Raw genomic sequence first — 72,089 nt, forward strand, 5'->3', positions numbered from 1 at the left:
TTTCGGATGTTATGGTAACTACTAAAAACGCCTTAGTTACAAGCAGAGTTGACAGTGGGACTATCGTTTGGGCCCCGCATAAGTTGAAGTACGGCCTTATGGTGGAGAGTCCAAAAGAAATTTTTGATACTCTTTTACTTTCGGCTGTATGGATATTATCCGTGGCTCTATCCGACTGACTTTCTCTTAGGTATGCTTACATACTGTAGCTTAAAATTTAGAACGGATCTTTATTTAGCTACATATTTTTTCCGACTTATACGCGGCGTAAATGTGAACTCTGCCATTTTTAGTGGTGTTGGCTTGTGTGTCTCTGATAATTACCTTAGGAATCGAGGGCATCCGTTGTTTGTTCTCCCAAGGTGCAGAACTAACCTGCCATTAGTGATGCCAATTGGGAGGGCAATAACCATGTTTAATGAAATCGCTTCAGATATTGATATATTCCACTTACGTGAGGTGAATTTAGGTGGACGTTGTTTTATAAGTTTTAAAGATAGGGTCTATCAATAGTTCACACTGTATGCTTTCATCTACTTTTATTTTTGTTATTTTATTTTATTTCTTTTTTAATTTTATTTCATATTTTATTACTTATTAACTGATATTTCTCTGTATTTTTATTTAAAAAATTGTTAAGACTATACCTCAGTTGAGACATGGTCTAAAAAGATCGTAGCTAGGCGATGCGCGGATTGCGGGTCGCGGGTGCAAATGACGCATGCCGAACAAAATATAATTTGTCATATAAATCCAACATGCGTCCAATTAATGTTCTGTTTATTGTTCTATTAGTAACAATAATAATATATTCATTGACATCTTTTCTTTTTAAAGTAAATGGGTAACGTTTTTAGTCATCTTTACACGATTTAAGAATTAATACCCCCATCGCCATCATAAAACAAATTGACGTATTGACGCCTCGACGTCCGCTCTCCGAATGCCAGCGAGTCCAAAATTTCGTCGCGCCTATAGTTGAAAATTATTTGCCGTTTCACTGAAGTATCGTCTTAAGTTGGTACTATAAAAAACACTTAATTTATGTCATGTCGTGAACGCTTTGAATTTATAATTTGTTAGGTTCATTATATGTAAAATAAATAAATTTGATTTGATTTGAACATTGGTAGACTGTATTTACTTGGTTAATTAGTTCCTTTGAAGGGACTGCCGATTCGGCCAGGCGCGTTTTCTGTCCAGTCTTATCGAAGTCCTCCGCCTGGAAGTGAACCGAGCATATTCTGGCGTACTTGGAAGGGGCCCAGTTGTTGCTTCTCATGATGGCAGTCTTCCACAGCTCCTGCATCGCCTCGCCTTTCGGAAAACTGAAAAGTAAAATAATATTAATACTATCAGCCGAAGGCACTTGATGGAATTTGAATTAAAATCAAATTAAAAATGCCGTAAGGCGAAACGCGGGTTGCAAAAAACGACTCAAATGGAAATGGAATACAGTACTCTCTCAGTAATCCGCCACCACAAAAACCAGACAAGTGTCCAATTAGTGAAAGCGCTGGATTATAGCGCATACATACAAAATATGGTAAAAATTAAAACAGGTATTTCGTAAAAATAGTTCTTTTTTTGAGAAATTTGTACTAAGTAGCAAATTATGGTTTTATTTATAATCAAAATCAAGTACTTATTTACTAAATTATACATATTTATTAACTAAATATTAAACAGTAAATCACTTGACACAACCAGTTGTTCAGTGAGGCAGATATTCTTGAATGGCTTAGGATTTCTGGCTTTCCCTATGACCAAAAACTTCAGTTTGTGTGTCCCGGTTGCACTGGAGCATGGCATAATTGTGATGCGGTTCTTGGGCACTTTCCTCCCTGGTACATTACTTTCTTCGTGATGAACGTATGTTTTACAAAGGAGAAGTTTCCAAAATAAACCCGTCTCATCTGCGTTGTATACTTGTACGCGGCGGACTACTGAATTTAACAACTTTTAATTTAACTACTGGATTATAGAGCTTGATTTTGTGCTTTCAACTCGTGAAAATAACGGTGGATTATAGTAGTTGTCAGATAATCGAGCGGTGGATTACTGAGAGTGTACTGTAATTTTATAGAAAAGAAATAAAAAACATGTTGAGAAATAATCCTGCCTGTATAACTACAGGTTGCCAGAATATTCCCGTAAAGGTATTACGGTAAACGCTTAGAATGAAGTAGGAAAGACAATGGGTTTGACAGTTTGAGGTTATGAGATTATTAGGTTTCAGTAGCGCCGTGTGCGGAGCATCAGTCAGCAACTAGTTTATTAGTTCCATCACCAACCAGTTCGTCAGAATTTAGTTTCTGCGTGAGTGGATGGCCTTAGTCATTGCCGACTCAAGTAGAAAGCTGATACATTTAGAATGAGTGGTCCTACTTTTTCCGCCACTCCCGTTGTTGTCTATCACGTCATTTTGCTTCGTGTTGGCGACGGCCGTAATAATTCTTTAATCGTGTAAAGATGACTTAAAACGTTACCCATTTACTTTAAAAAGAAAACATGTCAATGAATATATTATTATTGTTACTGATAAAACAATAAACAGAACACTAAATAGACACATGTTCGATTTATAAGACAAATTATATTTGGTTTGACATGCCTCATTTGCACCCGCGACCCGCAATCCGCGCATTGCCTAGCGACGATCTTTTTAGACCGTGTCTCAACTAAGGTATGGCCTTAACACACATTCTACAAATGTAATGCATAGATCAATGCTACATATTTTTTGGAAATCGATATTACCACCGGTTTTTGTGTGAAGGACTAGTCTGACTTTGACAGCTGATGAATAACAGGAATGTATATTATTTATAAATAACACTGATAGTTCATATATTTGATTAGAGATTTTTTTATAATTCAATTCGAAACGAGAAAGGGCGAATCAATATGTCTGGGATCTGATTTTGACAGCTGAAAAGTGGACCTCTCGTTGCTTGTGCAAAAAGTTATGCTCAGGCTTTATTAATCTAAAGATGGCGGTGCCTTAGTGCAATGAAAACAAATACGTGTGACTGATAAAGTTTAGTGTGCATAATTTATGTTGGATAACAGCCTACCTCCACCCTTCGCCACTGGTAGGTTGTGTTAAGTTCTCACAAACACAAAAACGATATGGAGTACTATACAAATACCCCGATGATTGGGACAAGGTTTGGCTTCGGGTATAAAATTGGAAAGAGTAAGCAATTGGTGGAAAAAGTTGTCAGATAAAGCCAGGTCTCACCCCTAGAGCTACTGATGATTAATATGACTTATTACTTGTATAGATGAGTAAAATTGGGTAATTTAAATTGAATGGCGACATGTCAGACGTGAATGTAGTAAACATACCTGTGAAAAGTTATCTCCTTCTTACTTAATCCAGTTCTATTTTTACACAAATGGACGCAGCACTTTCCCATATTGAATTGTTACGTTGTGGATATTTTATAAATTATATTTAAAGTTAAATTTTTAGTATAAATACCGGAATTTCGGGTTGAGAAAAGGTTTAGTGCTCGTCCGTAGTCATTTGGCGGGGGCGGCGCGGCGGCGTCTTGCGAAACTCAAACGTATAACCGTGTGTATTATGGCCCCAAAAAACACACTGTCTACGAACATTTTACACACGGTTATACGTTTGAGTTTCGCAAGACGCCGCCGCGCCGCCCCCGCGCGACCACTACGTTCTTGCACTTATAGATAATAGATATTATATAGGTTTTAAAGTTTTGTTTATGTTTTGTTCAGTGTTGCCAGTTTTATCTACACCATAGACTAATACACTTTGTCTATACAAAAATAATTAGTCAAATAAAACGTGAAGCACATTGTATACAAAGTATAATATTACCTACCTATGACCCGAGATGGAAAAACACATAACGCAATTTTATTGTTTGACGTGTATTGCATTTTTCGACATCGCAAACAGCTTAAAAATTCTCATAATAAAGCTAAAATATTAGATCAGATTTGCATGAAAATCAACATGTTGGTATTTTACGTACCCTTATTATAATTTTAATAGGAAAAATACCAGATGGCAGTACCACACGTCAACATTCTTGTTAATGCGCTTCATGCTTTCAATGTGGTCAACGTGCAGACAGATAATAATTATAAATAATAGGTACATAATATAAATATGTACATCTCATAATAGTAATAACCTGCAATAAATGTTAGCCACAGAATGATGACTAAATTTCGTACCTATCTGCATTTATTTTAAATTGTAGGTATGTTGTAAAACACTAAATTCTTTTTCGATTTTCGTTCTTATAAAAACAATGTTTATATAATATATATTATAATTATTACCCATTTTTTAAAATCTCTACTTTCTAGACACCTTTTGTTTAAAAAAAAATCAGCATTTTATTCTGAAATCTAAGTAGTTACCTCTATCCGGCATATTTTTGTAAATTACGTTTGGCAGCACCGGTTAGGTAATATAATCTTTTGTCTATGATGTAGCAATAATGCTCTATTATCACGGTCACCAAATACTGATCTGTCAGAAATGCTAATGTGACACAATAATCTTTAAGAACACTTCCAATGCATAAAATGGACATAAAACGTGAAGTAGATGACTTCGAACCTGATGCAGATGAGAAAAATTGGTTCGGTGTGTCCTTACAGGGAAATAATCAAGAGTCAAATACTTACATCAAACAAGAGTACGGCGATGATCTCGGCCATGCCTCCGAGGTTAGTTTTTCGAAGGTTATTTGAGTGGTATACAAGCAAAGGCAGCTTTTTACCAAAACAGCTAGAAAACAAATTTAAGGCAGATAAGTTTAATGCAGAACTTTTCGTTTTTTTTCAATGTAGAAATAAGGTTAAAAGGATAATCTGTACAATAAGAATTAGTAATTTCGCTATACTTAAATATAAAAGTCAATATTCCTCCATTTGCTTCTAAATTTATAAGATTGCTGGTTTTGCGTTTAACCACCGCCATCTTTAGAATAATAAAGCCTGAGCATAACCTTTTGCACAAGTAATGAGTGGTCCACTTTTCAGCTGTCAAAATCAGATTCCAGATTGCTTGACATATTGATTTGCCCTTTCTCGTTTCAAATTGAATTATTAAATATATTAACTATCAGTGTTATTAATAAATAATATACATTCCTGTTATTCATCAGCTGTCAAAGTCAGACTAGTTATTCACACAAAAACAGGTGGTAATATCGATTTCCAAAAAATATGTAGCATTGATCTATGCATTACATTTGTAGAAGGTGTGTTAATGCTAGTGTATTATTTATCATGTAACTTATCTATTCAAATTAAACTATTCCCAGTGCGAACACGACAGACGCGTCAGTATGAGCACTCTATAGAACAATGACAGTTCATACATAGACAACAACGGGAGGGGCGAAAAAAGTAGGACCAGTCGTTCTGAATGTATCGGCTTTCTACTTGAGTCGGCAACGGTCTAAGTAATTGAAAGTTTGCTGTGTTTGCTCCCAAATTGTACCGAGCGGCCATTTTTTCACGTGACTTTTTTGTGTGGGAATAATATTGAATATAGAAGATTGCAGCCTTTGCTTCTAATGTGAATTTTTAAAGTGATTTTTGTATGAAAGAGTGCAACGTTTGCACCTCTTGCGCATTTTACCATGTACATAATGAGCAGCTCTATATTTCTGCATTCATAGATTATTTTGCCAATTTTTCCAAGATTGCTGCCGTTGCTTAAATTATATATAACCTATAATTATATCTGTTATGTATATATATCTATCTATCTATGATTTTTTTAATATTTTTGTATAATACACATATTATATATAATATATATTAAGATTTTTATTTTGTATATAATTCTGATAAATAATGTTAATATATGTAACGTTTATATAGTATATATTTTTGTATTTGTAACTTAAATAATACTTTGGTTTGCTTGGTTTGTGAGAACCCCTCTTCGGGTGAAGGCCTCCTCCAAAGAAAGAAATCCCACTGGACTCTGGGATAGATGCAAGGTTTGTTGTATTGCGTGGTTGTATTTTCCTTTGGAGGGATTTTTGGTTGCTTCTATACCACTCATTTATTATAAAACATATCTGATAAATTAGCGTTTGTTTTTTTATCGATAATGTAATAATTATATTGTGATCTTTCTTAGGATAAACATTCTAAGAGAGAATCAACAAATGACGCCAGCGATATTATAATTAAACAGGAAATATGTGGTTATTACGGAAATCGAATTGGGAATTTTTCAATAGCCGTGGAAGGAAACTGTTTTACAATTTCACCGATAATAAAAACTGTAAATGAGTCGCCAGCAATGGTACAGCCGATTGATTTAAATAAGGTAAGTTTAAATCGTTCATTTTGTATTAAAATTATCAAACATTCTTGCTATTCGAGTTAAAACCATATAGATAGTGGTTGAGCTTTTTAAGTAAACTGTAATTATTTTGTGGAAAGATGAGGAGGTCTGATCTAGGGGTGGAGGCGATGGAACAGAGTGCCAGACACTGACCTTTGTGATGATGTATGATAGCTCCGTGGTCTGGTTTCAACTTTCGCTCGCGCGGTGTTGTTTTGGGTCACCCGGTTCGTACACTCACGCACTTTATGGATTATATGTGAGGATGTATGAATGATGATAGATTATGAGTGAGTCTGTATCTATGGAAAGCTATTAGAAACCCGCACTCGCCCGCTATCGAGATGCAAATGAATGTTCTTTGTAACACCGTCTCTCATGACCCGCAATTGTTTAATGATTGTCTGGTAACAATAACACTGGGGATTAGGAAAGGGGTGAGGAGATAAGGAGTGGAATGTGAACATAAATGGCCCAACCAGATAGTAATTTACTTGGTCCGCATAATATAGTAAGGACGGGTTTCGTCTGCTTCGAGGACATTATTACTTAACAGTAGCGAAGAGTGGAAGTAGGCTGTTATGATCCGCCGTAAATAGTGTACATTAAACTTTGTTAGTCATACGTATTTGTTTTTATTGAACTAATACTACGAGTTACAGATGGTGTTGGTTAGTTTTTTTGAAATCAATTAAACCCTGCCTAAACCAAACCATAATAGTTTTGGTTTATTTTGGGCGATACGACAAAATTGTGCACACTTTTTCATTCGTACTTATTTGTTGTCGTTGGATTAGGAATACATTTATTACACATATTGTTGTTTATTTTTTTTTTTAATTTATTAAGCCCCGGCCTAAATGAAACAATAATAGATAAAAATATTATTCGATCTATAAAATATCTAAAGTTATGTATAATTTAATTGCATAATTTTAGATATTTTATAGAAAGACATTTAAAGAAAGACAGAAGTATTTTTTGACTACCTATTATTTATTATGGCTTGGTTTCGCAGGGTTTAATTGCATTTTAAAAACTAACCAACACCATTGTAAATTGTAGTATTATTTCAATGAAAACAAATAGGTATGACCATGGCCCCCACATCCTAAAGCGAGCCTCCAGGCTAAGATCTTTGACGGCCCCCCTACCTATCGCTAAAGATAAAGGCAGTGTGACGCTCTATAGTCCAAAAAATGGTGTACGCGGTAAAATTAATGTGTTTTAGTGTTTTTTGTATATTTGAATTCATCTATTTGAATTATGGAGATGTCAAGTATCGATACACAGTTAAAAATTATATCGTACAACCACATAGTTTTAAATAATAATAATAATAATATTGAAGATAAATAGTTACTATTCTAGAGAATTTGTAATGTGTGTTTAAATCACTTATCTGGTCGATTCGCCACGCTGGGCCCTTCCTGAGCCCGGGCTCACATGGTAGAGCTCAGTCCCCCCTTTGTGGGGGCCATGGGTATGACTGACAAAGTTTAATGTGCACTATTTATGGCTGATCTTAAGAGCTTACCTCCACCATTCGCCACTGTTACCTAATCTACGTAATATACTATAAAAACACTATATTTATATTGTCATAAGAATACACTGATATGCTTTTTATTTATAAAATCAATGATTTTTTTAGATCCCTTCAAAATACCCTACCAATATAAAATTAGAGAATGATTTCGAGCGGGTTGACTCAGAGAATGAGGTTGTTCAAGAGGATGTACACCAACTGAATTATGTGAACTATCAACCTAGTTGCTTTTATTCTGAACGCGACACAGTAAATCCGGTAGGTACATACAGTTATAATGGTTTTAAAACTTAAACTGACGGTTTCACTCGGTTTTAACTAAAATAAACGACTCTTAATAGAACTAACTCACCTTATTGAATAGGTCACCGCCATCTTTAGATTAATAAAGCCTGGGCATAACTTTTTGCACAAGCAACGAGTGGTCCAGTTTTCAGCTGTCAAAATCAGATCCCAGATTGCTTGACATATTGATTCGCCCTTTCTCGTTTCAGATTGAATTATAAAAAAAAATCTCAAATCAAATGTATTAACTATCAGTGTTATTAATAAATAATATACATTCCTGTTATCCATAAGTTGTCAAAGTCATACTAGTCCTTCCCACAAAAACCGGTGGTAATATCGATTTCCAAAAAATATGTAGCATTGATCTATGCATTACATTTGTAGAAGGTGTGTTAATGCTAGTGTATTATTTATCATGTAACTTATCTATTCAAATCAAACCATTCCCTCTGTGAGCACGACAGAGGCGTCAGTATGAGCACTCTATAGAACAATGACAGGCAATGACAGTTCATACATATACAACAACGGTAAGGGCGGAAAAAGTAGGACCAGTCGTTGTGAGTGTATCGGCTTTCAACTTGAGTTGGCAATGAATAGGTACATTGTGAATAATTTATTAATTAACAATTTTTTTATTCAACGAATAATTCACTAAATTTAAGAATGTAAAATTCTAATTATTGAACATACATAATTTTGAAAATATATAACCAATTGAATTTTTTTTTTTTGAAAAATGTCAAAAAAATCAAACCTGCATCTCTCGGGTATCGCGCCCACGCACATTGACCACAATGCTAAAGGAGTCATACTTTACTTAATTACGACAATTTTTTTGGCTTTTAATACTCACTGAAGCGCTTTCTATATTGAACTACATTGGCGATTGGCTTTTGTATTTTAATTAAAGTAGGTATTACTTTAATTACTAACCGATCTGACGGATCACTCCAAGATTTTTTGTTGTAACTTACTTGAACTTGCTAATAATTTTTAATGAACTATACGAATAATTCACAAAATTTAAGAATGAAACATTCTAATTACTGAACATACATAGATTGTTTGAAAATTTGTCGTAATTAAGTATGACTCCTTCAGTCCTTTAGCATTGCGGTCAATATGCGTGGGCGCGATACTCTAGAGATGCAGGTTCGATTCCTGCGGGGTGTCCTACTTTTTTCAAAAAGATTTTTTCTAAAGGGTAACTTCTAGTTCTACTTTTTTAAAAAGGTTATAATATAATATATAATAAAGATAGGTGTTTTCAAAATGATGTGTTTTATTTATTAATTTCCACGTAATAGATTTTTGGGCTTCCACCGTGTGTATATTTTCCTTTCCTCGACGTTTCGGGCTCCTCGTTGGAGAGGCCATTATCAAGAGATGATATGTGTTGTCTTCAAGTGTAGTGTAGGTATACGAATGCAAACGTCGCTATAGTTTATTTTCTGACCACCATTTGTTATTCCTCCTTACTGATGATCTAGGGTTTCCTGCATTCTATGCTCTACATACCTTTCTTTCTCTAAAATCTATCCTCACTGCATGTCAAGATTCCTATATATCTTTAAAGTGTTTGATTTTTAAATATTATTCTTCTTTTAGTTAATTCCTGCAACCACTGCAGAGAGAACCTTACATGTACAAGAGGCATACGATGAAATACAGATTGACCATCAAGACATCAATAAAGAATTGGAGTTATACGATACGATTACTAATATAGTCAGTCGCACTGGTAAACGTCAGCATATTAAATATAACGTCACAGATCCCAAATTATTAGTAGCTATTATAAAGTTGGAGAAAAAACAGTTCAATAACGAAAATTTTGTATGCAGTTTTTGTTATGATATTTTTGGATCGTTATCTCTCTTAAAGCTTCACGAAATGTCACATAAAAAATCAATAGCCGAAAAGACGGTTAATTACTTAAGCATTAGATCTGATCTAAATCTAAACAAAAAGAAAAAAAATACTGGTAAAAAACCATTTAAATGTGATCAATGTGACTACTCCAGCATTCAATATGCCTCTTTGAAACTACACAAAATGGATCACTCTGGAGAAAGGCCGTTTAAATGTGACCAATGTAACTACTCATGTAAACGGTCTAATAGCATGAAATTGCATCAGATGACTCATTCCGGTGAAAAGCCATTTAAATGTGACCAATGTGACTACTCGTGTATAGAATCTAATAAGATGAGATTACACAAAATGACTCATTCTGGCGAAAAGCCAATTAAATGTGACCAATGTAATTACTCGTGTATAGTATCAGGTCACATGAAAATACACAAAATGACTCATTCTGGTGAAAAGCCATTTAATTGTGACCAGTGTGATTACTCATGTATCCAATCTCGTTATATGAAAATACATAAGATGACTCATTCTGGTGAAAAGCCATTTAAATGTATTCAATGTCACTACTCATCTAAAACATTTAGAGAAATGAAATTACACAAAATGACTCATTCTGGTGAAAAGCCATTCAAATGTGACCAGTGTAATTTTTCGTGTAGGACCTATGATTCGATAAAAAATCACAAAATCAGTCATTCTGGTGAAAAACCATTTAAATGTGGACAATGTGATTACTCTTGTATTACATCCGGTGCGATGAAAATACACGAAATGATTCATTCTGGTGTACAGCCATTTATATGTGATCAATGTGATTACTCGTGTATTACATCAGGTAATATGAAAGTACACAAATTAACACATTCCGGTGAAAAGCCATTTAAATGTGACCAATGTAATCACTCTTGTACACAATCTGGCAACATGAAAGTACACAAATTAACTCATTCTAATAGAAAGTCTTTCAAGTGTGACCAATGTAATTTTTCCTGTATCACATCTGATGCGATGAAAAGTCACAAAATTACTCATTCAAGCGAAAAACCATATAAATGTGAACAGTGTGACTATTCGTCTATACAATCTGGTGATTTTAAATTACACAAAATGACTCATTCTAGTGAAAGGCCATTTAAATGTGACCAATGTGACTACTCATCTAACCGATTTAATAGCATGCAATTACACCAAATGAGTCATTCTGGTGAAAACCCATTTAAATGTGACCAGTGTAATTTCTCATGTATTAGGTCTCATGACATGAAAATACACAAAATGACACATTCTGGTGAAAAGCCATATAAATGTGACCAATGCGATTACTCGTGCATAAAATCTGGTAACATGAAAGTACACAAATTAACTCACTCTCGTGGAGTCATTGAAATGTGTACAATGTGATTATTTATGTTTATCATCTCCTAAAACGAAATTACATAAAATGACTAATTATGGCGAATAACCATTTAAATGTGATCGATATGATTTCTAGTGTATAACATAGAGTAATATAAAAGTACACAAATTAACTTATTCTGGTGAAAAGCCATTAAAGTGTGACGAATGTAATTTCTCCTGTATAATTATATCTGATTCGGTGAAAACTGGTAACACTGGTAAAAAGTCATTTAAATGTGTACAGTGTGATTGCTTATGTTTTACAGTGTGTAAGTATCAGTAAGATAGAATTTGCACCGCAGTCCAAGCCGAGGCCGATGTTCAATACTTTAATTATGCTAACATTAATTGGCGTTAATTCAATGGATGACCCTAAACTTTTAACAACTGAAAAAGATAGATCGCGAAAAGTTGCTGCAGATTTGAAAGACGTAACCTGTGCGAAGGAGACATCATCGACGAGACATCAGGGAGATGTCGCTTCGAAGATCTCCACGTTTTAGAAACCAGAAAGGACGCTGGTATCTGCAAATGAGGATTACTTATCTCATGAAAACTTCAATACCGGCGAAGGATAATCAACAGTACTGAAGAGGAAGAGGGTAGCCATTGCGATCATCGCGACACCACAGTTGCAGGAATGAACAAATATGTTAAGAAAATCAATTATTGTACCTCTGAGTTCCCAATAATTAAGCTATAGTCAAAATTTGACTACATTTCATTTAAGGTAGGCATTCCTGCTAAACTAAATATGTTTGTTTTGAAGGCGGAAAATTGGCCCCGCCACTCATATATTAAAGACTGGGTTACCTGGATTGAAACTCCACATCTACCAACGGGTCTATTCTATACATAAGGCTGCTTTCGGTCCGCTACTGCAGCTAAATAGGGTAGGAAAGTATCGAATTATTAACTCTTATTGTAACAATTACAATAATTTAGTTATAATTGTTACAATTAGTACTATGTTTTAACAGCACCTATCTTGGCTGTGATAAATTTTAGACCGAGATAGATAGTTTTGACAGTTCAGATGGTTAACTTATTGTAATGGTTACAATAAGTGTTAATAATTCGATACTTTCCTACCCCATTTAGCTGCCTAGTGGACCGAAAGCAGCCTAGTGTACTTACACAATATACTTTACCTTTCTTCCATGAGCTATAATTACAAATTACAATTTAATTACTTTTTTTATTCAAGGAATAATTCAAATTTAAAGTAACATTCTTTTTATTGAACATACATAATTTGAAAACACTTGTCATGAAATTTCAACCTGCTATTGCTTGTCGTCTAGAATAACACACATTTAATTGACGTAAGTATTAATTTATTTTCAATGTATAAAATATAAATATTGATTCATGAACCCACCCATTTATAATATTTATATGACAAAGGTTTTTTAAAAAATACTTTTGCCCACAGTTTTTCCAAATCGTCCCATGTCTTATTTGATTGTTTTCATGCAACATGACGTGACAATTAAATGTCATCATCAGCCGGAGTCAATCCACTGCTGGATGAAGGCTTCCCCAAGCTTATTCCAACTCTCTTTATTGTATCATTCGCTGCCACGTATTCCCGCCGAACTTTACCAGTTCGTCAATCCAGCAGCTTTTAGGGCGACCCTGTGGCCGTTTCGTGCCCCTTGGGTACCACTGGATGACGGCATTTGTCCATCGGCCATTCTTTAGCAATGTGCCCCGCCCATCTCCATTTCAGGTGTTTGGCAGCGTCTATTACACCGCGTACTCCTGTCTGCTTCCTAATCCATTCGTTTCTCTTACGGTCCTTTCGTGTGATGCCCCACAATTAAATATAAATAATTGATAATATAGATAGGTAGTATTAAAAATTAGTTAAATAATATAAAACCTGATCATTTCCGGTTGATTTAACATATAATTTTGTTATGTTCAAAGACCAAAACAATATTATTCTGCCGGCCAGTAAGTGTCTACACAATTTAGTCCTATTGTCGGCAGAAGGACATCGCGGAGTGGAAGGGGTTATTGATTTAGGATTGTCGGCGCAAAGAGCGGTGCTTTTGGAAGTCTCTTGGTCCTGACCCTTATGCTTCAATTACATTATGATGCACGTCGCGTACTGTCACGTTATCACGGCAATAAATTTAGTCTTTTCGTCATTTGCAGAATATTTTGAACGATCACTATCTCTGAATTCAATGATGGAGAGTGCCATCTCTAATGCATTAGTATTTTGAATAATTATTCAATATTCATGCTAATTTCAATTAATTTTAACAGTTTCTACGTGTGCGTAGGTACGTTCAAACTACTTGTGATATTGCATTCATAGATCATATGTTGTACATAACCCAACCTGCAGACCATAGATAATAGATAACATTAAAAAAAAGTACATCGTGCACACTGTTAAAAAGAAAAAACACGTGATTTTGACATGACTCGAAAATATATAGGCATGATAAAAAAACGTTCATTGAGTCATGCGGGTGTCGATGCAGTGTCGTACGCGTGAGGTGACCTCATTGTTGTTCTGATGATTTCGGTAGATTTTGCTGACAGGGTTCGTTTAAAGATTCAAAATGTGCTACGGGATTGGAGCATAAGTTTGATAACATTTTAAACACCAATAAAAACTACATTACACACTTTTACCCGTATCGGTAGCTAAGCGACGTGCATCATAATATATTTTGACGCTTTAGAAGCCCAGTGATTGACGGACTTAGCTGGAGATCCCCCTGCTTTCAGGGGGTGGGGAGCGAGACTTCAAACCTGTTCCGCAAGTCTATCAAGTGTATCGTCCACTTTACTTTCTTTATGCTCCACGGAACTCGTAAAAGCTGTGTTTCTTTATATTGTAGCTTCATTATAATTTGATAGGTACTTACTTCTGTTTAAATATACTTGTTTGACTTAAATAATCCTGTTTTATTATTTCATTGCTCAATTAATTGTCTATATCTCTTTGTCCTTTGGACCGAGTTTGAATCAATCCTAACTATTTCATTGATTTTATCTTGAACATACAAAACTTGAAAATACCTCACACACTAGAAAGAAAATATCATTTTGAAAAAAATACGAACCTCGATGGAGTTCGTAAGTGTTCGTTGTCAGTGTGTGTTTACCTTTGGTGAGTGTACATGGCGCCTGAAGATGCCGAAGGGCGAAACCCGGGTTGCAAAAACGACTCAAATGGAATAGTACAGAGGTTGAATCCATTAGAATTTACCAATAAGTATTTAAATCATTCCCTTTGATATTGACACCCGCCGAATGCTTCGTATTTTTTGGACAGAGCACAATTATTACTGATAAAGGAACCGCTCTCGACAGTGTGTTTGAGACACATATTGCAGTTTTTTTCACATTTATTGCTCGACGTGGACCGGATAACCTGGAGAGACTGGTGGTTTTTGATTACCAGGTAATTTTAATACTTACTGACAATATTTTTTACTTGCCGTATGGATTAAATAATTGACATTATTTTAATAAAATACTTGCTATTGTTTATTAAAATACTTTGTGTTTTAGCCTATTATTGTATATTATACGTCTTACTGAATAATAAGCCCTTATACAAATCTATACCCGGCCGGAAAACATTGTACGGAGAATAATCAAATTAAACATAATTTTTATTATATTAATTGAACTGGCATTTACGCAGTGACATCCTTAGACAAAATGCCGCCCCTAGGCAGCACCAAAGAGTATTTTTTATCATCCTTTCATGACTCCAATATCTAAGAAATGTGTTGTATGGTTACATTACTAACAAGATATATACTTACCACAAAATTTAAGTTAAATGCAATCTTTGCTTCAATAGACAATATTGCCATTCCACGGTTTCAGATACATTTAAAAATACACCTGATAACTTCCAAAACTCGTGAGTGACTGGCAAACATTTTACATAAAATTAACTACCTACCTACCTATACCTAATTCAAATATAATTCGCAATTCTGCACGTGCCATTGCTATTCACTAAGGACATGACGTCCAAGGACAACGGAAGTAAACTAGACATTGTGAACTCTCGACAAAAATTATAGTCTTATTAAAACTTTTATAGAACCTAATTGTCCAACCAGCGATTTGAATTTTTTAATGGAAATTTTATACATACCTAATCTATATATACCCAATGATTCTCCTCAATTTGCCGCCCTTCGTGTAACTGCCACCCCCAAGCGACGCTCAATCTGCCTACCCCCACAGGACGTCACTGCATTTACGTGAAAGAACTACATGCTAATGGTTTAAAAACATAGTTATTTTTGTTAGTTACACATCAACAGTTCTGATGATGGGTGCACCTATAGCCCGAAACCACTGTCAACGTAAATGATTTGTGGTTGTCATTGGATTCTTCGGACCCAGATCCCATTTATAGTAGGTACCTATTATTTATCGAATATTAATTTTTCATGTAGTATAATTATTGAAAATCATGAACTGGAAAAGACGTGCGGAGAACCATTCCGGCTAGAGGACGGCGGTGGAGGAGGCCACGGCTCGACTTGAGCTGTAGCGCCATCGAAGAAGAAGAAGTATAATAATTATTGATCAGTACCTGTAACATGATTTCGCAATTTAACATTATGTACAAATTAATTTAGTAATAATTTCACAATATTTTTACATACCTACTTAGTCGAAAGATGCATAAAAGCGGGTACGAATCGATTGGAGATGTCACTCGATTACAAATTTACATTAAACACAAATCCAGTGACGTCCCTAGATAAAATGCCGCCCCTCGGCAGCGCCAAAACGCCGCTCCATTTTTTTATACAGTTGGTATTTTTTATCATCCTTTCATGACTCCAATATCTAAGAAATGTGTTGTAGGCATACAAACATTAATAACAAAATATAATACCACTAAATCTAATTTAAATGCGAACTCTACTTCAATAGACAGTATTGCCAGTCCACGGTTTCAGATACTTACATTAAAAATACACCAGAAAACTTTCAATATTCGCGGCAAAAATATTTGGATAAATTAATTAAGTAAGTATGTACCTACCAATAATTCAAAATATAATTCGCAAATCTGCACGTGTCATTGCAGGTCATTAAGGACGTGACGTACAAGTACAACGGAAGTAAATTAGACATCGCGAACCCGACAAAAAAATTACAGTCCTGTTAAACCTTCTACCTATGTCAATTAATACATTTTATTTCAAAGCAGTCAGCTGATTTTTTTAATGGAAATATATTTCTGTTATTACTAAGTTCGGGTAGGTACCTATTTCTATACCTGTATACGGAATGATTCTCCTCGATTTGCCGCCCTTCAAGTAACTGCCGCCCGGGATGCTCAATCTGACTACCCCCACGGGACGTCACTGCACACATCGCACCGAATTGCCGTTATACCTATTTATTATTATCATCAACAATTGAAACAGTATTCTCGCCTCCTACACGAACATCTGCTAGGTGCCTACCGTCTTTTCTCCGAGCTGCCAGACTTCGTCCGTCGATCACTATGAAAATTCGATTTGACTCTAATACGCAATCATTCAGACCGAAAAAATCTGCAATTGTTTTAAATATTTTCCATTGATTAATTTGTTAATTTACACTTGAAACTGAGAAATTAATCAATTGTTTTTTTATTTGTATTTATGAAATTCATAAAAGAAAACGTAAAACTTGTGTTGTTTTCACTGCTATATTATTTAATGCAAGTCTACATATAAATAACACAAAATTATCGGAAGGCAATACGATAATCGCAACTTTTGACAGCTCGACATTTTTATTCGCTCGTTGATCAGTAGCAGAGCATAGACAAATTAAGTACTATACCTGAGTGGCTGATCTATAAAAGTTTATTAGTCTATGGTCACGACTGTCAAGCTGCTTACCTATTACGTATTGTGAAATTTTTGCGTCATTTAAACTTCGTAAAATGGATGTAAAACGTGAACCAGCTGATTTTGAAGATAATTCAGAAGTGGAGCAATGGTTCGATGTGCCAATAATCCATCCAAACAATCCGGTTTGTATAAAACAAGAGAATGCTTGCGATGCCAACAGCACTATTGAGGTTAGGTTTTCCAAACTTATTAATCATTGTAAAATTGTGTTTATTCTTCATTCACGTGGTTTCTTACTAATGCAAATAAAACAGTTGGGTGATATAGCATTGAACTTTACTAACTGAAGCATGCAATAAATTATACATCGTTGTATTGCCACTTCACAACGATCATTTGACTAGGTACCTACCTATAGGTTATGCGTCTCTATGACTGCCGGTTTACTACTTTCATCATCTGAAGATAGCTGTTGAACGTTTATTAATACAAGCTAGACAGTATTGAACCTTGATAATAAATAGGTCACAGTCAGAAACTTCCATATGTATGCATGTATTGTGGAATCTATTTAGGTTAGGTTGGGTTAGGTCATTATTTCGTTGTTCCTAGTCACCCAATCATTTTGAACATATTATATTGATTTAAATATTAAAATTATATTTTTCCTGAAAGGTCATAGTTATATTAATTTATCGTTGTTATGTTTTATCACTGTTCTGTTTTGTCATTTTCTGTTTTGTCATGTTCTGTTTTGTCACTGTTTTGTTTTGTCATGGAACCTATATAACGTAAGAATTCATGGTACCCACAAGGGGGTGACGGGGCCTGGGCTCTAGAGGGGCCCGGCGAGGCGAGTCGACCAGATAAGTGAGATTTACACACATCACAAATTTGCCTCACTATTTTCGCTATTTTCCTTCGATAATTTAAATTATGTGGTTGTACGATACAATTTTTAATTGTATATCAATAGGTACTCGACAACTCCATAATTCAAATGGATGTATTAAAATATACAAAAAAACACTAAATATACACATTAATTTTACCGCGTACACCACACCGTAGAGAGTCACACAGCATTTATCCTTAGCGATAGATAAAGGGGCCGCCTAAGATCTTAGACTGGGGGACCGCTTCAGGATGTAGGGGCCATACGTATGATACTAATATAGATGTAAACACGTATTATAAAATACAAACTGTCTTGTTTTTCAGAGCCCTGTAACCAACCTTGCTGATATTAAAACTGAGATTGATCCTCTCAGAGTTGATGTCAAAGAAGAATTAGTCGAAGGCAGTGATCCGCAACCTAGTTGCTCATATTCAAAATGCGAGACAATAAATCAGGTGCTTACCTACTTATACAATATTATATTATTATTTTAAATAGGCAGGTACTATTATGCGATCATCTACATATATAATATTCTAAAATATTTTGGATAACTCACTAAAATTTTATTTCAACTCCAGTTTGTTTATTTATAAACACTTTCACATCGATTTTTGAAGTCCCGAGCTTAACTACTCAGCGCCATCTTTAGATTAATAAAGCCTGAGCATATATTTTCACACAATCACCTAGTGGTCCACTGTTCAGCTGTCAAAATCAGATCCCAGATTGCTTGACGTATTGATTCGCCCTTTCTCGTTTCAAATTGAATTATAAAAAATTCTCAAATTAAATATATTAACTATCAGTGTGATTTATAAATACTATACATTCCTGTTATTCATCAGCTGTCAAAGTCAGACTAGTCCTTCACACAAAAGCCCGTGGTAATATCGATTTCCACAAAATATGTAGCATTGATAGGCACTACATTAGTGTAGAGGGTGTGTTAATGCTAGTGTATTATTTATCATCTGACTCATTTATCCAAATCAAAGCGCGTCAGTATGAGAACTCTATGGAACAATGGCAGGTCATCCATAGACAGCAAAGAGGAAAAGGTAGAACCAGTCGTTGTGAATGTATCGGCTTTCTACTTGAGTCGGCAGAGACGTCCCGTGGGAGTAGGCAGATTGAGCGTCGCTTAGGGCGGCAGTTACTCGAAGGGTGGCGAATCTTTAAATATAAGTATATTGTATATATATATATATATATAGAAATAGGTACCTAAACTTTGTAATAACGGAAATATCTTTCCATTAAAAAACTCAGCTCACTGGATGGAAACAAAACGTATTAATAAACATAAAAGGTTTAACAGGACTGTAATTTTTTTGTCGGGTTCACGATGTCTAGTTGACCTCCGTTATCCTTGGACGTCACGTCCTTGATGACCAGCACGTGCAGATTTGCGAATTATATTTGAATTATAAGTAGGTACATAAGTACTCAAGTACCTAATTAAATTATCCAGATATTCTTGCCATTCATTTGCGAGTTTTGAATGTTGTCAGGTGTATTTTTAAATCTGAAACCGTGGACTCGTAATTTTGTCTATCGAAGTAGGATCGTATTTAAATTAGATTTAGCCGTATATATTTCTTTATTAGTAATGTATCCATACAGCACATTTATTAGATATTGGAGTCATGAAAAGATGATAAAAATACTGTATAAAAATGGGCGGTATTTAAGCGCTGCCTAGGGGCGGCGTTTTGTCTAGGGACATTACTGTGACTCGGCAATGCCCTACTTCAATTGGAATCGAGCATAATATTTTTATTAAGTACTACATAAATTCATTATCACTTTTAAAAACGCTTATATTATTTTATTGTCAGTAGTGATGTTTCTTCTTCTTCTTTTATATTTAAAGCTCCTTCTCTATTAATATTCATAGTATATAATATACCAAAGAGATTAGTCAATCTCTTTGATAGGTATATACCTATTTTAATTCTTCTTTTATATTCTCAATAACGAAGTTCTATTACACTATAATTATTATATCGTCATAAGAAGATACTGATATGCCTTTTTATTTATAAAATTAATGTATTTTTATAGATACCTTCAAAATACCCGACTACTGTAAAACTGGAGACTGATTTTGAGCAGATTGACTCAGAGAATGAGATTTTTCAAGAGGATGTGGAGCAAAGCAATTATGACTACCCTCAACCTAGTTGCTATTATTCCGAATGCAACCCAGGAAACCTGGTATGGAACAATCTATTCTTTTAAAATAATCTAGTAATACTGATATAACTTATCAACATCCATTTCTTACTCTAAACTCGATCCTCCCAAAATGTCAAGATTCCTACATTTTATCTTTAAGATGTTCGATTTTACAAAGTTTTTATTAGCTCGTATTCTTGTTTGTCCGGTGGTTGTTTGTCCAGTACAAATCTTGCAATCGATTTTTAACTAACTTCCCGACTAGCTAAAACATTTGAAACTTTCAGAATATATCAGAACACGATGCCAATGTATTCTTTTAATACTTTCAGGCAAATTTAAGCAGAATTGAATTAATTTTCAGTTAATTCTGTTTTGTATGGAAAGTTATTTCAGAAATATCCGTAAAAAGTAAAAGACTATCATTGGTTGCTAAAGAGGTGGTCCTAGCAACTAAATTATTAATATATACGTGCGTTACTATGGAAATCAAAATGACATTTCAGTATTCTATACCTATTTGTTTGTTTTTATTTACTTCATATCAAGTACAAGTTTGAGCATATTGAGCATAATAATTCAACAGTAAATTTAAAAACGTTGTATATAAAAAGTTCTTTTTATATTGTAATTATTTTAAATAAAATTCTCTGATATACCTATGCCGTTTGACTATATTATGTTAATGCGACGTTTTACCTTCTTTTAGTTGATTCCTGCAACCACTGCCGTGACCTATTTCGGTGGTCTCGGGTTTTCACAGAGCATCACACCACAAGAGGCATACGATGAAATACAGATCGACGTTCAAGACATTAAAAAAGAATTGGGGATACATGAAACCAATAAAAAAAAAGCCTGTCGCACCGCTAAACGTAAGTATATACAATCTAACGTCACAGATACTAAATTATTAGTAGCTGTTATAAAGTTAGAGAAAAAATCGTTTAATAACGAAAATTTTATGTGCGGTTTCTGTTTTGATTATTTTCCTTCGTTATCTCTATTGACGCTTCACAAACCGTTTCATGAAAAATCAATTGCGTAAAAGACGGAAAAATTCTTAAGCATTCAAACGGATTTCAAGAATCTAAACAAAAAATCTGTGTGGGTACTTATGTACGCGCGTTCGAAGTTATACTTTGGCGTAACAAAACAAAGTAAGCCGTTACCTGAGTCTATTAATATTACGGTGGATTAGGTTGATGACAACGTACGCGTTTCATATGTGTCTCATATAGCACATGATAATTGTAATTTAATTATTGTATTGGACCAAAACTTATCTTTGCCATACAGCGGTTATAATCGATTCAGAAGTGCCCATGATGAATTAATAAAAAATCAAATTTTAATATATTTTTTGAATTATTTACCAACTCAATATTCACAAATTTATTTATATATTGATATATAATTTTACTCGTAAATAATATTTGCATATATATAGCCTCAAATCTTGTTGAGACATACAGAGTGTATTTTTGGCGTGTGACGAAGTTGTGCGTGCCGATGTAACACATAATTTATTATTGTGATTATATTCATAAACGTGTGACGAAGTTGCGCGCGCCAATGTAGCACATAATTTATTATTTCGGTCTCAAGGCTACATGCGCATGCGCATAGTGCCATTTAGTTAGTCGTTCAATACAACCAAGTAAAGAGCACGTGTTGTAAACATAACCAATATTGTGTCATAATAAATATATATGTTTATAAACAAATTTCTGGAGACTAACATTCTACATTTCATTTATATTCATAAAACTTTATTTATATTGGAATGGATATATTTTTAAGCATTATTTATGAGTAAAACACCACCCACCCACGGTGGCCGCGCGGCTTAAGCATTGGACTATCACGCCGTGGGTCTCAGGTTTGAATCCTGGGTCTGGCAAGTACACATATTGTTTTTCAATTTGTGTGTGAGTCAGGGTATGGACCTAATAGATTGAACAAGTGTCTGACATCCACTTCTCGTAAAAAAACAAAATCTGTTAATACAAACCTCTACTCTGTGGAGGCCCATAATATGATCCTATTAGGATCGGACATGGTCGGAAAAATATATATTTTTTTTTATTGAATATAGTATTTTATTGAATATATTATAAGAAAATATGATAAAATATGATTTAAGTTGATATAAATGTATATATAAATTATTTATTTCTATCAGTCTGTATTTGAAAGACTAATGTGTAATTTGATTTTTTTTTAGTTTTCAAAATGCGTTCAACAAATGCGGAGAGATGTAAAAAATATCGCGAGCGTAATCGAGCAGAGAAAAGAAAAACAACAGCAGAACGTGTTCGAGCTCACAGGTTACGACAAAAATTAATTTCAGAAAATATGATTTCACAAAAAAGTGGTCCTTCCAGTATTAGTTCAAATCCAGACATATTATGTGTAGCGACCCCAGAACAATCACGTCAGCAAGCAATTATTACTGTACAAGATGAGGCACATATTATACAAACTTCTCCTGGGCATTGTAACGGCCGGGTAACCAAAAAAAATCCATTGACATCAACGGAGCGTACGCGACTATGGCGAGAAAAGAAAAAGAAACAATTAGCCGAAGCCTCACTCTTACAAGCCCTCTCTAACCAAGGCATAGTGCCTTCACCAAAGGCGGAGAGATGTAAAAAATATCGCAAGCGTATAGTGCCTTCAACAAATATGGAGAGATGTAAAAAATATCGCAAACGTAATCAAGCAGAGAAAAGAAAACAAACAGCAGAACGTGTTCGAGCTTATAGGCTACGTCAAAAAATAATTTCAGAAAATATAATATCACAAAAAAGTGAAACATCAGCAAGTGGTCCTTCTAGTATTATTTTAAATCCAAACATATGTGTAGTGACTCCCGGACCATCACGTCAGCAAGCTCCTAATAGTCCAACACAGAATTATCCCAATATTATTACTGTACAAGATGAAGTACACATACAAACTTCTCCTGGGTATTGTAACGGCCAGGTAACCAAAAAAATTCCGTTAACATCAGCGGAGCGTACGCGACGATGGCGAGCAAAAAAAAAAGAAACAATTATAAGCTGAAGCACAGAGTCTCTGGGTCTCTGGGACTCGGCCTCAGAGGGATATTTTCAACTGAATAATATATTTTAAATATTATTCAGTCGAAACCGGTCCAGATTTATTTATTAAAATTAGAATAAGTACTAAAACATTCGCGTTTCATTAAATTAATCAATAAAATATAAGTAACAAGCTGAAGTACCCGGCTTCGCACAGGGTCGCATGGTAGATACATTTATCTTAGATATTTAAAAAATAATAATAAGTAATTATCTTTTTAACGCATTCGCTGCTGAATAGATAATGAGATTTTAATTGCCCCCTTTAAAATGCACGTTAATTACATCGTCATTACGCGCCGTGTGCGTCTTCCGCGTCCAAAGTATTAATATTAAAATATCTGTGTAATACAATATGAAAATAATTCTAATAGGAGTAAAGGTCAAACAAAAGAACACTAAATTCAAATCGAATCCAAAATATGCAAACGTTATTAATAGTATTAATATGTAGTAAAGAATTCAAAATTGGATGGAACAAACAGAAAACCTTGTATTTTGTATAATACTGATTTAGAAACCTTCGCAGGTGTGCGCACAACAACTGACAAAAGTTTTATCGCAATCGGATGAATGGTATAGGAATGCATACGAATAGAAGAAGAAGATGATTTTCTAATTCAGAAATCTTCGCGGGCGTGCGCACGACAGCTCACGAAAGTTTCATTGCAATCGGATTAATGGTATAGGAACGCATACGAATAGATGAAGAAAACAGTTGTACTAATTCAGAAACCTTCGCGGGCATGCGCACAACAACTGGTTAAAATTTCATCGCAATCGGATGAATAATATAAGAACGCATACGAATAGAAGAAGATAGAATAGAAGAATAAGAAGAAGAAAATGGTTGTATCAATTCAGAAACCTTTGCGGGCGTGAGCACAACACTTGATAAAAATTTCATTGCATTTGGATGAATAGAATAGGAACGCATACGAACGAAAGTTTCATTGTAATCTGATGAATGGTATAGGAACCATACGAATAACAAAAGATAAAATGAAGAAGCAGAAGGAGATAATTTTTCTAATTCAGAAACCTTCGCGGATGTGCAAACAACAACTCACCAAAGTTTCATCGCAATCAGATGAATGGTATGGCAGCGCATACAATACGAACAAACAAACAAATATTAATTTTTATATATTAGATATAATAAAATTATATAACCCACAGACTGTATTCGAGTGGAATGACGATTGACTGTGTGGAGTGACCGGACTCGAAAAGAGTAGTGAGCCAAGTGATGGACTCGAGATGACTGACGAGTTAAGGATCATCTTTGCTATTTATACAAATGCAGTCCATACATTAAAGAGATATTGTCTTAATTCACACTATTATTTATCCAGGCTATGATTGAGGAAAAGCTGACGAACCCGATCTACGACGAGTAAACGATTCCAAATAAGACAGTAATATAATTATAAAGCATTGACGAGTGGTGGTAGACAGATCATGTAATGCTTATGGGTGGAAGATAAGGAAAAATAAAGACCATTACAATTTTTTGACAGTAAATGTACCTAAGTTGTTTGTTGAAACGCGATTTTTTCAGCTGCGGCGCTGACAATATTTGCCCACTATTTTCTCCAATGCACAAACATGTACAAAGTTTACGTGTTATTGCATTTTGTCAATCCAAAGTAGGAACAAATTTTTCTATTTTGAGCGCTGATTTTATCTATCTAAGTGACCCCCAGCACCTATAGGTAGGTATCAATGTTGTCAGAATGCGTCCCTCATATTTTGCATAAGTACTAATAATAATACCTAAGTGTGACACTCTACTGTAGCATTTTTCAAATGGTGTTTATGAGTCATGGTAAAATTACGGATATTCAGTGGTGTATTTTCTAGGTTTCTGTAGTTTTTAAAAATCTTCTACGTATTTTTTAATATAATATATTTATATTATTTAAAAACCCACCCCAAAAACTCCCTGTGACATCTTTATAAAATGCTGTTTTCGAAGATTTTTTATTCAAAATTTTCAATTAAAGTGATTCGGGTAAGTGCACCATATAAAATTCAAATATGAAATTTAAAGTGGTCCCACATTTCACAAGATTATTACATTGCTTTCATATCGCACACTGTAACACTGTAATAATTCGATACGTTCCTACTCTATTTAGCTGCCGTAGTGGACCGAACGCAGCCTTGTGTTTAGAATAGACCCGCAGGATGGGGTAAGTGCACCTAATTACTGCTAGTGATGGGGCAAAAAATGTATGTATGTACCTACTTAATCATTTTGTATAATATAATAGATGTGTATGTTGGTAATTTGAATTTTAAAATACAACAATTACGTAAAAAAAGTTTTTTTTATCAACTAATAAACACAGAATATTCTAATCTCATTATTTAATATAATTAGGAAAACATTTAAGTATTATCGTTTTAGATTATATCCTTATTTTCAATATATTGAATATGAAATGACAATGTCAATGAAATATGACAATAAAGATTATATGCAGAAATATGTAATTAAATATGCAAATAGATCATTGTTTGAACCTGATTTAATTAAATATTCAGTTCATTAAAAATATTTACATGGCAGAAATGCCAGTGGTTCATAACAATTCCCCCTCCCTTCAAGGGAGTAAAATTTACTCTTTATTTTAGCTCAGTCGGATTGTGGGGAAGGTTGTCAAATAAAGTTGTATTATTTATAAGTTAAAATTTATGTTTTTATTTTATGGGTATAAAGATTTCTTTTTATTACATATTTCAATTGAAAAATCAATATTTATCTATTTTTTATTAAAGACGCGAGACACTATTTATATATCGAAAGAACGAATTTACTTTACTGATGGACGTGAAGAATTTATATTACCTAATCTACACGCAGAGATACGTGGATTAGTTATTATTTGGTTTGAGAGACGAACGCTGACTGCCGGTAATTTATTTTTTATTTGAATACTGCATCAACACGTAGAGGTACGTAGATTGATTACTTCTAGTTGTAAGGGCGAATGTTGACTGACTGAAGTCGACAGGACGTCGGCCTTTATAGATAATCCTCCCTCGGATCTGATTGGTTGATATAGATAAGAGATCTTGTGTGTCGATTTTTATTCGTACATCAATTTAGTCTATAAAATTTCCCTTTAAGAATTTATTTGAATTTATTGGTTTGTCTGAGGGACCAAGATGCTATGGATATTATGTCATGTTTAAGTGGGCGAATGTATTGCAGTTATAAAACTGAGTCTATGTCATCGGGTTTATTTTTAATGAACTATTGCAAGGTGCCTGAGTGACAACTTTCGAATCGCGATCAATGTCTTATGGCGGAAGCTGAAGCATGATTTGAATGAAATAAAAAGTGCAGGCATTTAGAACTTCTTGTTAGATACATATTGACATAAGAATAGGCCCTTCAATTTACATCCACCGACCTACACGTATAGATTACTGAGTTTACGATAAAACAAGTGTCTGGCGCCTTTATCTTAATACCTATTTAATACAAACATTTTTATTCTAGCTTATAATTACGTCCTTTATAATAATCTAAAATAATATTTAACTATTTTTATAAAATAAGAAAATACTAATTCGTCATATGGGAATCGCTTGCTTGCTTTACTTTTGATATTGGCATACTCCTTGATTGCTTAAAATTTTGACAAGAGTATATCTATCAGCGGTGCGTAGTCCGCAATTGCTATGCTCAACCGCTGTCTGAGCGCCGCGCAGCTATATAAAGGGTACGATTTTCTTTGCAGAAATCATTCGTGCGCGAAGCTCCTGGCCGATTTTTTGAGATTCTACTAAACATGCGAATTCCCCTATGATTTACATTTTAGACGGTAGATACAATTATTTTAAGCATAATCATCGAAGCAAATTATCTAGAAGTTAAGTATTAACGATTTTTCAGTCCTTTTCCTATTTACGTACTTTGCGGCTAATTCAAGCAACCCGTTTTCAATTTGCTTTCATCGCCTCGCTGTATGACTGGCTGGCTGCGTACTCACACCACAGCCGTGTTTGCAGGCATGTTATCACGCAGTTAAAATTATAACACGACGTTAGTATTTGCAATTATAAGAAGTTACTAACTTTAATTATATTCTTCTTCAATGATTATGCTATACATTTTCCTATCACATTATCAACATAAGTCTTAATTCTACAGCTAGATATTCTTAAGACTAATTCCTTTATGGCATATATCTCAGTTGCTCGGCACGGTCCATTCATCTCTCACATACTTTACCTTATATAATCAGTATATATTAGAATCAATAGTATTTCTTTATTAAAACTTATACCTAAACATTTTATTTCTAATCACTACATATTACATATTTTATATAATTCAAATCAAGGCAATTCAACATTCATTCTTCAATTTCCTTGATTGTAGTTCTTCTCCGCCCAGCATGTTTACATACCGGAGGGAGGCCTTAATCTGTAATAAAATAACATATATAAACGGTTATACAAGGAAGTCGATTCGGTGTTTTTATTAAGCCGTATAATTAGAGGTCAGTTTTACATGTCGGTTTATTACTAAATGATTATCCATCGTGGGAGGCGTTCACCTACAATGTGGGTGTAACATTCACTACCTTTTTTTCATGAGATATAATTTACAGAATAAATTTTGTAAATAGAAAACTTTACAGGGGTTATTATATTATAATTGGATAGTCAGCAGACAGGCAGCTTATTATAAATTAAACTTTTGGTCTATTTCGTGTAATTTTAATGCACCCAAAAAAACACTATTCTGATATTTTGATAATTTCAACAATACCGTAACGTTTCAATTTTCATGTAATATTATTGATACCATGCGCACATAATTGAAATTGACTCATTCAGCTCGACTGTGTGTAGGAAAAAAGGCGTAACCCTCGATTTTTCGACAAGTGCTTTTATTAGATATTAACAATGTATACAACGAAATACATAAAAAAGGAAGTAAGCCGCAAATGCCGAATTATTATCTAAATTCAGGTTTTAATTTAAGGAAAAAAAGCATTTACCCTCAATTTTAATGATTTTCTGTAATAACTTTTTTAATTATTGTTAGATAGAAAATATATTATACCAAATCATCAATAATCATGCACCCAATGTCTGTTTATTTTAAAAAATATATTAAACCAACATCATTAAAAAAACGTTTTTTGCCCCTCCTGTAAAATTTGTTTTGTGAGGGTTACGCCCTTTTTTCTAAAGACAGTCGAGCTGATATATCGGAAAGTTCTGGACTAATTTAAGATACATGCATAATACAGTTTCTATTATTTAAGACGCCCATGCTTTTTTCTAAAGCCTAATGAAATTGTCACATAGACACCCATGGTGGCCGCGCGGCTTAAGCGTTGAACTATAACGCCGTGGGTCCCAGGTTCGAATCCTGGGTCTGGCAAGTACACAATATATTGTTTTTCAATTTGTGTCTGTCAGGGTATGGACCTAATAGATTGAGCAAGTGGCTGATATCGCGGAGATCTGCGGAGGCCCATATGATCCTGTCAGGATCAGACATGGTCGAAAGAAGAATGAAATTGTCATAAAATCTTATTCGAATGGATTCAAGCTCTGTACTATTCCATTTAAGTCGTTTTTTTGCGACCCGGGTTTCGCCTTTCGGCATCTTCAGGCGTCGTGTACACTCACCAAAGGTAAACACACACTGACAACGAACACTCTTAACTCTACCTTATTAATAACAATACACTTGATAGCATATTATTATAATAAGCCGTCAACCTAATAATAGATCATTATTCTTTATAAGCAATAAAAATACTACACTCAGGAGGTGTAAATCGTCAATTCTAAGAAAAATAATTGATGGAGTTAACTAATGAGATATTAATTTTTAATAATACCTTACATGGTACCTACTTTTATAACATTATTTAAAAAAAAACTATACATATAAACTCGCTTAATATAATATATATAACTCATCTAATTTAATATATATATATATATGTATATACAGACCTATACATACCTAAATCCTCATCCATACGATCTCATACATACATATATAAATTTTGTGTCAACAACATTGACCATAATATTATAGTCTCATATGTAAAACATCATATAGGATATAATAAAGGGCTACTAGGAAAGCTAAGTTGATCATTCAAGATAGGTAAGCTCTGCAACTAAGCCCTATTTATTTATTATAAAAAAGATTTAGCCAATATTAGTTAATATGTGTGCTTTCATCCTATCAGTTATATTACATTGCATTGCGTATATAATTTACAGCGACCGAGGGGTGATTATAATATAATTTGATAGTTAGGCAGATGGCAGCTAAAAATAATTTTTCAAAGTATAATGCACGTATATAATAAACATAACTATTTTATTTTCAAATTTTATGTAATTTTAATGCACTTAAAAAACCACTATTTTGAAAATATCAACAATACCATAACAATACAACTTTTATGTTATATTGTTGATGCCATGCGTACAGAATTTAAATTGACTCATTCGGCTGATATATGATAAAATTCTGGACTAATTTAAGATACATGAATAATACAGTTTCTATATAAAAGACGCTTTTTTATAAAACAAAATGAAATTATCATAATATCTTATATGAGCCAATATGAGTTATTTTGTGTGCTCTTCTTCAATAGTTTCAATTAATTTATTTTTTAACATATTGTGGACATTACAAATTATAAGTTTAAGACGTTCATGACATGAAATTTAGAAACAAAGAAATATAAAACAGTATTACATAAAAAAAGAGATAGATAGTACGTTATTAAACAGTAGAAATATGTAAATAAAACAAATATAAATTAGATAGGTTCAAGGAAGTACACCGGATAAGATAAGCAGACCCTATTTTAAGAATTTATAAAACAACGTCCACCTATACTCATTCTCACGTAGGTGGAATATATCAACACCCGAAGCAATTTCGTTGAACATAGTTATCACCCTCCCAATTGGCATTACCAGTGGCAGGTTGGTTCTGCACCTTGCGAGAATAAACAACTGATGGTACCTATTTCTATATACATGTGTAATTAAAGTCGTGACATTTAAACCTTTTACCCGAATGTGTCAATTTATGATTTCATCTTACCGGACGTTATACACAAGAGGCTACTTATATCACATTTAAATCGCTTTTCAGCAGTGAGTAATTTTGTGTATGTCATCGAACCGGATGTAATACCTACTCGAAAAATCATAATGTATAAAAATATATGTCTTTTTACGAGAATTTGTTTTTTTCTGATTGTTGGTGGAAACAGATATTTATTAGAGGTGAGTTGGAAATACTATCACCAGTTTGTGTACTCAAGTTTTGGATGAAACTACCCATACTAGTATTTGTGGCCTAATAAACTTATTCCGAAAAACTTGGGATGATATCATCGCGAGTCGCTGTTCCGTGCACTCGCCAGTAGACATTCAACACTATTGACATTAAATGCGCATAAACGAAATAGCACTTGAATCTAGATATGTTTTAATTTATTAGTCTATTGCGTTCGAATGTATGAATAATAATAGGTCATAAATTTTGTGTCGCAGCACAGTGGTGAGATGATTCACAGGCTTAAGCTTGATATACACCGCTCAAAACATGTTTAAAATTTTAAAACAATCACTGTTATTCATTTTTGTTAACAATGATATTGTAACCTAACAGAAAAACAATTCATAAATTTAAAATTTTGTGATAAATGGGACTTTTCGACAAGCGGAGCTCAGCGTATTTTTAGCGATTATTTTGAAGCCGACACACAGTCTGAGTTCCCTGAGCCGATACGTATTTTAAAACACTAGTAATATGGAGTTGGTTTTAGTTTCAGTTGAGTATGAAACTTTTGTCGCATACGCACGTTAAACGATCTATATAGTATTCCAAATACTAGTAAGTATTTTGGAACAAGTTTATATACTAAGTATTTTTTATACTGGTAGTAAGTATACTTAGTCTACAAAATCGACCAGTTTTTTCATCTCTAATATTTATACAGGATAAATTACTTAGGTCAAATTTAAGAAGATTTTTAAACAAAGTACGTGTAATTTTATCTTACCGGATGTAAAAAATAAGTAATTATATTATACACATTTAAACGACTGCACTAGAATGAGTTAATTTGTGTACTTTCATATTACCAGATCGTGTACAAGAGTAATTACATAGGTCACAATTAAACGGCTTCTCACCAGAATGAGTCATTTTGTGAAATTTCATGTTACCAGATGTTATACACGTGTAATCACATTGATCACATATTAATGGCTTTTCACCAGAATGAGTCAATTTGTGTAATTTCGTCGAATCAGATCTAATAGATGAGTAATTACACTGGTCACATTTAAATGGCTTGTCACCAGAATGAGTCATTTTGTGTAATCTCATATAACGAGGTGCTATAGAAGAGTAATTACATTGGTCACATTTAAATGGCTTTTCACCAGAATGTATCATTTTGTGTACTTTCATGTCATTAGATCTAATACATGAGTAATTACACTGGTCACATTTAAATGGCTTTTCACCAGAATGAGTCATTTTGTGTAATTTCATACTACGCGATGTTATACAAGAGTAAATACATTGGTCACATTTGAAAGGTTTTTCAAGACTATGGGATATTTTGTGATTTTTCATCCAAGCAGATGTCATACACGAGTAATCACATTGATCACATTTAAATAGCTTTTCACCAAAATGAGTCATTTTGTGTAATTTCATATTAACAGGTTTTCTACAAGAGTAATTACAATGGTTACATTTTAAAGGCTTTTCACCAGAATGAGTTAATTTGTGTAATCTCATGTTACCAGATGTTGTACAAGAGTAGTTACATTGGTCACATTTAAATGGCTTTTCACCATTATGAGTCATTTTATGCATTTTCATCGTACCAGATTTAGTAGACGAGTAATTGCATTGGTCACAGATAAATGGCTTTTCACCAGAATGAGTCATTTTGTGATTTTTCATATCACCAGATCGGATACATGAGTAATTACACTGGTCACAATTAAATGGCTTTTCACCAGAGTGAGTCATTTTGTGTAATTTCATATAACCAAATCGTTTACATGAGTAGTCACATTGGTCACATTTAAATGGCTTTTCTCCAGAGTGATTCATTTTGTGTAGTTTTAAAGAACCAGAATGAATGCTGAAGTAGTCACATTGATTGCATTTAAATAGTTTTTGACCAGTATTTTTTTCTTTTTTGCTTAGATTTTTGAAATCCGTTTGAATTCTTAAGAAATTTCCCGTCTTTTCCTCAATTGATTTTTTATGAAACGGTTTGTGAAGCGTCAATAGAGATAACGATGGAAAAAAATCAAAACAAACACTGCACACAAAATTTTCGTTATTAAACCATTTTTGCTCCAACTTTAAAACAGCTACTAATAATTTAGGATGTGTGACGTCAGATTGTATATGCTTACGTTTAGCAGTGCGACTGTCTATATTTTTATTGGCTTCATATATCCCCAGTTCCTTTTTAATGTCTTGATCGTCGATCTGTATTTTATCGTAGGCCTCTTGTGGTTTGATTCTCTCTGAAAACCCGAGACTACTGAAATTGGTCACGGCAGTGGTTGCAGGAATCAACTAAAATAAGTATTAATTGAGTTAGCATTTACTTGGTAGAATTCTATTTTACGTGAAATGAAAATATAATTAATATTAAAATCTACAGGTTTTTAAAAAGGTTTGTCGATAGCTATTTCGGTTGTAACACCATTATCAAGACTACTCAGTAGGCCGTTTGCCTTTGCTTAAATACTATACTTATAGATAGAGACAAAAATAAATTTTCTTATTCGTTCAAATAATATTATGACTTTGTGTACTTATTATTAATAGTTTGAAAACCCTATGTGGGTTTTTAATGGATATCAAAATTCGAGTGTTTTGGTTATTTATAGACATTATTAATCAATTTAAATATTATTAGTATAAATGTGTTAATCATGTGCTTAAACTATATTTAATAGTGGCGACGAATGCATTACCAAATTTTCATTAATTATTTGATTAATTTTGGATAATTCGCAATTAATTTCCAACTGTTCGAGCAAATTTAATTTTAGATTTTTGTTACATATATGCACACATTCAATAAGGCATAATATCACATTAATATAATATAGGCAAACGGCATAGGTATATCAGAGAATATTATTTAAAAAATCAAACATCTCAATGATAAAATGTAGAAATCTTGACATTTTGGGAAGATCGAATTTAGAGTAAGAAGTGTATGTGAAGTTATATCAGTATTAATAGATTATTTTAAAAGAATAGATTGTTCCATACCAGGTTTCCCGGGTTGCATTCAGAATTAGAGTAACTTGGTTGAGGGTAATCATAATTGCTTTGCTCTACATCTTCTTCGACAATCTCATTCTCTGAGTCAACCCGCTCAAAATCAGTCTCCAGTTTTACAGTGGTCGGGTATTTTGAAGGTATCTATAAAAATACATTAATTTCATAAATAAAAAGGCATATCAGTATCTTCTTATGACGATATAATAATTATAATAGTGTAATATAACGTAGTTATTGAGAATATAAAAGAAGAATTAAAATAGGTATGTACCTATTCATACCAAATACAACACCTCGCGAAGAGACGTCTCCAATCCCATATAAGAAACCTTACATAAAAAAATGACTACCGTCCCGTAAAATCACTATATTATGCCCTGCAAAAGTTTGCAACCCCTGATAAATATTCTAAAATAAATATTTCGCAAACAACATGAGGTTTCTCAGCGTCCCCTGACACAAAGCAAACTACCTGTTTACCCTTCTCGGTAAAAAATACATCCGTCGAAGTCGCCGAGGCGATCGCAGTTTACAGTTGTCCGAAATTTAGGAAGTACCGCACCCCGCCAGCCCCTCTCACGCATCTTACGAAGGGGTAGACGAACATAATTCTTTTGGTACGATTTCGCTTGCGAAATCAGGAGACATGTCTCTCGTTCCCGCTTTGTCTTTGCGGATGGGGCTGCCAAGAAAAAGTAAACTCCACCCGTCTCGATTTTATAAATCAGTATATCCCTTGTAGTGTTTAAGCATTGGACTATCACGCCGTGGGTCTCAGGTTCGAATCCTGGGTCTGGCAAGTACACATATTGATTTTCAATTTGTGTATGAGTCAGGGTATGGACCTAATAGGTTGAGCAAGTGGCTGACATCCATTTCTCGTAAAAACAAAATCTGTTAATACAAACCTCTACTCTGTGGAGGCCCATATGATCCTATTAGGATCGGACATGGTCGGAGAGTGTTCCCGTGTAAATAAATAATCGTAGAAACCCTATTAGGCAAGTGTGAAATAAATAACAAGTGATCCGTGAAACCTAATACAAAGTGAATACCACAAGATACCTAAATAAATCAACCCAAAAAAAATAACGTCAGTGTAGTGCCTAATCTATCTTTAAATATAATTGTAATAAGACCAATGCTTGTCCATGCTTTTGTGTAATAAAACAATTCTGCGCGGAATTATAAAACAAGCATCTGTGTTATCAATTTGTGCCCGTTATAATGTCTCTCACTCACCAATACATCAAAGTGCCTAGCCGAAATGAAGGACTCCACAACACCCACGTGAGTTCTAAAAGGTATTATTATCAAAGGAATTTACTAATCTCTATGGTATATATACTATGGATATTAATAGAGGTAGCTTAATATATAAAAGAAGAAGAAGAACACACATCAATACTCATAATAAAATAATATAAGCGTTTTTAAAAGTGATGTTGATTATGTATGTACTTAATAAAAATATTATGCTCGATTCCAATTGAAGTAGATAAGCTGGAAATCAAAAATCGAAGTGAAAGTGTTTATATATAAACAAACTGGTATTTAAATAAGAAATTAGTGTGTTATCCAAGATATTTTAGAGTAATTATATATGTAGATGATCGCATAATAGTGCATACCTATTTAAAATAATAATATAATATTGTATAAGTAGGTAAGCACCTGATTTATTGGCTCGCATTTTGAATATGAGCAACTAGGTTGCGGATCACTGTCATCGACAAATTCTTCTTTGAAATCAACTCGGAGAGAATCAATCTCAGTTTTAATACCAGCAAGGCTGGTTACAGGGCTCTGAAAAAAAGACAGAAGGTATTTTATAATACGTGTTTACACCTATATTAGTAACATACGTTATATATAGCGCAAACACACGGAAGTTTCTGTCTGTGACCTATTTATTATCAAGGTTCTATACTGTCTAGCTATTAATAAACGTTCAACGGCTGTCTTCAGATGAAGAAAGTAGTAAACCAGAGGACACAGAGACGCAGTAGGTACTGAGATATCCTGGGTTCGAAGACTAGCTCAAGATGTTGGTAGAACCCAGGATTCACAATATAAATTAAATAGTCTTTTTTTTGGTAGCACTTAGCTTTATATTTTCACTGTGTTTTGGATATTACAAATAAACTTAGGGCTATACTTCAGTTGATGCGTAGTCTAAATCGTAATCGTCTATCGTAAAAAGATCGTGGCTAGGCGATGCGCGGATTGTGCCGAACTAAATATAATTTGTCATAAAAATCCAACATGCGTCCATTTAATCTTATGTTTATTGTTATATTACTAATAGTAATAGTATATTCATTGATATGTTTTCTTTTTTAAGTACATACATTAAGTTTTTTCGCGTATTATATTAGATATAGAAAAGAAGCTGACTCGTTGGAAGACTAAATTGAAAATCTGTTTGATGATGATAGGGGACCTATTGGCTATACTTTTAATGAATGTGAACAAGCCCCATGCATAAATAGGGCAGAAATAATAAACACAATACGAAATTCTAAAAATAGTAAAGCTGTCGGCCCTGATAATATTTACAACGAAATGATAAAATTATTAGAAGATGATCAATTAGAAGTTCTTGTTGATTTGTTTAATAAAATTTTCGAAACGGGCATAATTCCCGATGATTGGTTGAAATCGACATTCATCACTCTATCAAAAAAGGCGAATGCAAAGGAGTGCAGCGAGTTTAGAACAATATGTTTGATGAGCCACATGTTAAAAGTCTTATTAAAAATCATCCATAATAGGATTTTTCGAAAATGCGAAGAAGACATGGATGACACACAATTTGGCTTCAGAAGTGGTTTGAGCACTCGCGAAGCACTTTTCAGCTTGAATGTTCTTGTGCAAAGATGCCTAGATGTTAATGTTGGTGTTTATAATGTGTTTCATCAATTACGAGAAAGCATTCGATACTGTTAGGCATCCTAAACTTCTCGAACTCTTACAGGAGAAAGGCATCGATGCAAGAGTCATTCAACTGAATTAGATAGCTAACTTATATTAGAATCAAACAGCGAATATTAAGATTGAAAACGAAATCAGTGGAGAGGTAAAAATTCGTCGCGGTGAAATACAGGGGTGTATATTGTCACCTTTGCTATTTAACATGTACTCGGAAGCTATTTTCAAGGAAGCCTTACAAGGTAAATCGGTGGGTATTATGGTTAATGGCAAACATATTAACAATATACGATATGCCGATGATAATGTGCTGATTGCTGATAGTTTAAAGAGTTTACATCAACTGGTAGAAAAGGTTAATGAGGTCAGTAATTCTTATGGTTTAAAAATGAACCTCAAGAAAACAAAACTATTACTAGTATCAAAAACAGCGACACCAGACACCAACACAAATTTTGCCATTAACAGCGAACCAATCGAACGTGTGACCCATTATAAATATTTAGGTACATGGGTCAATGAGAAATGGGACCAGTCTCAGGAAATAAAAACTAGAATTGAGATCGCAAGGAGCGCCTTTCTCAAAATGAGACGCCTCCTTAGCAATCGAGATCTTAACCTAGGTCTGAGACTGCGTATGGTACGTTGTTATGTTCTCTCAATTCTTTTCTATGGTATGGAAGTATGGACGCTAAACCAAGATATGTCACGGAGACTTGAAGCTTTCGAGATGTGGCTGTATAGACGCATCCTCAAAATTCCTTGGACTGACCGGGTGACAAATGTTGAAGTTCTTAATCGAATGGGGAAGGACCGAGAAGTTCTACGTAGTATCAAAACCAGGAAACTACACTACCTCGGCCACATTATGAGAGGACAAAAATACAGCATTCCTCAACTTGTCATTCAAGGAAAGATCAATGGGAAGCGCAGCAGAGGACGGCGCCGCATTTCGTGGCTTAAGAACCTCCGTGATTGGTACGAGTGCAGCTCTACTGAACTATTCCGGGTAGCAGACGACAAAGATAAGATCGCTTTGATGGTGGCCGACCTCCGCTAGGGGATGGCACAATAAGAAGAAGAAAAGTTTTTTACTCATCTTTACACGATTTAAGAATATTTTCATCCGACGCCTTGACGTAACAAATCGACGTGTGCACACTTCGACTCTCAGTCTCCGATTGGCGGCTAATGAGAAATTTCGTCGCACCTACTTTTGAAAATTATTTGCCGTTTCACTGAAGTACGCTCTTAAATGTTCTACATGGCGCGTATTTAGTCCGTAAGTTACTTTCTTAATTACTTATTTTCTAACAAGGATCGCTTATGTTCTAATTATTAATGTCTAGAGTCATTTTTTTTGGCGCACTTCACGAGCTAATTTTTACGTCCACTCACGATTAAGCCCTTTCTCTACTGATTTTAAAATGGCCGTCCACGTCAGCTTCCTATCATCCTGGGTCACGTGACGTCCTCCAGATCGCGCAGCGGCCATTAAGCGCAACCCACAATAGCCAAGTTCACATTTAGTTAATTCATCACCCGATTCCTCTTCAACTTTTAAATTCTGGTTTTACACCGAGGTTTTGTGCATGAGCAGAGGAGATGAATCCGTTTTACTGTCTACATTCGTTCAATAAAAGCTAATGTCATCTCAGACGACATTTTGAAATTCAAAAAAAATCTTATTTTATTACCAATAATATGATCAACCATTGTCTATTTCGAGTACCTATAGACTAATATACATATATCAATCGACTAGCAACTCCACGAACAAGTCGAATCTTCCTGAAAAAAGTACGAAGTTGCTGGAGTGTTGAACAGAAATCCCGAGTGTAGAGTTAGCTATTGGGTGCACGTCGCCCACTGTCACGCTGTCGCAGCGAAAATTTAGTCTATGGTTTCGTCATTTTGCAGAATATTTTGAACGTGCACCATCTCGTAAATTCATTGAAGAATGACACTGATGAAGAGTGCCTACTATAATGTATTAGTAATTTGAATTATTATTTATGCTAATTTCAATTAATTTTAAGTTTCTGCGTGTGCGTACGTTTAAAATACATGCGGCATGACATCCATAGATAATAGAACCCAACCTGCAGACCATAGATAATAGACGACGTTCTTATCGAAAATACATAGTGCCAACCGCTAAAAACAAAAAAACGTGATTTTGACATGACATTCGAAAAGTTCAGGCATGCGGAATATGATAAAAACGCTCAAAACGTCATGCAGGTGCCGATGCAGAGAAGTTTAACGTGAAGTGACCTCATTGTTAAACATAACTTAAACATATGCACGATTAAATCATTGTTTACGTCTGCATATTTACATTCTCACCAACTATTAAACTTAGTACCTAACGTCTATTTATTTTCCAATTCCGTGGCGTCCAGTTGTCCGGTGCCAAATCGTCCTAGACCCGCGCTTTACTATACCACTTACGTGCTATTACAACTATATATTTACCGAACAATGTTAAGTACTTAACTTACAAAAACTTAATATATACTTAAAGCCATTGATTTAAAAATTTACATCTGTCATACAATCCCGCTGGTTAACCAAGGAGTACGATCGAGTGTTTTGCTACACCTATTTTTATTGACTACATAAGTAATGGGCATGATTAGACCCAGCGCCATCTTAAGATTATTTGAGCCTGAGCATATCTTTTTGCACAAGCAACGAGTGGTCCACTGTTCAGCTTTCAAAATCAGATCCCAGATTGCTTATACGCCATTTCTCGTTTCAAATTGAATTATGAAAAATTCTCAAATTAAAAATATTAAGTCATTGGACGCTGAAGACGCACCTGGCGCGTAACGATCAGGCGGCCGATCGATGTAATTGGCACGCATTTTAAATGTGATAATTAAAAATCAATGTCAATGTGTAAACTATCAGTGTTATTTATAAATAATATACATTCTTGCTGCTCTCAGCTGTCAAAGTTAGACTAGTGCTTCACACAAAAACTGGTGGTAATATCGATTTCCAAAAAATATGTAGCATTGATCTATGCATTACATCTGTAGAAGGTGTGTTGATGCTAGTGTATTATTTATCATGTAACTCATCTATCCAAATCAAACTATTCCCTATTTGAACACGATAGACGCGTCAGTTTGAGCACTCTATAGAACAATGACAGGTCATCCATCGACAACAACGGGAGGGGCGGAAAAAGTAGGACCAGTCGTTGTGAATGTATCGGCTTTCTACTTGAGTCGTCAATGTTATGACTCTTAAAAGTACCAGACTAGAGTCAAGCTCAACAGGGTCTTCTTTCCCCGCTGATTCTCCCAAGCCCGTTCCCTTGGCAGTGGTTTTGCTAGATAGTAGATAGGGACAGTGGGAATCTCGTTGATTTATAAGTACTTCCGGTATAAGACCGGAAGTGTGATAACGAATCAGTGCCTAGTCAAATTATTGTTGTGAAGTGGCAATACAACTATGTATAATCTATCGCATGTTGCAGTTAGTAACGTTCACTGTTTTATTTGCATCAGTAAGAAACCACGTCAATGAAGAATAAACACAATCTTACAATGATTAATAAATTCGGAAAACCTAACCTCAATAGTGCTGTTGGCATCGAAAGCATTCTCTTGCTTTGTACAAATGTTTGTATCCGGATTGTTTGGATGGATTATTGGCACATCAAACCATTGCTCTACTTCTGAATTATCTTCAAAATCATCTGGTTCGCGTTTTACAAACCATTTTACGAAGTTTATTTGACCCAAAATATCACAAGTATAGGTAATCAGCTTGACAGTCGTGACAGTAGACTATATAATTATATGATTAATAAGTTTGGAAAACCTAACCTCAATAGTGCTGTTGGCATCGAAAGCATTCTCTTGCTTTGTACAAATGTTTGTATCCGGATTGTTTGGATGGATTATTGGCACATCAAACCATTGCTGGACTTCCGAATCATCTTCAAAATCACCTCGTTCACGTTTTACATTCATTTTACGAAGTTTAATTCACGCAAAAATATCACAAGCCTGGGCAAGTAGATTGACAGGCGTGGCAATAGACAATTACCTAATCGATAATAATCTCTCGGCTTGGCCATATATAATACAAAACGGCTGCATTTTCACTGCGACAACAGTCAACACTATTAATATTATTAATATTTTATGTCTCTTGACGAAATTCCGAAACCAATAATACCATCGATAGATATGTTATTACCTACGTTAAGTACAAATCACACCATTTTATGCATTTATAAGTGAAATAGTACCTATATGTCACGGCAATATGCATCATTGCTGTTTTTCAAGTAAAATAATATGGTAGGTACGTAAACGGTATGATTATTTTGTACCGCATTCTCATTGTACCTACTTACGTCAAAATGGAGCTTTTATGCTATTTTCAAAGCATGATCCTGAACATTCCTTAAACGTTGTAGATAATCTATATAATTTTGAAGCCTTATTATCCTTTATATTTATTTTAAACATTTGATGACTATAATAAAGTATTTTTATTACATAAAATAGTATTCTTTTAAACCTCTCGATCTAATGTTTTAAAATAATATATAGTCATATTTCAGTACGCCCATGTGCAGTGGTGTTAAGATTTTTTAGTTGTATTAATTTTTAAACGCATTTACAAAACCATTAAAAAAATTAATGTTAAAATTATATAGAGACATATTTGTTTGACATATATGTGTTTGACCATTCAAATGTGATAAACATCCTACAAATATTGATTGCTTTATAATAATTATTGACCTAAGAATAAGGTAGTATTTTTTTGAAATACGCCTTTTCTATTGGCATTTCCCAGTGGCTAAGCTACAACATTGTGGATCCTGAACGTAATAACATTTCTATGATGTATTGTTTTTACAGACTTTCGTCAACAGACATAATTAAAATAATAATTAGTGTTGACACTTGTCGCAGTGGTAATGCAGACGTTTTATCTATGGCCAATCGATTAATATTTCATTTAGGCAATTGTCTATTGTCACGTCTGTCAATCTAGTTACCTAGGTACGCTTGTTATATTTATGCGTCAATAAAACTTCGTAAAATGGATATAAAATGCGAACTAGATGATTTTGAAGATTATGTGGAAGTGCAGCAATGCTTTGATGTTACAACAATGCATCCAAACAATCCGGTTACAAACATTTGTATAAAGCAAGAGAATGATGACAATTCCAACAGCACTATTGAGGTTAGGTTTTCCAAACTTATTAATCATTGAAAGATTGTGTTTATTCTTCGTTGAAGTAGTTTCTTACTAATGGAAATAAAACAGTTGGGTGACATATTGAGTTTTACTAACTGAAACATGTAATAAATTATACATCGTTGTATTGACATTTCATAACGATTGATTGACTAAGTACCTTCCTACAGGTTCTACGTCTCTGTGGTCCCAGGTTCACTACTTTAATTCATCTAAAGACAGCTGTTGAACGTTTAATAATAATAGCTAGACAATATACCTAATAGGTCACAGGCAGAAACACATAATACTTTCTAAAATAGGTGTAAACACGTATTATAAAATACCTACTGTCTTGTTTTTCAGAGCCCTGTAACCAACCTTGCTGATATTAAAACTGAGATTGATCCTCTCCAAGTTGATTTCAAAGAAGAATTTGTCGAAGACAGTGATCCTCAACCTTGTCGCTCATATTCAAAATGCGAGCCAATCAATCAGGTGCTTAACTACTTATACAATGTATTTTTTAAATAGGTAGGTGCTATTATGCGATCATCTACATATATATTACTCTAAAATATCTTGGATAACATAACTTCTTATTTTATTAGTAAACACTTTCACTTCGATCTTTGTAGTCCTGAATTTTCTTCAATTTGAATCGAGTTACCGCCATCTTTAGATTAATAAAGCCTGAGCATAACTTTTTGCGCAAGCAACGAGTGGTCCACTGCCATACTATTTATTGACAACGTACTTGCAAGCAGATTTTGGTATTCTATAATGACTGAAGAGTATAAAGAAGTTATTAGTTATTGTCGTTTAGAATCGACTGTCACATTGACAAACGTCCTAGTGTATTTTATGATATTATTACACACAGAAGACGTTTACTTACTATGATAGTCACTTCCAATTATTAATAACACATCACCACTAAATCAGATGAATTCCAAAGTCTCCAAGATACGTTAAAATAATCTGAAAGAAATCTGAAACTAAGAATACTCCGACAAGTGAACACGACAGACGCGTCAGTGTGAGCACTCTATAGACAATGACAGGTCATTCATAGACAACGGGAGAGGCGAAAAGTAGGACCAGCCGTGTAATGTATCGGCTTTCTACTTGAGTCGGCAATGATCGAGGACAATATTTTTATTACGTACATAATCATACATAATATATCACTTTAAAAAACGCTTATGTTCTTTTATGTTATGTATTTTTCTTCTTCTTTTATATTTCAAATAACTCGGAAACTCTCTATTAATACCCTTAGTATAATATATACCTTTTGTAATTTGAAATAATGTGTATTCTTCTTTCATATTCTAAATATCGACGTTGGTGTAATATCCCAAAAGTGTGGTACGCGTACCTCCTGAGGTACTACGGGAAGAGTTTGGTGGGGGTACGCGCTGCAAAGGGCCTTTGCTGCGTCAGGTACAACAAGCATTATTATGACATCGATACAACATCTAGAAGGTTTATCGCATGCGGAAGAAGAGCAATTGTTGGAATTAGCTTCAGATGGATTCTTGAAAAATAAATATAAGGAGTGTACTTTAACATTTTTTTGGTTGCAAATGCAACATGTGTATCCAGTTTCAACAGAGAAAGTCCTGAAAAACATCTTGCCTTCATATCTATGTGAAGTTGCTTTTTACGCATCTCGGATTAAAATTAATAACCAGGGAACCCAATTATGATGATCTGTCTCAACATAAACAATTTCACTCTTCTCATCGATTATAATGAATATTATTTATAATATAACTTTTATTATTTTATGTATAGGTATTTTAGTGTGAAATAATTTTATTTTTCGTTTATTATTATTTTGTTTATGTTCTAAAAAAGGAAAAAATATATTTTGATTGTTATTAAAGTATATTATGCATTATCTTGACGAGGAGTACTCAGTGTTACGAAAATTATGGAAGGGGTACACATATGTCATAAGTTTGGGAAACACTGTATTACATTATAATTATTATATCCTCATAAAAAGATACTGACATGCTTTATAATTTATAAAATCAATGTATTTTTATAGATACCTTCAAAATATCCGACCACTGTAAAACTGGAGACTGATTTTGAGCGGGTTGACTCAGAGAATGAGATTGTTCAAGAGGATGTAGAGCAAAGCAATTATAATTACTCTCAACCTAGTTGCTCTAATTCCGAATGCAACCAAGAAAATCAGGTATAGAACAATCTATTCATTTAAAATAATCTACTTATACTTGACACCCCGAAGTTTCTCTGGGTATGGGGAAAGTCAAGTGGAATAACACTTGACAGTTACCCACTAACAGTACTTCGGTAGACCAGACGTTAGGTAGCGCTTTTCGTATTGCGGCGTCGGTCTATACGTGTATCAGATGATGGTATACACGACCAGCTTCCACCCTTCGGTTAGCTCAGGAGATGTTAAAGTTCAAGGGTTGTCAAGACAAACTGAATTTTGGTTGGTAGAGCACGCCAATGTGCGCAAAACGTTGACAGTTGTGTAAATGTTTAAGATGTATGTTGATGTATGCTGATGATGATGATATTTTCTTATTGTGCCATCCCCTAGCGGAGGTCAGCGACCTTCAAGGCGATCTTAGCTTTGTTGTCTGTTACCCGGAACAGTTCAGTGGATCAATCAATCACGGAGGTTCTTAATAACCCACGAAATGCGGCGCCGTCCTCTGCTACGCTTACCATTGATCTTTCCCTGAATGACAAGTTGGGGAATGCTGTACTTTTGTCCTCTCATAATGTGGACGAGGTACTGTAGTTTCTTGGTTTTGATACTACTAAAAAAAATGAAGTCTTGGGCGCCTGAGCCACGACGATAAAGTTTGCGAGCCGATGGTGTAATCGCGACGTGGATAGGTATTTGAAGGTATCTATCAAAATCTAGGATGACGTAGTAGGTATTGGCGCTCGGAGTAAATAAAATATAGTACACGGCGAGATCGTTCGCGGGTTTGACCTTTTAACTTTGGTCCAGGAGGGCGATTTCCGAATGAAGCACTGCAAAACACGTCACCGAACCGCTTCGACTAATGCACGTAAAATTTTTAGTTTTACAGGAAATATTGTGTCTTCACTTGCGGTGCAGTGATTACGGCAGATTTTTTCAACTGACAATGTTCGTTTAAAGGTTCAAAATGTACTACAGGATGGGGATAAGATTTTAAACACCAAGAAAAACGACATTACACAAGTTTTAGCCCGTGACAGCAGGCGACAAGCACCGTGACATGCACCTCAATGTGTGTCGCCGTTTATAGGTCGCGCTTTGATTAACTTGATACGCGTCGTGATCGGGCATACACGCAAATCCCGTCGGCGGATCGTTACCCCGACCCACCGCCATCTTTAGATTAATAAAGCCTGAGCATAACTTTTTGCACAAGCAGCGAGTGGTCCACTGCCATACTATTTATTGATAACGTACTTGTAAGCAGAGTTTGGTATTCTATAATGACTGAAGAGTATAAATAAGTTATTAGTTATTGCGTTTAGAATCGACTGTCACATTGACAACCGTCCTAGTGTATTATGATATTATTATACCTACACAGAAGAAGTTTACTTACTTTGATCGTCACTTTCAATTATTAATAACACATAACCACTAAATCCTTATATTATGCGGTGTTAACTGATTTTATCTTTAGTTATTTACTCATTTAGTGCTAACACCGCGACTGGCGCTTTGAGAGTCGTTGACAATCAGATGTAATTAACATAATATTTAAATGCGGTAAGTAAAAGGGCAGGTCATTAGTGATTGTGTAAATTACGGGTTCCTTCTAAAATACAACGATTTACGTTGAGCATGACCCCATAACACATGAACACGAACTCGTAGCTGTTTTAAGCTCTATTCTACGTTTAATTCCTTTAAACTAAAATTAATCGTAGTTATGCAGAATGTAGCCAGTCCACAATAATGTCGAGCTGAGATAATGGCACTTTAGCAACAACATGATATTAAAAATGTATGTAAAATTGTAAATAGTATTTTATTTCAAGAATAGTTTTTTGACCGATTGGTTCGGTTCGAACGGGTTCGCTTAAATGAACATTGACACTTGAAACACAGTTCTAACGCCATTACAATAAAAGTCATATTGTTATAAATTCCCGATGCGTGATATGGCATAATGGAAATTGCGTGACGTCTACCTAGACATGTGCGATTTTACTTGATGCTACGGTATTGAGTACGTTGTCCATTAATAATGTCATTGGTGGATGGTTGACATCTTTTATTATGTTATCACTCCATTGTGTGCGTACTAAGTACACTTTTCTCCTTCTAAATTTGATCCTCCCAAGATCCTGTGAAGATTCCTACATAATCTTTAATATGTTTTTTTTTAAATAATATTTTCTGATATACCTATGTCGTTTGCCTATATTATCTTAATGCGATATTTTACCTTATTTTAGTTGATTCCTGCATCGACTGCTGTAAATTTCGGTAGTCTCGGGTTTTCAGAGAGCATCACACCACAAGGGACATACAATGAAATACAGATCGACGATCAAGACATTAAAAAAAAAATAGGGATATACGAAATCAATAAAGATATAGCCAGTCGCACTGCTGAACGTAAGCATATTATACAATCAAACGTCACAGATCCCAAATTATTAGTAGCTGTTATAAAGTTGGAGAAAAAATCGTTTAATAACGAAAATTTTGTGTGTGGTTTATGTTTTGATTTTTTTGCATCGTTATCTCTATTGACGCTTCACAAAGCGTCTCATAAAAAAATAAATGCAGACAAGACGGAAAATTCCTTTAACATTCAAACTCATTTAAAAAATCTGAACAAAATAAACAAAAATACTTGTAAAAAACGATTTAATTGTGACCAATGCAATTACTCTTGCAATTATTCTTGTAGTATTAAATTACACAAAATGACTCATTCTGGTGAAAAGCCATTTAAATGTGATCAATGTAATTACTCATGTATTGCGTCTGGTGGTATGAAAAGACACAAAATGGCTCATTCTGGTGAAAAGCCATTTCAATGTGCCCAATGTAATTACTCATTTATCCAATCTAGCGATATGGAAAAACACAAAATGACTCATTCTGGTGAAAAACCAATTAAATGTGACCAATGTGATTATTCTTGTATACAATACGGTACGATGAAATCACACAAAACGACTCATTCTGATAAAAAGCCATTTAAATGTGACCAGTGTAATTACTCATCAAGAAGATTTGATTCATTGAAATTACACAAATTGACTCATTCTGGTGAAAAGCCATTCAAATGTGACCAATGTCATTACTCGTGTGTAAAATCTGGTAACATGAAAAAACACAAATTAACTCACTCTAGAGCAATCATTTAAATGTGTACAATATGATTATTTATGTTTAACATCTGGTTATATGAAATTACATAAAATGACTCACTGGTGAAGAGCGTTTTAAATGTAATATTGTTTGCTTCACGTGTATAACGTGCGGTAACATAAAATCTTATAAATTTACACATCTGGTGAAAAGTTTACATGTATCGAGTGTAATAATGACACATGTATATCAACTGATAGGATGAAAGCACACTTATTTTTTCATATTAACCCATATAACATATTATGACATTTTTATTAGGTTTTATAAAAAAGCATGGTCGTCTTATGTATTATAGAAACTGTATTAATCCCCCCTGACTATCTCCGATCCTAATAGGATCATATGCGCCTCTACAGAGTAGAGGTTTGTATTAACAGAAATAGATGTCAGCCACTTGCCCAACCTATTAGGTCCATAGTCCAAATTAAAAAAAAACAATTTGTGTACTTGCCAGACTTTGAATTCGAACCTGGGACCCACGGCGTGATAGTCCAACGCTTAAGCCGCGCGGCCACCGTGGGTGTTATTATAATGTTTATTAAATAGGTATATAGAAAATCTTAATTATTGTAAAACGACAAGACTTGAATATTTTTTCAATTTTAATAAATTATGATATAAAAATTGTACTTGTATTTTTATTATATTATGATAAACACTTTTTGTATGTAATAATTGTTTGTTTAAATTAAAAATGCCAACATACACGTTAATAAAATGTTTGAGGCTTTCACGGTTGTTTTTTATCGTAGTAGATTTTTGGGTTTCCACCGTGTGTTCTTCTTCCTTCTTTACTCGACGTTTCGGGCTGTACAGTTTAAAAAAAATCAGTTAGGTACATGTTCAAACACGCGCATTAACATCATTTTACTCCCTTCTTCAATTATAGTTTGTCCATTTATGGCTACGGCCGTATGTTGTAGCTTAACCACTGGGGAATGCCAAAAGAAATGGCGTATTTAAAAAAAAACACTACCTTATTCTTAGGTCAATAATTATTATAAAGCAATCTTTATTCGTAGGATGTTTATCACACTTGAATGGTCAAAGACATAGCTTATAATGAGTATCTTTAGAATTATCTTCAAATGTGTTAATCTTGCCCATTTTGTGAATAATAAAATGCCTAATTCTGGTCAAATTTGGGATCACAGAGATTATCAATATATTTTTTTTATCGTTAATATGTCACTATAATAATTTCAACATAAGTTTTACTAATGGCTTTATAAATGCGTTTAAAAATTAATAAATGTAAAAAAAATTAACACCACTGCATATGGATGTACTGAAATATGACTATATTCTAAAACATTAGAGCGAGAGGTTTAAAAGAATACTATTTTATGTAATAAAAATACTTTATGCAGTCATAAAATTTCTAAAATAAATATAACGGATAATAAGGCTTCAAAATTATAAAAATAAATTATCTACAACATTTAAGGTATGTCCAGGATCATGCTTTGAAAATAGAAAAAAGCTCCATTTTGACCCACGCTGAGCACGTCCGCCCTTAACCACCAGCTATCTACGTATTTACAATGCACCATCATAATTTGCACAAAAATCGCAATGGCATCTGTTTGACATTTTTCATAATATTTTCCCATACAGAAACAACATTCAATTCATTTCGCTTCATCTTTTTTTTAGTATTATAAGAATATGTTTTCTCACATACTCCACAAATCCATTTGTCGGCATTTTGTTGTGATTGGTTTTATGGAGTCGCTTACTGAGTAAGTGAAGCAACTCGAGGGCATCCACGTTGTTTCTCCACAACTACTTGTTCTTCTGCAGATACATCTGGTTGTTCCTCTCCAACTGAAGTAAGGCATTTGGCCGAAAAATCGCTTTTCCTTTTCACAGGAACACGCACTGATAAACCATATTATCTAGCATACCGTCTGAACATTATATTTTGATTTTAAGCGAACAATATGAAAATAAAGGTTCCTTGAAGGGAAGTTTTAATATTATAAGACCTCGCACCAATGAACATTATTATACACTATAATAAATAAATAAAATAAAAAAGTATATTTTTATATTTTTGTATAATACATATATATATTAGGATTTTTATTTTGTATATAATACTGATAAATAATGTTTATATGGTAAACAGTGCATGTAACGTTTATATTATAGTATATATTTTTGTATTTTTTTTTTGTTTTGTGATTTTACCGAGGCTTTGACTGCGACTCGCTGTCATATCGCCTCTTCTCTTCTAGAAGGGGATCCGTCGATCAGGTCCTCTCTCCTTTTCTGTTTAATAGTTTTATAATAATTTTGCCTAGCTCTTCCGTCTTTCTTTCCTTCTTCTTTAGACGCCAGTGTTTTATGCACCCGAATCGCTAAACCTCCGTATCCACCCCCTTTGTCTTTTCGATACATCGTGTAATCATTGAATTTCAGATAGTCTAATTCAGACCTCAGCCAAGTCTCTAAGATTAATGCTATTGTTATTTTTGTCTTATTGAGTAAAGTTCTATATCATTCTTTTTTTGCTTCATACTTCTGGCATTCCATTGTAAAATCCTAATTTGTTTTTTACTATCCATTTTGCTGCAGAACCTCCCCTAGAATTTCTCCTAAATTTCCTTCTTTGAAGTATTTGCATACCCAGTCCATTGCTTTAATTATTAGTTGTTTAATGATCTGCTGCCAGTCTCCCCCTTTCAGCAAGACTTTCATAATTTCTCCCATTGAATTAACCTCAGTCTTCCCCTTTGCCTTTTTCTTATTTTTTGTAGGCTTTACGCTACTACTTGTAGCTGTTATTGTTGAACCTGAAGCTTCTACCACCACTTCTTCTATATTTTTGTTTTCCTTTATTTTTTGAATTATTTCGTTTTCATCTCTTCCCACGATTTTTTTTGTTTTAATATGTAACAGCTATACTTAACATATTTTTTTTGCTTCCTTGAAAGGTATGTCTATTTTTATCATTGCTTCTTTGCAATTCTTTTCTTCTTGCCACTTTGGGCATTTTTGACTGTTTGCCGCGTGATTACCTTTGCAATTGATGCACGTAACTTCCTCATTTTTTTCGCAAGTTTTGTGGTTTTCACCGCATTTGGGGCACGTTTCTACTTTACTGCCGCGATTGTTCGCAATGTGCCCATATCGCCAGCATTTGTAGCATTGCATTACCCTGAATACATACGGTTCTACAGCAAAAGAGACGCCATATATGTGAATTGTTCTCGGCAATATTTTCTCCCCAAATTTAATACTGACTGACGAGGTCTTCGCAAGCTCTCCTGTATCACTTTTTCTTGTCAACCTCTTAAGGTTGGTCACTTTTGGATCACTTTTGATTTCCATTTGCAGTTCTTGGAGGTCCATATCAATGTCGACTTTTCTTATTACTCCATAAGAACAGGAGTCATTCTCTTTAATCACAAAACCGAGATCTTTGAGTTCTCCAGCTTGTTTCACTTTATCTGCTTCTTTTTCGTCTTCTACTTGGATGTACGTCTTTAAATTTTTGTTGTAAATTTTCTGTACTTTAACTCCTGCCTTATGGAGCATCTGCGCTATTTTCAACTTTAATGGTATTTTACTTCCCGTCGCTATTATTTTTGTATTTATAACATCATATTTTGGATTGTTTGGTTTGTAAGAACCCCTCTTCGGGTGAAGGCCTACTCCAAAGAAAGAAATCCCACTGGACTCTGGGATAGATGCAAGGTTTGTTGTATTGCGTGGTTGTATTTTCCTTTGGAGGGTTATGGTTGTGATCTTCCTCGGTGACCAGCCGTAATGGAAGACACTATGTAATATTATACACTATATTATAATATTACAAATTATAAACAATTAATATTCATAAGTTCGATTTTGAAAAACTACAGAAATCTAGGTAGAACCCATGGCCCCCACATCTTGAAACGTGCCCCCAGGCTAGAATCTTTGGCGGCCCAACCCTACCTATCGCTAATGTTAAAGCCAATGTTGCACTATATAAGCATTTTCCATATTGTGTTCGAGGTAAAATTATTTAGTTATTTTCGTGTTTTTAAAAACACCTACATGACTTATGGACTTATCGAGTATTGACACACAATAATTAAAAATTGTATCGCATATCCACATGTTTAAATATGACTTTTTTACTATTAGAGCGAATTTTTAAAGTGCGTTCATCTCACTTATCTGGTCGATCCATCACGCCGGGACCCTCCTAAGCCCGGGCCCCCAGGCCAGAGCCCTGTCAGCCCCCTTTTGTAGGGGCCATGGTAGGCATATATGGAACTTTTTTTACGAAACCTCCAAGAAAAAATGACCGTCTTTCTCCACACTACATCATGCCTTCACTTTTGACGAATTATCGAAAGGTAAATTTAGTTTTATGTAGGTAGGTGGTACATACCTATCAAAATAAGGACATCAGTGACGTCCCGTGGGGGTAGGCAGATTGAGCGTCGCTTGGGGAAGGTAGTTACTCGAACGGCGACAAATTGAGAGAATCGTTTAGTATACATAAATAGATAAATAATAAATTAAAATAAATACATAAATTTAATAATAAACAAAATACCTTTCCATTAAAAAAATCACTGGTTAGAAACAAAATGTATTACATAATTAACATAAAAGTTTTAACAGAACTATAATTTTTTATCGTGTTCGCGATGTCTAGTTTACTTCTGTTGCTCTTCTGCATCCTTGGTAACCAGAAACCTTCACGTGCAGATTAACGGATAATTACAGTCTGATTTATTAACCAGTACCTACGCACGGAAATTGCTTTGGCCGTTGAAACTGAAGATGCACCCCTCTCTTACAGAGGGATTTAATTTTGTTTTCAGTGATAACTATTTTGTTAGTAGGTATTGTATCTATACAACACATTTCTTAGATATTGGAACCATGAAAGAATTATAAAAACTACCATATAAAAAGGGGCAGCATTTTGGCGCTGCCTAGGATCGGCATTTTGTCTAGGGACGTCACTGAAGGACATTGAAGAAATTTCTTCTGGACGTGCTCTAAAATAAGCTTGTAAAGACCTTCATAAGGACTTTAGATATTAGACACATATTCAAAAATACGAGACCAACAAGACATGCCTACCTATACAGCTATGTAGGTAGGTACCTACCTAACATGACGTTTGGGTTCTTGAATGGTTTAGCTTGACGCATGATGAATCCGAGAAACTTGCACTTACAGCTATAAAGGTTATGCGAGTGAAGTCAAAGATGATGCCAAGATCTTTTGCCTCGAATCTTCTTAGAGCGAAACCATGCGCCAAACGCACCGCTGTTGCGTACTCACTCCCACTCGCAGTCGGCATACAGTGGTCTCGCGACACAGCGCGTACGCAGCGCCCGTGTGGTTTCCCTCTTAAATGAACATTGCAATAATGTGTAGGTACCTACATATTCTTTTGTTACTGAGAACCCATTAAAAAATATCAATAATGCGCATCAAATGTGATTTATTTTGTGGTTGGAATTAATCGCGTTAGTAAAAATTAACATCAACAAAAAATATTTAAACATTTAGAATATAGTGTTCACGTAAATTAAATAATACCAAAAGTGACTAAGGCATCACATTTAAAAATATATCCAAGTGAACTTCGTTTTGACAACGAGTCATAGAAAAAGGAGCAAATTCATAAAGCGAAACAATATTAATTCACCATTGATGTAATGGTCACGTCCTTGGGTGATTTCTAATTTAATAAAGTATGATAGGTACAAAGAGATTAGACTCTGCAATGATCATGCAATGTCTTTGGATAGGTACTCTGGTCGCAGTGGTAATGCAGACGTTTTGTCTATGGCTATACGTTTAATATTTCGTTTAGCCAAATGTCTATTGTCACGTCTGTCAATATACTCACCTACCTACCTACGCTTATAATATTTTTGCGTCAATTAAACTTCGTGGAATGGATGTCAAACGCGAACTAGATGATGCGGAAGTGCAGCAATACCTTCGTGTTACAACAATGCATCCAAACAATCCGGTTACAAACATTTGTATAAAACAAGAGAATACTTACGATGCCAACAGCACTACTGAGGTTAGGTTTTCCAAACTTATTAATCATTGTCTTTATTATTTCTTGAAGTGGTTTCTTACTAATGGAAATAAAACAGTTGGGTGACATATTGAGTTTTACTAACTGAAACATGTAATAAATTATACATCGTTGTATTGACATTTCATAACGATTGATTGATTAAGTACCTACCTACAGGTTCTACGTCTCTGTGGTCCCACACTACTTTAATTCATCTAAAGACAGCTGTTGAACGTTTCATAATAATAGCTAGACGATATAATAGGTCACAGGCAGAAACACATAATACTTACTAAAATAGGTGTAAACACGTATTATAAAATACCTTCTGTCTTGTTTTTCAGAGCCCTGTAACCAACCTTGCCGATATTAAAACTGAGATTGATCCTCTCCGAGTTGATTCCAAAGAAGAATTTGTCGTAGACAGTGATCCGCAACCTTATTGCTCATATTCAAAATGCGAGCCAATAAATCAGGTGCTTATCTACTTATACAATATTGTATTTTTTTTTTAAATCGATAGGTGCTATTATCTACATATATAATTACTCTAAAATATCTTGGATAATACACTAACTTCTTATTTGATTAGTAAACACCTTCACTTCGATCTTTGAAGTCCCGAACTTACTTCAATTTGAATCGAGTCAGCGCCATCTTTAGATTGATAAATCCTGACCATAACTTTTTGCACACGCAACGAGTGGTCCATTTTTCAGCTGTCAAATTCAGATCCCAGATTTCTTGACATATTGATTCGCTCTTTCTCGTTTCAAATTGAATTATAAAAAAATTCTAAAATCAAATATATTATTAACTATGAGTGTAATTGATAAATAATATATTTTCCTGTTAATCAGCTGTCAAAGCCAGACTAGTCCTTCACACAAAAACCGGTGGTAAAATCGATTTCCAAAAAATATGTAGCATTGATCTATGCATTACATTTGTAGAAGGTGTGTTAATGCTAGTCTATTATTTATCATGTAACTCATCTACCCAAATCTAACCATTCCCTGTGTGAACACGACAGACGCGTCAGTATGAGCACTCTATATAACAATGTCAGGTCATCCATAGACAACAACGGGAGGGGCGGAAAAAGTTAGACCAGTCGTTGTGAATGTATCGACTTTCTACTTGAGTCGGCAATGATCGAGTACAATATTTTAATACATAATATATCACTATTCTTTTATGTTATGTATTTTTCTTCTTCTTTTATATTTTAAATAACTCGGCACCTCTCTATTAATACCCATAGTATAATATATACAAATTTTATTTTGCAATAATGGGTATTCTTCTTTTATATTCTAAATAATGATGTTATATTACACTATAATTATTATATCGTCATAAATAGATACTGACATGCTTTATAATTTATAAAATCAATGTATTTTACAACGTTTTAATTAGCTCGTATTCTTGTTTGTCCGGTGGTTCTTTGTCCAGTACAAATCTTGCAATCGATTTTTAACTAACTTACCTACTAGCTAGACATTTGAAACTTTTAGAATATATCAGAACACGACGCCAATGCATTCTTTTAATACTTTTAACCAACTTCAAGCAGAATTGAATTCATGTTCAGTTAATTCTGTTTTGTATGAAAAGTTATTTCAGATAAATCCGTAAAAAGTAAAAGACTATTATTGGTTGCCTAGGGGGTGGTCCTAGCAACTAAATTATTAATTTCTACGTGCGTTACTATGGAAATCAGAATGAAATGTCAAAATGACATTTCAGTATTCTATATTAGTTTGTTTGTTTTTTATTTACTTCATATCAAGTACAAGTTTGAGCACATTTAGTATAGTAATTGAACAGAAAATTTAAAAACGTTGTAGGTATATAAAAAAATCTTTTTATCTTGTAATTATTTATAGATACCTTCAAAATATCCGACCACTGTAAAATTAGAGACTGATTTTGAGCGGGTTGACTCAGTGAATGATATTGTTCAAGAGGGTGGAGAGAAAAGCAATTATGATTACCCTCAACCTAGTTGCTCTAATTCCGAATGCAATCAAGGAAATCAGGTATAGAACATTCTATTCATTAAAAATAATCTATTTATACTTGACACCCCGAAATTTCTTTGGAAATGGGAAAAGTCAAGTGGAATGACACTTGACAGTCACCCATTCACAGTACTCCGGTAGACCAGGCGTTAGTTAGCGCGGTTGGTATTGCGCCGTCGGTCTATACGTGTATCAGATGGTGGTATACACGACCAGCTCCCACTCTTCAGATAGCTCAAGAGATGTTAAAGTTAAAGAGTTGTCAAGACAAACTGGATTTTGGTTGGTAGAGCATGCTAGTATGCGCAAAACGTTGACAGTTGTGTAAATGTTTAAGATGTATGTCGATGTATACTGATGATGATGATATCTTCTTATTGTGCCATCCCTTAGCGGAGGTCGGCGACCATCAAGGCGATCTTAGCTTTGTTGTCTGCTACCCGGAACAGTTCAGTGGATCAATCAATTACGGAGGTTCTTAATAACCCACGAAATGCGGCGCCGTCCTCTGCTACGCTTACCATTGATCTTTCCTTGAATGACAAGTTGGGGAATGCTGTACTTTTGTCCTCTCATAATGTGGCCGAGGTACTGTAGTTTCCTGGTTTTGATACTACTAAAAAAATGAAGTCTTGGGCGCCTGAGCCACGACGATAAAGTTTGCGAACCGATGGTGTAATCGCGACGTGGATAGGTATTTGAAGGTTTCTATCAAAATCTAGGATGACGTAATCGATGGTAGGTATTGGCGCTCGGAATGGATACAATTTAGTACACGGCAGAGGTCGTTCGCGGGTTTGACCTTTTAACTATGGTCCAGGAGGGCGATTTCCGAATGAAGCACTGCAAAACACGTCACCAAACCGCTTCGACTAAAGCACGTACAATTTTTAGTTTTACAGGAAATATTGTGTGTCTTCGCATGCGGTGCAGTGATTACGGCAGATTTTTTCAACTGACAATGTTCGTTTAAAGGTTCAAATTGTGGAATCAGTCTGATAAGATTATAAACACCAAGAACAACGACATTACACAAGTTTTAGCCCGTGACAGCAGGCGACAAGCACCGTGACATGCACCTCAATGTGGGTCACCCTTTATAGGTCGCGCTTTGATTAACTTGATACGCGTCGTGACCGGGCATACACGCAAATCCCGTCGGCGGATCGATACGCCGACCCACCGCCATCTTTAGATTAATAAAGCCTGAGCATAATTTTTTGCACAAGCAGCGAGTGGTCCACTGCCATATTATTTATTGATAACGTACTTGTAAGGAGAGTTTGGTATTCTATAATGACTGAAGAGTATAAATAAGTTATTAATTATTGTCGTTTAGAATCGACTGTCACATTGACAAACGTCCTAGTGCATTATGATATTATTATACACAGAAGAAGTTTACTTACTTTGATCGTCACTTCCAATTATTAATAACACGTAACCACTAAATAAGATGAACTCCAAGGTCTCCAAGATACGTTAAAATAATCTGAAAGAAATCCTTATATTATGCGGTGTTAACTGATTTTATCTTTAGTTATTTACTCATTTAGTGCTAAAACCGCAACTGGCGCTTTGGGTGTCGATGGCCATTAGATGTAATTAACATGTTTTTTAAATGCGGTAAGTAAAAGGTCAGCAGTGTTTGTGTAAATTACGGGTTCCTTCTAAAATAAAAGGATTTAGGTTGAGCATTACCCCATAACAAATGAACACATACTCGTAGCTGTTTTAAGCTCTATTCTACGTTTAATTCCTTTAAACTAAAATTAATCGTAGTTATGCAGAATGTAGCCAGTCCACAATAATGTCGAGCTGAGATAATGGCACTTTAGCAACAACATGATATTAAAAATGTATGTAAAATTGTAAATAGTATTTTATTAAAAGTATAATTTTTTTTTCGGCTTGGCTCTTTTCAGCAGAACGTAGAGAAAAACTTCTCGCATCTGATCTATATCATATCTAATTTTTTTGTGGACTGGGTTTTTTCTGCATAACTATGTCCAATTAATCGTTTAGGTAGGTATCTCTTTGATACGTAATTTTGTTTTGAGTTTTGATCACTAATATCTATTCCGCGTGACCAACGTTCCAATATCATTTAGTTAGAATTTTTTACATTCTTCGCTTGGCTCACCTACCCCAAAGGGGACCTCCGTACCCGTCAAAACTTGCGGGTGTCATACTGATATAACTTATCAACATAGGTACACTTTCTTATTCTTTTTCTTCGATGGCGCTACAGCTCAAGTCGAGCCCTGGCCTCCTCCACCGCCGTCTTCCAGCCGGAATGACGGAATGCAATGACATTAACATGGACGAAGCATCTGGAAAAAATGACACTCACCTTTTTGTCGGGTCTGCCGAATGGCATAATCTGTTCTAACGCCATTACAATAAAGGTGATATTGCTATAAATTCCCGATGCTTTTTGCCGGGTCTGCCGACTGTTTCGCTTCGAACGGGTTCGCTTAAATGAACATTGACACTAGAAACACAGTTCTAACGCCATTACAATAAAAGTCATATTGGTATAAATTCCCGACGCGTGATATCGCATAATGGAAATTGCGTGACGTCTACCTATACATGTGCGAATTTACTTGATGCTACGGTATTGAGTGCGTTGTCCAATAATAATGTCATTGGCTGGTTGGCATCTTTTGTAATGTTATCACCCCATTGTGTGCGTAAACTAAATAATACACTTTTCTCCCTCTAAATATGATACTCCCAAGATGTCAAGATTCCTACATAATCTTTAAGATGTTTGATTTTTTAAATAATATTCTCTGGTATACCTATGTCGTTTGCCTATATTATGTTAATGCGATATTTTGCCTTATTTTAGTTGATTCCTGCATCGACTGCCGTGAATTTCGGAAATCTCGGGTTTTCAGAGAGCATCACACCACAAGAGGCATACAATGAAATACAGATCGACGATCAAGACATTAAAAAAGAATTGGGGATATATGAAACCAATAAAAATATAGCCAGTCGCACTGCTGAACGGAAGCATATTATACAATCAAACGTCACAGATCCCAAATTATTAGTAGCTGTTATAAAGTTGGAGAAAAAATCGTTTAATAACGAAAATTTTGTGTGCAGTTTATGTTTTGATTTTTTTGCATCGTTATCTCTATTGACGCTTCACGAAGCGTTTCATAAAAAAATAAATGCAGACAAGACGGAAAATTCCTTAAACATTCAAACTCATTTAAAAAATCTAAACAAAATAAATACTTGTAAAAAACGATTTAATTGTGACCAATGCAATTACTCCTGTAATCAGTCTTGTAGTATGAAAAGACACAAAATGATTCATTCCGGTAAAAAGCCTTTCAAATGTACCCAATGTAATCACTCATGTATTACATCTAGTAAAATGAAATTACACAAAATGACTCATTCTGGTGAAAAGCCATATAAATGTGACCAATGTAATTTCTTTTCTACACGTTCTTATTCCATGAAAAGTCACAAAAAGACTCATTCTCTTGAAAAGCCACTTAAATGCGATCAGTGTAATTACTCTTGTATTAGATATAGTTCGATGAAAATACACACGATAACTCATACTGGTGAAAAGCCATTTCTATGTGACGTATGCAATTACTCCTGTGTGACGAATTATTTGTTGAAATTACACAACACGACTCATTCAGGCGAAAAGCCATTAAAATGTGATCAATGTAAATACTCTTGTATATTATCTAGTGCTATGAAAAGACACAAAATGGCTCATTCTGGTGAAAAGCCATTTCAATGTGACCAATGTAATTACTCTTGTATCCAATCAGGTGATATGGGAAAACACAAAATGACTCATTCTGGTGAGAAACCAATTAAATGTGACCAATGTGATTATTCTTGTATACAATACGGTACGATGAAATCACACAAAATGACTCATTCTGATAAAAAGCCATTTAAATGTGACCAGTGTGATTTCTCATCAAAAAGATCTGATTCATTGAAATTACACAAATTGAGTCATTCTGGTGAAAAGCCATTCAAATGTGACCAATGTCATTACTCGTGTATAAAATCTGGTAACATGAAAAAACACAAATTAACTCACTCTAGAGCAGTCATTTAAATGTGTACAATATGATTATTTATGCTTAACATCTGGTGAGATGAAATTACATAAAATGACTCACTGGTGAAAAGCGTTTTAAATGTAATATTGCTTGCTTCACGTATATAATGTCCGGTAACATAAAAACTTATAAATTTACACATCCGGTGAAAAGTTTACATGTATCGAGCGTATTTATGAGACAAGTATATCAACTGATAGTATGAAAGTACACTATTTTTTTCATATTGACCCATATAACATACTATGCCATTTTTATTAAGTTTTATAAAAAAAGCATGGTCGTCTTATATATTATAGAAACAGTATTATTCCCCCGACCATATCCGATCCTAATAGGTTCATATAGGCCTCCACAGAGTAGAGGTTTGTATTAACAGATTTTGTTTTTTTCGAGAAATAGATATCAGCCACTTGTTCAACCTATTACGTCCATAGTCTGATTCATACTCAAATTAAAAAAAAAATTGTGTACTTGCCAGACCCAGAATTCGAACCTGGGACCCACGTCGTTATAGTCCAACGCCTAAGCCGTGCGGTCACCGTGGGTGTTATTATAATGTTTATTAAATAGGTATATAGAAAATAATGATCTTAATTATTGTAAAACGACAAGACTTAAATGTTTTCTCAGTTTGAATAAATTATGAGATAAAAATTGTACTTATATTTTTATTATATTATGATAAATACTTTTTGTATGTAATAATTGTACATTTATATTTGACAAAATGATTAAGTAGGTAAGTACTTATGAGGGCTCTGGAAACAAAGACGGCAGTTTATAAGTTTTGTCGAAATGAGTCATATATGTCATCGTGTAGAGATAGCAATTCCGCATAATATGGTAGTAAGTTAAATCTAAAAAGAATAAGGCTAAAACATGTACATTTTTTAAGAGTAAAAATCCATTTTGTAACAAAAGCGGAAGTTTTCATAGTCTGTATAACAAATCCGGCAGTTATTAAACGGACCAATCAGCGTGCTCTATTTCGGTATTTTCAATATGGCGTTTCATATACATTGTGAGTAGATGTGTTGTGAACCTGTCAGTTTTTTTTAAGTTTTAAACTATAAAGTGTGATTTTTTTCCTAAAACAATATAAACTGTTTTAATCCAATAAGCATAAAACGGCCTAGAACAGTGGTTTCCAAACGTTTTCACTCTTCGTCCCATATTTAGGACCGTCAATGTATTGCGACCCATATAGCTTTATCAGATAAAAAAGAAGACATCTTTATATTTCTAATAAAGCTACAACATTTTATATAGAAAAACTTTTGACGACCCATAGTATGGGAAACGCTGGCCTAGAGGCCACTTGATAGACAGAATAGATAAGTATAAATTTTCTTACTTTAACTTTAGTATATTTCTAGAACATATAAAAATAAAACACACCCAAAAATGCAAAAACCTCCCCATTCCATCATAAATATTCGTTATAGGGTGAAGTAATGGCTCAAATAGACTCTATGACGATCGGTCATATAAATGCTGAAAAACATGTTTCTTATTATGGCGTTCTGTGTCACAGAGTGTAATACAATGTCATAGATCTGCTGTCATACAATGTGTATGTATAATATGTCAGAATGGCATAGATATGATCATAGACACTAAATCGCTCTTAGCATATATGTGCCCGAACTTCATAATATAGTCTATTTGAACTTTGGTTAATAAAATTGGTGATAATTGTTAAAACAGCTATTCACAATCTTTTTTTTTTTATAGAAAAACAAAATACGTCAAAATATCAGGACAATAAATATAAGTAAATTCTTAAGGGGGGACATGCTCAGCGTAGGTAAAAATTTATTTTACGGTATTTCCAAAGCATGATCCGGGAGATTCCTTAAACGTTGTAGATAATCTATTTATATAATTTCGAAGCCTTATTATCCTTTATATTTATTTTAAACATTTGATGATTGCATAAAGTATTTTTATTACATAAAATAGTATTCTTTTAAACCTCTCGCTCTAATGTTTTAGAATATAGTCATATTTCAGCACATAAATGTGCAGTGGTGTTAAGATTTTTTACATTTATTAATTTTTAAACGCATTTATAAAACCATCAGTATAATTTATGTGGACATTATTAAAGTGAAATATTTACGATAAAAAATTATATTGATAATCTCTGCGATCTCAAATTTGACAAGAATTAGGCATTTAATTATTCAAAAAATGGGCAAGATTAACAAATTTGAAAATAATTCTAAAGATACTGATTATAAGCTATGTTTTTGACCATTCAAGTGTGATTAACATCCAATGAATAATGATTGCTTTATAATAATTATTGACCTAAGAATAAGGTAGTGTTTTATATTTAAATAGATTATCTCCAACGTTTAAGGAATGTCCAGGATCATGCTTGGAAAATAGAAAAAAGCTCCATTTTGACCCACGCTGAGCACGTCCGCCCTTAAAAGAAATACATATTACACAAAAGCAATGTAATTTGGTGATAACATAGGTAATTTGGTTTTGGTAGGTATTTCATTTGGTGATATTGTATGATTTTGAGTTTTTTTAAAGATTTAAACACCAGCTTTCTACTTATTTACAATGCAGCATAATAATTTGCACAAAAATCGCAACGGCATCTGTTTGACATTTTTCATGATATTTTTCCATACAGAAAGAACATTTAATTCATTTCGCATCATTTTTTCTTAGTATTGTAAGAATATGTTTTCTCACATACTCCACAAATCCATTCGTCGGCATTTTGTTGAGATTTGTTTTTTGGAGTCGCTTACTGAGTAAGTGAAGCAACTTGAGAGCATCCGCGTTGTTTCTCCACAACTACTTGTTCTTCTGCAGATACATCTGGTTGTTCCTCTCCAACTGGAGTAAGGTATTTTTTCGAAAAATCTCTTTTCTTTTTCTTTGGCACACGCACTGATAAACCATATTATTATCTGGCATATCGTCTTAACATTATATTTTGATTTTGAACGAAAAATATGAAAATAAAGGTTTTTTGAAGGAAAGTCTTCATATTATAAGACCTCGCACCAAAAACACAGACTGCCAATCGCTGCGTCTGACAATCGCGTACGCTTTTGAGTGACAAAATTTCCTAATGTTGCAAAAAATGCGTTCATTTTGATTCGACGTTGGCTTAATTGTGTAAAAATCCCTGATCAGTTCTTGAATTTTGTGGTTCTGTCCACTTTGTCCATATTATAGAAAATCGTTTTTTCAATTAATATTATTTGATAATAAAGAAATCCCGAATCCCGTGAAAGGATTCTCGAGATCCGGGTTTCCCAAAATGTTAAAAATGTCCATTCTCGAGATTCGGGACTCAACTCTACCTGCAACAAAAACCTTCGAAACTGCTGTTTCCGATTAAAACGAAGGCGACAGTGCCATTCTAAGGCCTCCTAGAGAACAGTGTATGGTGGTACCTATATAATAAACGTTTAGGGTAAGTATGTGTTTAAAAATAGGTAAGTAATATAAGAATTTAAGTATAAAAATATACGTACCTACCTAGGAGATTTTGAAAAACTACAGAAACCAAGTTAGGTACATATGAAACTCTTCATGAAACCTCCCAGCAACAATGACCTCCTTTCTTACATTACATCATGCCGTCATTTTTGACGAATTATCGAAAGGAAGATTTTGTTTTATGTAGGTAGGTATTACATACCTATCAAAATAAGGATATCAGTGACGTCCAGTGGGGGTTAGCAGATTGAGCGTCGCTTGGGGAAGGCAGTTACTCGAACGGCGACAAATCGAGAGAATCATTTAGTATACATAAATAGATAAATAATAAATTAAAATAAATACCTAAATTTAATAATAAGGAAAATACCTTTCCATTAAAAAAGTCACTGGTTAGAAACAAAATGTATTACATAATTAACATAAAAATTTTAACAGAACTCTAATTTTTTATCGTGTTCGCGATGTCTAGTTTACTTCTGTTGCTCTTCGGCATCCTTGGTAACCAGAAACCTTCACGTGCAGATTTACGGATAATTACAGTCTGATTTATTAACCAGTACGCACTGAAATTGCGTTGGCCGTTGAAACTGAAGATGCACCCCTCTCTTACAGAGCGATTTCATTCTGTTTTCAGTGGTAAATATTTTTTTAGAAGGTATTGTATCCATACAACACATTTCTTAGATATTGGAACCATGAAATAATGATAAAAAATACCGTATAAAAAGGGGCAGCGTTTTGGCGCTGCCTAGGAGCGGCATTTTATCTAGGGTCGTCACTGAAGGACATTGAAGAAATTTCTTCTGGACGTGCTCCAAAATAAGCTTGTAAAAACCTTCATAAGTACTCCAGATATTAGACCTATATTCAAAAATACGAGACCAACAAGTCATGCCTACCTATACAGTTATGTAGATAGGTACCTAACATGACGTTTGGGTTCTTGAATGGTTTAGCTTGACGCTTGATGAATCCGAGAAACTCGCACTTACAGCTATAAAGGTTATGCGAGTGAAGTCAAAGATGATGCCAAGATCTTTAGCCTCGAATCTTCTTAGAGTGAAACCATGCACAAACGAACCGCTGTTGCGTACTCACTCCCACTCGCAGTCGGCATACAGCGGTCTCGCGACACACCACCCGTGTGGTTTCCCTCTTAAATGAACATTGCAATAATGTGTACATATTATTTTATTACTGAGAACCCATTAAAAAATATCAATAGGTAATGCGCATCAAATGTGATTTATTTTGTGGTTGGAATTAATCGCGTTAGTAAAAATTAACACCAACAAAAAATATTTAAACATTTAGAATATAGTTTTCACGTAAATTAAATAATACCAAAAGTGAAGTAGGTATCACATTTAAAAATATACCTAAGTGAACTTCGTTTTGACAACGAGTCATAGAATAAGGAGCAAATTCACAAAGCGAAACAATATTAATTCACCAATGATCTAATGGTCACGTCCTTGGGTGATTTCTAATTTAATAAAGTATGATAGGTACAAAGAAATTAGACTCTGCATGATCATGCAATGTCTTTGGATAGGTACTCTGGTCGCAGTGGTAATGCAGACGTTTTGTCTATGGCCATACGTTTAATATTTCGTTTAGCCATAGGTCTATTGTCACGTCTGTCTATCTACTCACCTACGCTTATGAAATTTTTGCGTCAATTAAACTTCCTGAAATGGATGTCAAACGCGAACTAGATGATGCGAAAGTGCAGCAATACCTTCATGTTACAACAATGCATCCAAACAATCCGGTTACAAACATTTGTATTAAGCAAGAGAATTCTTACGATGCCAACAACACTACTGAGGTTAGGTTTTCCAAACTTATTAATCATTGTAAGATTGTGTTTATTATTCCTTGAAGTGGTTTCTTACTAATGGAAATAAAACAGTTGGGTGACATTTTGAGTTTACTAACTGAAACATGTAATAAATTATACATCGTTGTATTGACATTTCATAACGATTGATTGACTAAGTACCTTCCTACAGGTTCTACGTCTCTGTGGTCCCAGGTTCACTACTTTAATTCATCTAAAGACAGCTGTTGAACGTTTAATAATAATAGCTAGACAATATAATAGGTCACAGCCAGAAACACATAATACTTACTAAAATAGATGTGAACACGTATTATAAAATACCTACTTTTTCACCCTTTTCAGAGCCCTGTAACCAACCTTGCTGATATTAATAGACATCGTCAATAGATATTATCAGACATACATATTTGTTTTCATTGAAATAAGACTACAATTTACAGATAGTGTTGGTTAGATTTTAAAATTCAACTAAACCCTGAGAAACCCAGCCATAATAGATAATAGTCAAAAAATGCATGCCTATCTATAAAATATCTAAAATTGTGCTATTAAATCATACATAACTTTGAGTATTCTACAGATAGAATAATATTTTTTATTTATTATAGTTTGTTTTACGCAGGGCTTAATGAATGAACCAACAATATATGTAATATGTAGTTTTAATCCAACGAAAACAAATAACAATGAATGAAAAAGTGTGCACAATTTTGTCGTATCGCCCAAATTAGACCAAATCTATTATGGATTCGTTTAGGCAGGGTTTAATTAATTTTTAAAAATTAACTAACACCATCTGTAAATTGTAGCCTTAGTTCAATAAAAACAAATACATTTGACTAACAAAGTTTAGTGTGCACTATTTATAGCAAATCTTAACAGCCTACCTCCACCCTTCGCCACTGCTATAATACATACCTATTTTAATTTGCAATAATGTGTATTCTTCTTTTATATTCTAAATATCGACGTCATATTATACCAGTGTTTCCCAAAGTGTGGTACGCGTACCCCTTGAGGTACTACGGGAAGAGTTTGGTGGGGGTACGCGCTGTTGCTTTTTCCGCATCTCGGACTAAAATTAATAACTATGGACCCAATTTTGATGATCTGTCTCAACATAAACAATTTCACTCTTCTCAATGATTATAATGAATATTATTTATAATATAACTTTTATTTATAGGTATTTTATTGTGAATGAATTTTATTTTTCGTTTATTATTATTTTGTTTATGTACTAAAAAAGAAAAAAAAATATTTTGATTGTTATTAGAGTATTTGCATTATTTTGACGAGGGTTACTCCGTGTTACGAAAATTATGAAAGGGGTACACAGATGTCAAAAGTTTGGGAAACACTGTATTACATTATAACTATTAAAGGTTCGTTTCTTTCAACATGAACGAAACAAATCAAATTAAACCATAGACACTATACATACAAATTGTAGTTGACCGGAAATGGTTTGAGATTTGACGTTTGGTTCAGTGTATCATTGAAAATCAAACCGTTCTCGGACCATCAGAAATGGTTTGACATGAAACGTCAAACCAATTCGGACGATCCATAGACTAATGGCAATCTGTCAAAGTGTTTTGGCATTTCGGCATTTATATATCGTGAGGTGTTCATATTAATATGTTAGATATTTACACCATAGGAGTTCACTTGAATTATATGTATTATAGATTAATAATCAATACCTATTATTCATAAGTAACCATACGCAAACAAGACGCCGCTTTTGGTGTTATTATCTCAAAATCCAGCACTATTTTCTATGCAAGTTCGATTTAATATCATTACTATAATTATTATGTCAGACAAAGAATTTATTTTCATTTTATTTATATTTTGTAACGGAGATTCTAAACTACAAACTGTGTTAAATCAACCCGGAATGATCTTTATATTACCCAGCGAATTTAATATGTTCGATTGTCGTCTAAGTCACAATATCATACTGTCGACATGAACAAGTGGTCAATTATGAAAAGCTCTAATCAAAAGTAATTTTTAAAAACTCGTCATACCTATAAATCTTATAAATTAACTAAATGGCTACCTATTTATGAAGCATTCTTTATATTTTGTATATTTAAAATGAATGAATACGACAGTTTGTTAAATTTGTATTATTGTAGACCACGATAGGAGGTTAGAATTTCATAACAAGTTGACGTTTCAAATATGTTTCTGTTTTAGAGACTAATATAATATGAATTAATTTTAAGTACTGGCAACACTAATTAGTTGTCAGAAAAGCGTTTCCGTGGACATTCTACCAAACGGTTCCAAATCAAATAAATCCAACGATGCCATTTGATTCGTTCAGTTCAGGTTCAATGATACGAACTTTAAATCGCCATAAAAATATACTTACTGATATGCTTTATAATTTATAAAATCATTGTATTTTTATAGATACCTTCAAAATATCCGACCACTGTAAAACTGGAGACTGATTTTGAGCGGGTTGACTCAGAGAATGAGATTGTTCAAGAGGATGTGGAGCAAAGCAACTATGATTACCCTCAACCTAGATGCTCTTATTTCGAATGCAACCAAGGAAATCAGGTATAGTACAATCTAATTATTCAAAATAATCCACTTATACTTGACAACCCGGAGTTTCTATGGGTCTTTTATTTCTTATGGGTCTTTTCCAGTTCCTGATTTTTAGCAGCTGGTTGGCATCTTTAGTAATGTTATCACCCCATTGTGTGCGTATACTAAGTACACTATTCTTCCTCTAAATTTGATCCTCCCAAGATGTCAAGATTCCAACATAATCTTTAAGATGTTTTTTTTTTTTTTTTAATATTTTCTGATATACCTATGTCGTTTGCCTATATTATGTTAATGCGATATTTTTACCTTATTTTAGTTGATTCCTACATCTAGTGCCGTGAATTTCGGAAATCTCGGGTTTTCAGAGAGAATCACACCACAAGAGGCATACGATGAAATACAGATCGACGATCAAGACATTAAAAAAGAATTAGGGATATATGAAACCAATAAAGATATAGCCAGTCGCACTGCTGAACGTAAGCATATTATACAATCAAACGTCACAGATCCCAAATTATTAGTAGCTGTTATAAAGTTGGAGAAAAAATCATTTAATAACGCAAATTTTGTGTGCCGTTTATGTTTTGATTTTTTTGCATCGTTATCTCTATTGACGCTTCACGAAGCGTCTCATAAAAAAATAAATGCAGACAAGACGGAAAATTCCTTACACATTCAAACTCATTTAAAAAATCTAACCAAAACTAACAAAAATACTCCTAAAAAACGATTTAATTGTGACCAATGCAATTACTCTTGTAATAAATCCTCTAGTATGAAAAGACACAAAATGATTCATTCCGGTGAAAAGCCTTTCAAATGTGACCAATGTAATCACTCATGTATTACATCTAGTAAAATGAAAGTACACAAAATGACTCATTCCGGTGAAAAGCCATTTAAATGTGACCAATGTAATTACTCATGTACTACGTCTAGTAAAATGAAATTACACAAAATAACTCATTCTTTTGAAAAGCTATTGAAATGTGACCAATGTAATTTCTTTTCTTCACGTTTTGATTCCATGAAAAGTCACAAAAAGACTCATTCTCTTGAAAAGCCACTTAAATGTGATCAGTGTAATTACTCTTGTACTAGATATAGTTCGATGAAAATACACACGATAACTCATACTGGTGAAAAGCCATTTCTATGTGACGTATGCAATTACTGCTGTGTGACAAATTATTTGTTGAAATTACACAACACGACTCATTCAGGCGAAAAGCCATTAAAATGTGATCAATGTAAATACTCTTGTATATTATCTAGTGGTATGAAAAGACACAAAATGGCCCATTCAGGGAATAGACCATTTAAATGTGATCATTGTGAATACTCATGTATCGCATCCTATACGATGAAAAGACACAAAAAGACTCATTCCGGTGAAAAGCCTGTAAAATGTGACCAATGTAATTACTCATGTATCCAATCTAGCTATATGGAAAAACACAAAATGACTCATTCTGGTGAAAAATCAATTAAATGTGACCAATGTGATTTTTCTTGTATACAATCCAGTACGATGAAATCACACAAAATGACTCATTCTGTTAAAAGCCATTTAAATGTAACCAGTGTAATTACTCAAGAAGATCTGATTCATTGAAATTACACAAATTGAGTCATTCTGGTGAAAAGCCATTTAAATGTGACCAATGTAATTATTCATGTATTGGAGCCAAAGACATAAAATGTCACAGAATGACACATTCTGGTGAAAAGCCATTCAAATGTGACCAATGTCATTACTCGTGTATACAATCTGGTAACATGAAAGTACACACATTAACTCACTCTAGAGCAGTCATTTAAATGTGTACAATATGATTATTTATGTTTAACATCTGGTTAGATGAAATTAAATAAAATGACTCACTGGTGAAAAGCGTTTTAAATGTAATATTGTTTGCTTCACGTGTAACATAAAAACTTATAAATTTACACATCCGGTGAAAAGTTTACATGTATTGAGTGTAATAATGACACATGTATATCAACTGATAGGATGAAAGCGCACTAATTTTTTCATATTGACCCATATAAGATATGACATTTTTATTGGGTTTTATAAAAAAAAGTATGGTCGTGTTGACACCCCGGAAGTATGGGTAGGCGGGGCCGCACAGCCCGATCCGACCTCCGTGCTCAACTCTCCGGTCAACCGGGCGTCAATGACGCCCTGATTAGCGTGCTGTGTGAGTCACACGACCAGCTTCCACCCTTCGACTAGCTCAGTGGTTGAAATGGTTTAGGGCGGTCAATTGAAGCTGGGTTTTGGTGTTTCGGTAGAGCACGTTGTAAGGTTAGGTTAGGTTAGGTAAAGATGCAGGATTGACAGTTGATTATGTTGGATCTTCACAATGAAACACACGTGGTTCGTAGCACAGAGTTTTATATTTAACAGTTAGGTTCACAACAAAAAAAAACATACACAACCCAATATCAATACACATTAATAATTTCCCCACAGCCCTAAATTTGTTATTGATGAGCGCCGTGGACTGCGGCAATTAAAAATTTAAGGATCTAATCCTTCCACGTTCGTAACACGTGAACGCTGAAATTATTTTTGACAATCGGCGAAAACACTAGGAATGGTACGCGGAGACACCCTGTCCATCCTACCCAACGGCCTCCGTTTTACTGCCCGCCCGATTACATGATGCCCGGTCACCAATGCCCGGTCACCAATGCCCGGTCACCAACGCCCGCCCAATGCCCGGTCACCAACGCGTTTCCTAGAAGTGCCTTTCGCAGGTTAACCCAACCCGCTTATGCGCCTGCGGCTACCGACTTTGCAATTGGCAGGGGTAAAAAAAAATCCTGGACTGAAAACTTCGTGAACACACTTTCTTTCACGAGGTTTTACATATAGCGGATTACAAATAAAATATAATAAATAAAATAATATTCCGCTAACAAATAAAAGTACAGAGCATTCCACCTGATCGAGCAGCGACAGAGGGAAATCCGGCTTGGCGGACTACAAGAAACATGAATGTGGCATCCATAACTTCGCTCGTACTTTACCCTTAATGGGTCCTCCATTCACGTGCATCCACTGCTGGCGGTTCACCTACTCATCTTTAAATATCTGCCATGTAGATATTTTTAATAAACTGAATTATTCTGAAGATTTTTAATCAAATCAGGTTCAAAAAATGATCTATTTGCATATTTAATTACTTTATCTTTATTGTCACAAAATATATTATTCTTCTTCTTTCGACCATGTCCGATCCTAATAGGATCATATGGGCCTCCACAGATTAGAGAAATGGATGTCAGCCACTTGCTCAACGCAGTAGGTCCATACTCTGACTCATACTCAAATTGAAAAACAATTTGTGTACTTGCCAGACCCAGGATTCGAACCTGGAACCCACGGCGTTATAGTCCAACGCTTAAGCCGCGCGGCCACCGTGGGTGTTATTATAATGTTTATTAAATAGGTATATATAAAATAATGATCTTAATTATTGTAAAACGACTTAAATATTTTCTCAATTTTAATAAATTATGATATAAAAATTGTACTTGTATTTTTATTATATTATGACAAACACTTTTTGTATGTAATAATTGTTTGTTTAAATTAAAAATTCCAACATACACCTTAATAAAATGTTTGAGGCTTTCACGGTTGTTTTTTTTTATCGTAGTAGATTTTTGGGTTTCCACCGTGTGTCCTTCTTCCTTCTTTACTCGACGTTTCGGGCTCGTTGCGTCGGCAATTGCCGAGCACTCGATGGATACAGGACACAGATTTGACGTTGAAACCAATATATTGGGTTGGAATAAAGGATATTTCGCACGATTGGTAAAGAAGGCCATTGCAATCCATAGAAACCCTTAAAATATCAAAAGGGATGATGGATTACGGTTAAAAACGTCATGGCTTCCGGCACTATAAGCAAAATCCAATATTGGAGCCGGTATCCCTGGTCGTAACGATTGACAGATTACTCTGAGCAACGTTTGCTCTTAGCTAATCGGATTCCTTTTGAAATTTTTAGAGCAACGTTTAAATTTACATAGCCACACTACATTTTCACAATAAAACATATAATCTCTTGATAATGGCCTCTGCAACGAGCCCGAAACGTAGAGGGAAGAAGCACACACGGTGGAAACCCAAAAATCTACTACGATACACATAAATATTTGAAAAAATGATTAAAGTAGGTAAGTACTTATGAGAGCTCTGGAAACAAAGACGGCAGTTTATATGTTTTGTCGAAAATTAGTTGTATATGTCATCGTGTAGAGATATCAATTCCGCATAATATGGTAGTAAGTTAAATCTAAAAAGAATATAGCTCCAACATGTATATTTTTTAAGTATAAAATCGAGGTTGTAACAAAAGCGGCAGTTTTCATAGTCTGTATAACAAATCCGGCCGTTGTTAAACGGACCAATTAGCGCGCTTTATTTCACGCGACATTTTCCCTGTCCCCACCCTGTCAGTTTTAAACTATAAAGTGCGCTTTTTTCTTCTAAAACAATATAAACTGTTTCAATCCAATAAGCATAGAATGGCCTAGAGCAGTGTTTTCCAAACGTTCTCACTCTTCGACCCGTATTTAAGACCGTCAATGTATTGCCACCC

At 34.3% G+C, this 72,089-nt stretch overlaps 2 protein-coding genes and 2 long non-coding RNA genes across 4 annotated transcripts; 3 read left to right on the plus strand and 1 right to left on the minus strand.

Moving 5' to 3' along the window:
• The first annotated feature begins 4,479 nt into the window (after positions 1-4,479).
• On the plus strand, positions 4,480-10,156 carry LOC147076070 (uncharacterized). The gene is made up of 4 exons (XR_015069529.1): positions 4,480-4,716; positions 6,146-6,337; positions 8,010-8,162; positions 9,804-10,156. It is a non-coding gene; the product is annotated as an uncharacterized LOC147076070 (long non-coding RNA).
• Positions 10,157-17,339: 7,183 nt separating this feature from the next.
• Positions 17,340-24,314, plus strand: LOC147076071 (uncharacterized). The gene is made up of 5 exons (XM_085941177.1): positions 17,340-17,541; positions 18,533-18,664; positions 20,277-20,429; positions 21,100-21,265; positions 22,618-24,314. Exons 1-5 carry the CDS (start codon positions 17,404-17,406, stop codon positions 23,457-23,459), a joined length of 1,431 nt encoding a protein of 476 aa, XP_085797303.1. The 5' UTR covers positions 17,340-17,403; the 3' UTR covers positions 23,460-24,314.
• A 7,240-nt stretch (positions 24,315-31,554) lies between these two features.
• LOC147076072 (uncharacterized) lies at positions 31,555-40,828 on the minus strand. Its single transcript, XM_085941178.1, has 4 exons — positions 40,616-40,828; positions 35,517-35,648; positions 33,831-33,983; positions 31,555-33,122 (listed from the first exon to the last, which is right to left on the minus strand). Exons 1-4 carry the CDS (start codon positions 40,760-40,762, stop codon positions 31,611-31,613), a joined length of 1,944 nt encoding a protein of 647 aa, XP_085797304.1. The 5' UTR covers positions 40,763-40,828; the 3' UTR covers positions 31,555-31,610.
• A 940-nt stretch (positions 40,829-41,768) lies between these two features.
• Positions 41,769-48,007, plus strand: LOC147076073 (uncharacterized). Its single transcript, XR_015069530.1, has 4 exons — positions 41,769-41,996; positions 42,357-42,488; positions 44,050-44,202; positions 46,449-48,007. It is a non-coding gene; the product is annotated as an uncharacterized LOC147076073 (long non-coding RNA).
• Positions 48,008-72,089: the final 24,082 nt, after the last annotated feature.

This window comes from Rhyacophila brunnea, unplaced genomic scaffold (assembly GCF_057557595.1).
Source record: "Rhyacophila brunnea isolate RB1 unplaced genomic scaffold, BYU_Rbru_1.0 scaffold_13, whole genome shotgun sequence".
Classification (NCBI taxonomy): domain Eukaryota; kingdom Metazoa; phylum Arthropoda; class Insecta; order Trichoptera; family Rhyacophilidae; genus Rhyacophila; species Rhyacophila brunnea.

Excerpts from the sequence above, each read along its gene's own strand:
- LOC147076071 (XM_085941177.1), top strand. The coding sequence starts at position 17,404 with ATGGATGTAAAACGTGAACCAGCTGATTTTGAAGATAATTCAGAAGTG. Across the intron at positions 17,542-18,532 it reads ATGCCAACAGCACTATTGAG|AGCCCTGTAACCAACCTTGC; the intron begins GTTAGGTTTTCC and ends CTTGTTTTTCAG. Across the intron at positions 20,430-21,099 it reads AATGCAACCCAGGAAACCTG|TTGATTCCTGCAACCACTGC; the intron begins GTATGGAACAAT and ends ACCTTCTTTTAG.
- LOC147076072 (XM_085941178.1), bottom strand. The coding sequence starts at position 40,762 with ATGAATGTAAAACGTGAACGAGGTGATTTTGAAGATGATTCGGAAGTC. Across the intron at positions 35,649-40,615 it reads ATGCCAACAGCACTATTGAG|AGCCCTGTAACCAGCCTTGC; the intron begins GTTAGGTTTTCC and ends TCTTTTTTTCAG. Across the intron at positions 33,984-35,516 it reads AATGCGAGCCAATAAATCAG|ATACCTTCAAAATACCCGAC; the intron begins GTGCTTACCTAC and ends GTATTTTTATAG.